This window comes from Triticum aestivum, chromosome 4A (genome assembly GCF_018294505.1).
Source record: "Triticum aestivum cultivar Chinese Spring chromosome 4A, IWGSC CS RefSeq v2.1, whole genome shotgun sequence".
Lineage (NCBI taxonomy): Eukaryota > Viridiplantae > Streptophyta > Magnoliopsida > Poales > Poaceae > Triticum > Triticum aestivum.
This window is the reverse complement of record NC_057803.1, coordinates 681904514-681975262: the sequence shown is the minus strand read 5'-3', so window position 1 is coordinate 681975262 and position 70749 is coordinate 681904514. Positions and strand designations below refer to the sequence as shown.

Genomic DNA, 70749 nt, shown 5'->3' with positions numbered 1-70749 from the left:
TTGTCTTATCCATCCCTTGCATGTTATTGTTCATCACGAAGCTCTTGTAGCTTGGTGGCAGTGATTGAAGAACTCTGTCAATGACACTATCAACAGGAAGATTAACTCCTAGTTGAGTCAAGTGATTATGATACCCAGACATTTTGAGTATATGTTCACTGACAGAACTATTCTCCTCCATCTTGCAGCTATAGAATTTATTGGAGACTTCATATATTTCAATCCGGGCATTTGCTTGAAATATTAACTTCAACTCCTGGAACATCTCATATGCTTCATGATGTTCAAAACGTCGTTGAAGCCCCGATTCTAAGCCGTAAAGCATGGCACACTGAACTATCGAGTAGTCATCAGCTTTGCTCTGCCAGACATTCATAACATCTGGTGTTGCTCCAGCAGTAGGCCTAGCATCTAGCGATGCTTCCAGGACGTAATTCTTTTGTGCAGCAATGAGGATAATCCTCAAGTTACGGACCATGTCCGTGTAATTGCTACCATCATCTTTCAACTTTGCTTTCTCAAGGAACGCATTAAAATTCAACGGAACAACAACACGGGCCATCTATCTACAATCAAACATAGACAAGCAAGATACTATCAGGTACTAAGTTCATGATAAATTTAAGTTCAATTAATCATATGACTTAAGAACTCCCACTTAGAAAGACATCCCTCTAATCTTCTAAGTGACCACGTGATCCAAATCAACTAAACCATAACCGATCATCACGTGAAATGGAGTAGCTTTCAATGGTGAACATCAATATGTTGATCATATCTACTATATGATTCACGCTCGACCTTTCGGTCTCAGTGTTCCGAGGCCATATTTGCATATGCTAGGCTCGTCAAGTTTAACCTGAGTATTCTGCGTGTGCAAAACTGGCTTGCACCCGTTGTAGATGGACGTAGAGCTTATCACACCGATCATCACGTGGTGTCTGGGCACGACGAACTTTGGCAATGGTGCATACTCAGGGAGAACACTTTTATCTTGAAATTTAGTGAGAGATCATCTTATAATGCTACCGTCAATCAAAGCAAGATAAGATGCGTAAAAGATAAACATCACATGCAATCAATATAAGTGATATGATATGGCCATCATCATCTTGTGCTTGTGATCTCCGTCTCCGAAGCACCGTCATGATCACCATCGTCACCGGCGTGACACCTTGATCACCATCGTAGCATCGTTGTCGTCTCGCCAATCTTATGCTTCCATGACTATCGCTACCGCTTAGTGATAAAGTAAAGCATTACAGAACAATTGCATTGCATACAATAAAGCGACAACCATATGGCTCCTGCCAGTTGCCAATAACTCGGTTACAAAACATGATCATCTCATACAATAAAATTTAGCATCATGTCTTGACCATATCACATCACAACATGCCCTGCAAAAACAAGTTAGACGTCCTCTACTTTGTTGTTGCAAGTTTTACGTGGCTGCTACGGGCTTAGCAAGAATCGTTCTTACCTATGCATCAAAACCACAACGATAGTTTGTCAAGTTGGTGCTGTTTTAACCTTCGCAAGGACCGGGCATAGCCACACTTGGTTCAACTAAAGTTGGAGAAACTGACACCCGCCAGCCACCTGTGTGCAAAGCACGTCGGTAGAACCAGTCTCGCGTAAGCGTACGCGTAATGTCGGTCCGGGCCGCTTCATCCAACAATACCGCCGAACCAAAGTATGACATGCTGGTAAGTAGTATGACTTATATCGCCCACAACTCACGTGTGTTCTACTCGTGCACAACATCAACGCATAAAACCTAGGCTCGGATGCCACTGTTGGGGAACGTAGTAATTTCAAAAAATTCCTACGCACACGCAAGATCATGGTGATGCATAGCAACGAGAGGGGAGAGTGTTTTCTACGTACCCTCGTAGATCGGCAACGGAAGTGTTGACACAACGTAGAGGAAGTAGTCGTACATCTTCCTGATCTGACCGATCAAAGTACCGAACGTACGACACCTCCGAGTTCTGCACACGTTCAACTGGTGACGTCCCTCGAGCTCCGATCCAGCAAAACGTTGAGGGAGAGTTTCGTCAGCACGACGGCATGATGACGGTGATGATGTTCTACCGACGCAGGGCTTCGCCTAAGCACCGCTACGATATGACCGAGGTGGAATATGGTGGAAGGGGGCACTGCACACGGCTAAGGAACGATCACGAAGATCAACTTGTGTGTCATGGGGTGCCCCCTTGCCCCCGTATATAAAGGAGGGAGAGGGGAAGGTGCGGCCGGCCCTAGGGGTGCGCCTGGAGGAGTCCTACTCCCATCGGGAGTAGGACTCCCCCCCTCTTGCCTTGTTGGAAAAGGAAGGGGGAAGGGAGAAAGAGGAAAGGGGGGCGCCCCCCCCCCCTTCCTTGTCCTATTCGGACTAGGGGGGGAGGGGGCGCGCGGCCTGCCCTGGCCGGCCCTCCTCTTCTTCCTTATGGCCCACGTAGGCCCAATAACCCCTGGGGGGTTCCGGTAACCCCCCGGTACTCCGGTAAAATCCTGATTTCACCCGGAACGTTTCCGATATCCAAATATAGGCTTCCAATATATCAATCTTTATGTCTCGACCATTTCGAGACTCCTTGTCATGTCCGTGATCACATCCGAGACTCCGAACAACCTTCGATACATCAAAACACAAAAACCCTAATTACGATCGTCACCGAACTTTAAGCGTGCGGACCCTACGGGTTCGAGAACTATGTAGACATGACCGAGAAACTTCTCCTGTCAATAACCAATAGCGGAACATGGATGCTCATATTGGCTCCTACATATTCTACGAAGATCTTTATCGGTCAGACCACATAACAACATACGTTGTTCCCTTTGTCACCGGTATGTTACTTGCCCGAGATTCGATCGTCGGTATCTTAATACCTAGTTCAATCTCGTTACCGACAAGTCTCTTTACTCGTTCCGTAATACATCATCCCGCAACTAACTTATTAGTTGCAATGCTTGCAAGGCTTGAGTGATGTGCATTACTGAGAGGGCCCAGAGATACCTCTCCGACAATCGGAGTGACAAATCCTAATCTCGAAATACGCCAACCCAGCAAGTACCTTCGGAGACACCTATAGAGCACCTTTATAATCACCCAGTTACGTTGTGACGTTTGGTAGCACACAAAGTGTTCCTCCGGTAAACGGGAGTTGCATAATCTCATAGTCTTAGGAACATGTATAAGTTATGAAGAAAGCAATAGCAACAAACTAAATGATCAAGTGCTAAGCTAACGGAATGGGTCAAGTCAATCACATTATTCTCCTAATGATGTGATCCCGTTAATCAAATGACAACTCATGTCTATGGTTAGGAAACATAACCATCTTCGATCAACGAGCTAGTCAAGTAGAGGCATACTAGTGACACTATGTTTGTCTATGTATTCACACATGTATTATGTTTTCCGGTTAATACAATTCTAGCATGAATAATAAACATTTATCATGATATAAGGAAATAAATAATAACTTTATTATTGCCTCTAGGGCATATTTCCTTCAGTTTGGATATCGGAAGTGTTCCGGGTGAAATCGGGATTTTACCAGAGTACCGGGAGGTTACCGAAACCCCCCGGGGATTTAATGGGCCTTAGCGGGCCTTGGTGGAAGAGAGGAGAGGAGGCCAGGGCAAGGGCCGCGCCCCCTCCCCCCTAGTCCGAATAGGACAAGGAGAGGAGGGCGGCGCCCCCCCCCCCTTCCTTCTTCTCCTCCACCTCTTTCCCTTCTCTCTCCTAGTCCAACAAGGAAAAGGGGGGAGTCCTACTCCCGGTAGGAGTAGGACTCCTCCTGGCGCGCCCCTCTCTAGGTCGGCCGCACCCCCCCTTGCTCCTTTATATACAGGGGCAGGGGGCACCCTAGAGACAACAATTGGTCGTTTGATCTTTTAGTCGTGTGCAGTGCCCCCCTCCACCATAGTCCACCTCGATAATACTGTAGCGGTGCTTAGGCGAAGCCCTGCGTCGGTAGAACTTCATCATCGTCACCATGCCGTCGTGCTGACGAAACTCTCCCTCAACACTCGGCTAGATCGGAGTTCGAGGGACGTCATCGGGCTGAACGTGTGCTGAACTCGGAGGTGCCGTATGTTCGGTACTTGATCGGTCGGATTGTGAAGACGTACGACTACATCAACCGCGTTGTGCTAACGCTTCCACTTTCGGTCTACGAGGGTACGTGGACAACACTCTCCCCTCTCGTTGCTACGCATCACCATGATCTTGCGTGTGCATAGGAAATTTTTGAAATTACTATGTTCCCCAACAATACTTTCGATAAGTAAGAGTGTCGAACCCAACGAGGGGCAGAACGAAATGATAAGCGGTTTCCAGCAAGGTATTCTCTGCAAGTACTGAAATAAGTGGTAATAGATAGTTTTGTGATGAGATAATTTGTAACGAGCAACAAGTAACAAAAGTAAATAAGGTGCGGCAAGGTGGCCGAATCCTTTTTGTAGCAAAGGACAAGCATGGAAAAACTCTTATATGATGTAAAGCGCTCCCGAGGACACATGAGAATATCGTCAAGCTAGTTTTCATCACGTTCATATGATTCGCGTTCGGTACTTTGATACTTTGATAATTTGGAATGTGGGTGGACCGGTGCTTGGGTACTGCCCTTACTTGGACAAGCATCCTACTTATGATTAACCTCTATTGCAAGCATCCGCAACTACAACAAAAGTATTAAGGTAAACCTAACCATAGCATGAAACATATGGATCCAAATCAGCCCCTTACGAAGCAACGCATAAACTAGGGTTTAAGCTTCTGTCACTCTAGCAACCCATCATCTACTTATTACTTCCCAATGCCTTCCTCTAGGCCCAAATAATGGTGAAGTGTCATATAGTCGACGTTCACATAACACCACTAGAGGAGAGACAACATACATCTCATCAAAATATCAAACGAATACCAAATTCACATGACTACTAATAGCAAGACTTCTTCCATGTCCTCAAGAACAAAAGTAACTACTCACAAAGCATAAACATGTTCATAATCAGAGAGGTATTAATATGCATATAGGATCTGGACATATGATCTTCCACCAATTGAACCAACTAGCATGAACTACAAGGAGTAATTAACACTACTAGCAACCTACTAGCACCAATTCCAGACTTGGAGACAAAATTGGATACAAGAGATGAACTAGGGTTTTGAGATAAGATGGTGCTGATGAAGATGTTGATGGAGATTGCCCTCTCCCGATGAGAGGAGCGTTGTTGATGACGATGGTGATGATTTCCCCCTCCGGGAGGGAAGTTTCCCCGGCAGAACAGCTCCGCCAGAGCCCTAGATTGGTTCCGCCAAGGTTCCGCCTCGTGGCGGCGGAGTTTCGTGTGAGAAGATGGCTTATGAATTTTTTCCCATCGAAAGACTCCATATAGCAGAAGATGGCCACCGGAGGGGCCACCAGAGGGCCCACGAGGTAGGGGCGCGCCCAGAGGGGTAGGGCGCGCCCCCCCCCACCCTCGTGGGCAGGGTGTGCCCCCCTGGTGAAGTTCTTGCTCTCAGTATTTTTTATATACTTGGAAAACATCTTCCGTGAAGTTTCAGGACTTTTGGAGCCGTGCGGAATAGGTCTCTAATATTTGCTCCTTTTCCAGCCCAGAATCCCAGCTGCCGGCATTCTCCCTCTTTATGTAAACCTTGTAAACTAAGAGAGAATAGGCATAAGTATTGTGACATAATGTGTAATAACAACCCATAATGCAATAAATATCGATATAAAAGCATGATGCAAAATGAACGTATCAGTTGGCAATAAATGACTTTATGCGAGAGAATGCATCGGTTTGTTGATTTTGGGAGGAAGCAAATGCATACTTATAGAGTGCACACATACTTCGTCGTACCCCAACTCAACTTCCGCTAAAAAGTTGGGGTGAGCGAATAGCAACATTGTCAACTGAAAAAAAACAGTATCACCGAAATAGTTTTGATTTCCTCCAGAAGAGTTTCAATGTAAGACTACTTCTCATGGGAAAAGGTTGTCACCACTCCAAGTCAGGACACGTTGTAGGAGATTATATGTGCAAATGACCATTTATGCACTAGAAATGATGGATGTATGTATTAACATAGTAGCAAACAAATGTTGGGTATGGGCAGCTTGACCCGTCGTATGCATTACAATCTAGGAGGCTTTGTGTTCAATTTTTCTGCTCGAAGCCCGTCCCAAAAGCCCGGAAAAAAGCCAAATGGCTAAAAAATACTCCCTACCTCTCTAAAAAAGACATATTTTTTTATCGAGTAATAAAGTGATAATTAGGTTCACTAAGTTTGTAGGAAAATCAACAAACAATACAATCTTAAATTGACATAGTATTAAAATATATTTAACCGTGTATGTTTTTGTGTGCATAATGTATCTAATGATATTGATTTAGTCATGCAGATCCTGATAGTTTTTGCTACAAACTTGATCATGTTTTTCACCATTGTAGGCCTTCTTTCCAAAGAAAAATTAATATAGTTTTTTAATAAATGAATTCTAACATAAGGCGAGAAAAACTCAATTTTAGAGTTTGACCTCGTGAAAGAACTTGTTAAAATGACAACAACATGCAAATCCTAAAACTTTACTCGCGTGTAATTAAAATTTAGAAAAACTAAGATGGATGCAAATATGTTTGTCTTGGTTGAGTGGAGGGGGAGACATTGGAGTGTGATATGAAGGGTATGCTTTGCATTATATTTGGCTTGCAGGAGGACCCCGCACGGGTACCGTCAAGATACACGATCCTTGTCGACAAGCATCTTTGAGCTAGGATCACAAATAGTGGAGGGTTGGGAGGCAACTACTACAAAAGAGGGTTCAACCATTTGACCTTGTTCCGATATACATAATGGAGGGTTGGGAGTATCACATAAGCTCTAATACTTCTTCTCGAGCTTTCTTGGTCAATGTATTCCCTACTTCTCATTGGCAATAAATGACTTGATGCGAAAGAATACAATGGTGTGTTTGATTTTGGGAGGCAACAAGTGCATATTTATAGTTGACACAAAATACGTCGAGCCCCAACTCAACTTCCGTTAAAAAAGTTGGGGTGAGCAAATAACAACATTGTCAACCGAAAAGTAGGATCACTGAAATAGTTTTGATTTCCTTCGGGAGAGTTCCGTTATGAGACTACTTCGCATTAGAAAAGGTTGTCCACACTCACAAGTTAGAACCCGCTCTGGGAGACTATATGTGCAAATGACCGTTTATGCACCAGAAATGATGTATGTACCTATCAACATAGTAACAAACAAATGTTGAGCATGGGCAGCCCGGCCCTCATGCATGACAATCGGGTCGACCTTGTGCTCAATTTTTCTGCTAAAGCCCATCCAAAAGCCCGGAAAAAACTAAATGACTATAAAGACTCCCTCCGTCTCTAAAAAAAGGCATGTGATTTTTTTGTCAAGTAAAATGATAATTAGGTTGACTAAGTTTGTAGGAAAATTCATCAAAAACTACAATCTTAGATAGACATAATATGTAAATATATTTCACTGTGTATCTAATGATATGTTTTTGTGTGGAGAGTGTGTCTAATGATATTAATTTAGCATCACAGGTCCTTGTAGTTTTTAGTATAAACTTGGTCAATTTTTCACTGTTTGACTTCAGAAAAAAAATTGATCGGCCTTCCTTTTCAGAGACGAAGAGAATAGTAATTTTTCAGAAAGTAGGCATAACAATATATTTTTACTCCCAGAAATGATCGACTCAAATAAAAAAAGCAGTGTTCACAGGCCACACTCTCGCTTGGTATTTTCATACAGGCTTTATTTAGCCCAACCCAAAACCCAGCCCGGCCCATCCCATGTATGATCAGGCTTATCTGTTGTGAAATCATATCCACTGATGGAGAGGCGGCGAGCAAGAAGAACCTGTTGTGCTTGACAGCTTGAGACCTCCTCCTTGGCGCCTTTAGCACGAGGGAGGGAAGCGGCCCTCACGTGCACCCCTCGTAGGACGGCCCTTTGTGGAGGCCAACGCTCGATGGAGCAGCTCCGGCTTCCCTGTCTCTGGTCGTGGTTGATCGATCGGGATTAACCGGTTAGTCATAGTCATTGACTGATTGATTTGTTGACCATTGGCTTTTTGAAAAAATATGATTAGTTTTTTTAAAATAGGATTTAAAAGAACTCGTTCACAAATTCAAAAAAAATCATGGGTTCAAAAAAGGTTCACGGATTCAAGAAAGTTAAGGAATTTGGAAAAATATCACAAATTTGGGAAAACTTCATCAATTTTGAAAAAATTATTGTTTTTGGAAAAAAAAAGTTCACAAATTAAAAAAAATCATCCATTCTGAAAAAAAATTAAATTTTTTTAAAAAGTTCACCAATTTGAAAAAAGTTCATCAGTTTCCCCAAAAAAAGAAAATTGAAGAAGTTCATCAACATTTTTAAAATCATAAAATTTGGAAAAAATTTGTGTATTTTGAAAATGAAAAATAAAATAAAATGAAATGAAAAGTAAAAAGAAAATAAACAGAAAAAGAAACAAACAAAACAAAACCGGTAAAAAACAAAAACATCAAAAATAATTAATAAAAGGCTGGGTAGCTTCTGGAAGTTTGCCAAAACCAGCGACCGAACTCCTCAGATACTTTTTAATGGGCGGGCCCACATAGCATCGATGGAGGAGGGGGTAGGATGTGCGCCCATTCGCGCCAACGCCTTTAACCGGCGCAACGGGCGCCAAATAGGATTTGGGCGGTTGCTAGTATTCGTCAAGTGGAGCGCATCACGGTACCTGTTTGCCAAGCACTCACAAATCAGGTGTCAAATAGGCTTTCGATGGTTTCTCAACAGGGCAGATTCCTGTTTGCCAGTCACTCGCAAAACAGAGTGAGAATATCGCAGAACAATACACCATTTTTCAAAGATAAGCACATGCCACACTTTTCCTTGGTGAACTTGCACTCTTGATTATTCGTAAAAAAGAAAAAACTTGCACTCTTGATGCTGCATCGAGGATTTTCTGTCGCCGTTTCACATCACCGAGCATACATAGGAAGACTGTCGACTACAGTACTCCCTCCGACTCCTAATACAAGAGCGTTTTCGACACTATGGAACGGAGGGAGTGCTAAGCAGTTTACACATCACGCAAGCGTGCAGGCAGGCAGAGATGACAAGTTTTTCACCATCTCGAAACGTGCACGATTGACCCATCATCGTTCCTCCTTTGGGCGGGTGGGCATTCGATCCATCGCTCCGGCGCCGTGCTAGCATCCACGTAAACGAATGGACAAAAAAGAGGAACAAGAAAAACTCTACAGAAAACGTTATCCAAGAAATATTAACAAATGGGAAGAAATTCGCCTCGTTCGCCGCCGCTTGGCCTCTCCTGCCTCCGGGCGGCAAGATCCAAGGCCAGGAGCCGGAGGCAATTCCCCCCCTCCTCCCCTCCCCACCAACTGCAAACAAAATCGCGGCTCGCAAGAACAAGGATAAAAATCCCGTCTTTCCTTCCCTTGCGCCGCCACCACCCCCGCATCTACTTCCTCGCCACCCCGCCCCGAGCTGATCGGTGTTCAGCTGGATTACTCAGGCCCCCCTCGATAAAACCGATGCTTCTCCAGCCTCGCTAACCCTAGCAGCAGAAGCGGCCTGTAGCATCCGTGCGTCTTGGGCCCGCCGCCATGCCGTGGCTGGAGATGTGGCTGCCGGCCGCGGGCGAGGGGGCGGCGGCGGGGCTGTTCCTCGACGCCGGCGACGCGGCGGCGCACGGCGCGCTCCTCGCGGCCATGCCCGGCTGCTCGGCCTCCTTCGGCGTGCCGCGGCGGCGGCGTGGGAGGGCGCGGCCGGGGTTCCTCTCGATGACGATGTCGGTCAAGGGGGGCAGGGGGTTCGCGCCGGCCCCCGTGGGGCTGCTCACGAGCGGGGATGAGAAGGGCGGAGGGGCGGAGGTCGCGGAGGGGCTGGTCGCCGGGAGGGGCGCGGAGGGGCTGGTGCTGGTGGAGGCGGAGGCGGACGGGAAGCTGACGGAGGAGAAGGAGGCTCATTCTGGGGCCGGCGCCATGAACACCACCAAGCATCTCTGGTCTGGAGCCGTCGCCGCCATGGTCTCAAGGTATCGCCGCAGTCCCAAGTATTATCAAAGTATGGTTGTTGAAACTCCTAGGTGCATTGTTCGGGTATGCTGAGAATACACCATAGTTATGATGCAATTACATCAAATAAACTTGCAGCAGAACACTTGTCCCAAATACCATAGCTGTAATGCCGTTCCCTTTGTAGTCAAATGAATTGAGCTTGCTGGGGTCAGCAAATGGAGCGCACTGGTACGAGATTTCGAGTCTCATGCCAGACTATCCTCTTCAGTTTTAACGCCACGGAGGTGGCATAAGACGTGTGTGTCAGATAATTATATTTTCGCAAACGTGCCTGGAATCTGTTATGGTTCAAACAGCAGCAGCAGCAACAACAACAACATAGCTTTTCAGTCCCAAACAAGTTGAAGTAGGCTAGAGTTGAAACCCATAAGATCTCGAAACCAAGTCATGGTTTTGGCACATGGATAGCCAACTTCCACGCACACATGGATAGCTAACTTCCACACACCCCTGTCAATGGCTAGTTCTTTGGTGATATTCCAGTACTTCAAATCTCTTTTCACGGACTCCTCCTATCTCAAGTTTGGTCTACCGGAACCTGTATTTTTTTTATCAAGAAGAAATCTCCAAGATAGATCGAAAGACCACTATTTACAAACACCCACCAACGACAAAGCCAAAAAAGAAGAAGAAAGAAAAAATTGCTCTCAGCAAACGACCTAGGGGCCCTAGCTAGCCTGGACCTACAAGCATGGGAAACAAAAGATCTGTGTCTGATACTAACGAATTTAAACCAAGCTGTGTGTTGCAAGCTCAGGTTCAGGGGTACTTGGAGAGTATGGTTGGTTGAATGCAATTGATTGGGAAGTTTGTTAGTAAGCAGTATCTACTGCCTTTATTAGGATTTTAGCCTTTTACTTTTCCTACTGCTTAGATTTTGTGATAGATGGACTATGACATAAGTTAGTTATTGTAGATCACTTCATCTCAGATTGTTTTGCCAATTGCTACGAGTGCTTGGACGATTGGCCTCTAGATGCAGCCGACTTTGACAAATTGGCCTTCTGTGGCATAACAACTAACTGCTGTTCTGTCCACTTCATTAAAAAATCTGTTTGGTTTTTTGTTTTGTTGCGCTGGATGCTGGTTTCCTCTTGCTCCGTTATCCTAACGATAGTGCAACCCGATCCTGTTTTGGATCGTATGTGGAAAAACATAATCAAGTGCTACACTGTCCACTTCATTAAAACTTGTCGTCTTGGGTCATGCGTGAACGGGAAGTCAAACTTTTGAAACTATAACTTATTGTTTTCGGTCATACGTGAACGTGAAGTCAAATTTCCAAAACCTTTTAGCACCGCATTCCTTTGTGCAGATTTCTCTTAAAAAGTATTTCCATAAGAGTGTGGATTTAGTGAATATACTGAAATGGAAATTTGCGGTCGAAATTGTGCTTTATAGACATTGTCGATGTCCAAAATGACAAGCTTTACAAAACTGATTGTAGTACATCATAAGTAGCATTTGGACATCATAAATTTTTGTGGGCATGCAAGCTGTGTAGTTAAGAAGTAATTTTGCATCAAAGGGCATAGAGTAAGCCTGAAGTTTGAGGCGGCAAGAGCTCTGTCTTGTTTGATCTATCAGGGGAAACTAGATCCATTTCTTGCCAAAATAAACCCATGATTTTAGAAACAGGAAAGGTAATATCACTTAGGTTAAGATCAATGTTACTAGGTTGACTGCATGGAACCGCATATTTTTTGTGATTCTACACAAATTTCAAATTTTGTGGTTTCTGCAGCTTTTAGCGAGCAAAGCAGAACTCATTAATGTTGTGGCTTCAACAATTAATATAGTTTTATAGCCTGGCCAACCCACTTGCTGAAGAGAACGTTATGTCAGAGATAAATACATTATCACATGTGGCGGAACGAGTTTGTTGGAACTTCCTATCTAGGGTTGCTGATTACTCACTAAATTTGGAGATATACTTAGCTCGAGAACACATGGTAATATGGAGCTGACCAGTAGTGATAGCAGAAGCTAGAGACAACAGAGGCAATAGTTTAGCCTTTCTCTTGCCTACATAACACTGTGGATTGTTGTGGCGGTGTGCCTTGGGCCCTAGCAGCATCATTGTGCTACCACAAAGAAAGAACATCAGCTACTTTGCTAGGTACTGCTTATGTTACGGCCAGCTGGCTGCACAAGAGGCAGTATCAGGTTAACCACAGGGGTGCTTCACGTATGGGAGGTAGGACTTAGAAATTATCTTTTTAGTTATTAAACCTATCTTGTCTGTTAGGAGGATGGAACGCCTTCTTTATAAGCAAGTAAGGAGTAAACAAGTGGTCTATACTCGTCTGCTATGGTCTTCATTGACCTGCTAGTCTAGATCCTTTTCTCTCCAAATTAGTGGCCTCCTTCACCTAGTGCCGTTCTGCTCCAAGTCGTCGCTGCCCGACCCCCTCTACCTCTAAGATGGATTGTAATCCGGTTGAAAATTAGGTTCACAGCAGTCGAATTTCTTCTTCTGGGTGAAACACATCAGCAGTTAATACGGTTAGCTTACATAGTACTGTGTAGCAGCATTGGTTAGATATATTGAATAAGGATTAAGGTGGCTTGAAGGATATTGTTCTAGGTTACCCTTATAGCTGCCAAAATCTACCTATATCAGGTTCTTGAGATTATAGAAGACTTGGCACTTTTCTTTTCTACCCTGTGGGCTGACCTTGCGCAAATGTTGTCTTAGAATCTCAAGGACATGATAGAGATGGATTGTGGTACTTATGGGGGTATGTTGGCTCCGACCCAGCACAATGTCCTTCAAGCCTCATCGTTCAATAGCTAAATGATGCTACTAGCCTACTACACAGTACTATGTACAATCATTGTAGTAATTTTTCATAGCTCCTGACCTCTCTTGAGCATTTGATCTGTATTTGCTACTTATTTTAGATGTCTATCTTGGTGAGTTGGTGTTATTGGACTCTGTTATCTGTTTTGTTCTGGTCTAAGAAAGATCTGGACCTTCATCCACAAACTAGATTCCAAGCTATTTACTTGATATGACATGTCTACCATGTCACTTTTCTATCTTAACAGAAAATACACCCTTACATTACCCTATTCCTTTCTTTTTTGGAATCCTGCGAATTAGGGATGCTATTTTCTGCCTGCTTTCAATGTATAATGTGTAGGCAGTTATTTTCTCATGCCTCTGGAAACCTAGAACGTATAAACTAAAAGATGAATGCAAATAAAGACAAACCTGAAACTAAACCACCTGTACCAGAACCTGAGTGGTTTCAGGGGATAGTCCAGGATGGAATTTTAATTGTGATAATTAATATGCAGAGTGGGTCCGTATTTCCATTTCTGCTGCTTAAAGTCTTAAACATTTCTTCCCTAATTTGTATATCTCGTGTAGAACAGTTGTTGCTCCCCTTGAGAGGCTAAAGTTGGAGTATATAGTTCGTGGTGAGCAGAGGAATCTATTTGAGCTTATCCAAGCGATTGCAACAACGGAAGGATTGAAAGGCTTTTGGAAAGGGAACTTAGTCAATATCCTCCGTACTGCTCCATTTAAGGCGGTCAACTTCTATGCATATGACAGTTACAGAAAGCAACTTCTCAAATGGTCTGGTAATGAAGAAACAACCAATCTTGAGAGATTTATCGCTGGTGCTTCTGCTGGTGTTACATCAACGATAATGTGCATACCCATGGATACGGTATGTCCTCTTGGGTTCTGAATTATCCCACTTTTTTGTGCCATCATTAATTGCTAAGTATTGTCTGGATTAACCTGTTGATTTCAGATTAGGACAAAGATGGTTGCCCCTGGCGGTGAAGCATTAGGTGGGGTTATTGGTGTTGCCCGCCACATGATCCAGACTGAAGGGTTGTTCTCACTGTACAAGGGATTAGTGCCTTCTCTTATTAGCATGGCACCCTCTGGCGCTGTATTCTACGGGGTGTATGACATACTGAAGATGGCTTATCTGCATTCACCCGAAGGAAAGAGGAGAATATCAATGATGAAACAACAAGGTCAAGAGGCAAATGCATTAGATCAGCTTGAGTTGGGCACTGTTAGGACGTTACTCTATGGGGCCATCGCTGGGTGCTGCGCTGAGGCAGCCACATACCCTTTTGAAGTAGTTAGGAGACAGCTACAGTTGCAAGTCAAAGCAACAAAGATGAATGCACTTGCAACATGCCTAAAAATTGTTGATAAAGGTGGAGTACCAGCACTTTACGTTGGCTTGATCCCCAGCTTGTTACAGGTACATGTTTCTTCCAGAAAAAAAAACATTTGATTTGCGGATTTAGTGATCAGCTTTGAGCCTTAGCTCATGGTTTCCCATGTAATATCGGGAGATCTCAGTGAAATTATTTAATAGATAGTGGTATTCTAGTGATTCTGATTTCCGATTTTCCGTATGAAAGGGGCAACCAATCCTAGTGTGGCTAGGTTATTCGGCAACTTAGATCTACATATAGTATTAGTTAACCTGAATATTCGTGTTATTCAACTTTGCATGCTAGTTTGTTTTGGTTTGTCTGATGTAACCAAGCCTAATGAGTGTTTAGGTTATTCGGTAAGTTGGACCTACATGTATCAGTTAACCTTACTATCTGTGTTAGTCAACTTCACATGCTAGTTTGTTTGAGATTATCTGATGTAACTGGATTTCTTTCTCTTCTTCAGGTTCTGCCATCGGCATCTATCAGCTATTTTGTATACGAGCTAATGAAGATAGTCCTGAAAGTGGAATGAGTGCAAGTTGATTCTTTGTGCCAATGTAGCAAGTTCAGGAGACTCAGCTGACATTACCTTGGTAAAAGTTGCAAGCAATCATCGATTTATCAGTGCATCTAGCACATTTTCTTTTTTCTGGTAGGCTTACTTCACGAAAGCTTCAGAGGCTGTGAGTGTAGCTTCATTTTGGTCAAAGCATTTTCATTTGAAGCTTTGCTGTCACAGTATTCTTGTGCACGAGCTCAGCCGTGCCTCTGTTCTGTTTGCTCGTCTATAGCAGATTGAGCTGTGCCCGAGTGAAAACATTTGGCCTTCAAATTTCAGTTAACAAGGTTTCAAATTTTAATGCTTGATGTATGGATGGATGCATGTCTGCAAGCCAGAACGATTTTGTTTGCTGCAGGCTCTTGAGAACTGATATTTGCCTCCTGGCTCCAGTCATTCGTGCAGACGTTATATCCTGCTTTGTTCAGATTTGCACTGGCTTACTGCTGATTAACGGTTTACCTTCATTTCGATGATTCATTTTCCATTTGGTCTATTATGTGAAGATGCACACAATGTTTAGGCCCTTTTGGTTCAAGGAATTGAGCGAAGGGGAAATGCAGGGTTGTTTTTTTTTACCCCAAAGGAAAATTGCGGTAATTTTATACTACAATATCTTTTTAGGGCATGTTTGGTTCATAACTTAAGAGTTTCTAAAAATGCAGGAATAGAAGAGACCATGAGTCTGTAATAGCAGTTGTCTTGTTGCACGTGAAGAACACAATAACTGCTCTATAGTGTCAGGTGTATAATATTGTTGTAGTAGAAACAATGAATAATTTCTCTGGGGTTACATGAAAAGTAAACTAGTATTTCTTCCGTCTTATAATATAAAAGCGATTTTTATATTAGTGTAGGACAGAGAAATAGTATATAGAGATGAAAAAAAATCACTATATAGTTTTCACTCGTTCGTATGGGGAAAACCTCCCAAGGAATATAATCCTTCTTCGTTATCTTATTGTATGAAATTACTTTAAACCAAAAGAGGCCCTTAAAGCATCTCCAACGGCCCTGCGAAACGACGCGCGCGCGTGATAAACGCAGCCTTTAGCGCGCACGGGGCGTTTTGCCGCGCTCCAGCGGCGGCGGGAAAACCACGCGCGCGGAAACCGCTTGCGCGCGCGCGAAAAGGCGCTATCTCGCGCGCCATCTTTGCGCGCCGCTTTCGGCGTGCCTATAAAGTGCGGCGCGCGCCACGCGCCTCTCCACGTCTCCTCTTCCTCTCTCTCTGCCCCGCGCCGCTCCAGCGCCCCGCCACCGACGCGCCTCCGGCGCCCCGCCACCGCCGCGCCGCCATGCCGCCGCGCCGCCGAGGAGCGTCCGGCTACCGCGGCGTCCGCCTGCGCCCCAACGGCGGCTACTATGTGGAGATACGCTCCGGCGATCTCCGGCTCGGCCTCGGCATGTACGGGACGACGCGCGAGGCCGGCCGCGCGTACGACGCGGCCGCGTGGTGCCTAGGCCGGCCGCGCGGCCAGATGAACTTCCAGGATGTCTACACGCTTCAGCAAGCGCTCGACCGTGCCCCGCCGCCGCGTCTGAACACGGCACAAGACCGTGCGGAGCACGCCGAGCGGCAGCGCCGCCTCCTCATCACCCAGGAGGACGAGCGGGTCATGGCGGAGTGGCGGCGCCGCCACCCGGAGGACGTCGCCTACGAGCAGTCCTACTGGGCAAGGCGCCGCGAGGAGGACACACGAAGGCGCCGCGAGGCGCGGTTGGACAAGCGTCGGCGCAAGGCGTTGGCGAACGCGCAGTCCGATCTCGTTGCAGCAGGTGGGAGGTTGTTCTTCACGGAAGACGATGATCGTTGGTTAGACATGTGGCTAGATACCTCGGACGACACCGCTGAGGAGGATGACGATAGTGATGATAGCGACTTAGACTAGTTTTTTTATGCAATCTATCTCGTGTTTTATCGTTTGACGTTTTTAATTATTGCAATCTATGTTTCCGATGTAAAATACCTTTGTATCGTTATCTATGCAATCTATCTATTTTTCAATAGTGAGCGCGTGCGCTGCTTTTTTGCGCGCTGCTGGAGCGGCGCGCGCGCTGCATTTTAGCGCGGCTGCTGGAGCGGGCGCAACGCGCCGCGCCAAACCAGCCGATGCGCGCGCGGCATATGTGTTTTTTGCGCGCGGCGCGACCGGCGCCTGTTGGAGATGCTCTTAGGAATGGATTCTGCCCAGGAAGCAAAAGCTCGGGCTCTTGGGTGGCCATCTAGCATCCTGTAGTAACTAGAAGAACACATGTGCGTTGCAACGGGGCTATATTAACTTAAAGAGTTCAATATTAATATTCTCATACATATTAAGTTACATTGGCGACCTTTTTTACCATCAAATCCTCTCACACACACTCTCCCTCCCTCTTCCTCCCTCTCCCTCTCCCTCTCCCTCTTTCTCTCTAACACACACACATATTCATCTTATTGGGTACGGGACCATAATCCATCTATTTCACACACACACGCTAGTGCATAACAATATGGATTATGTGTATTATTTTGCCACCACAACTGAGGGAATTAATTTCATGTAAATCGGCCAGCCACAACTTCAAGAATACGCGAAGGAGGTGGCCCGAGTCGGCATCGGTGCCGTCCGGCGCGGGCCACGGGCCCGCTTCCAAGTGCGTCTGCACGCTGGCCACTCACGTCGAGTCCTTCAAGTGCCGCTTCCACCGCACCAACTCCCACGGCCACGGCCACGGCCAAGGCCAGGGATGCCGCCCTTCTTCGCCCCCTTCACCGGTCGCGGCCAACGCGGTGCCGCGGCACCCGGCCTCGTCGTCCTCGTCCTCGGGTACCGTCGCGACCCAGTGACGCAGCCCAAGCATCGGTCTAGAGAATCAAGAACGCTCGACAACGGAAAGGGAAGGGAAGATCATATACATGTCATAAGAAAGGGAGTTTATTTACTGCTCCCTCTATGTATTGTTTCCTTTATTTGGAGATTGATTACCATCCGTGAGTTAAGATAAGGTTAATGTGATTGAGCGATTTTTCTGAAAATCAAATATTTGCTTTCTAATTAATGTAATTGAGTGATTTAAGGTAAGGTTAATTAGTTTAGATTTTATTTTTAGAGATTGTTCATGATTGATTCTACATTACTAAATAACTTGTGCCAGTATGGAAAGTTCTAATCTGTTCAGATTTCTTTCGTTGTGTGAGAGGGGAACGCGAAAATAAACCAATGAGGTGGAGGGATGTGACAAAAAAAATAGCAAAGGTGAGAGGAGGTACAAAAAAAACATGGAAGGTGGGACAAAAATAAACCGTACGAGGCTACCAACTGCTTCATTAGGAGTAGAGATTACGAGCGTCCTTTCGTGTTGTTTTGACTTTGGTTTGACTACATATACACTTAGTACTACGGAGTACTCCCTCCGTTCCTAAATACTTATTTGTCATTTTAAAGATTTCAAATGGACATACGGATATATATAGACATATTTTAGAGTGTAGATTCACTCATTTTACTCCGTATGTAGTTATTTGTTGAAATCTTTAGAAAGACAAATATTTAGGAACGGAGGAAGTATATAAAGGCCCTGTTTGGTTCGGCTGTGGATTTTTAAAAGCATGTAACACCCCGGATATAACTTTCCCAATTTGTACTCCAACTCTTGCCGTTTCCGGCATTAAGTTATTTTATTTTCTCGGGTTCGGGTCTTTGTCTCCGTGTGTTGTTGTCGTTGTCATGCATCTCATATCATGTCATCATGTGCATTGCATTTGCATATGTGTTTGTCTCAGGCATTCGAGCTTTTTCCCCGTTGTCCGTTTTGCATTCCGGCGCTTCGTTCTCCTCCGATGGTCGATTCTAGCTTTCTTTCGTGTGTGGGGATTAAACAATTCCGGATTGGACCAAGACTTGCGAAGCGGCCTTGGTTTACTACCGGTAGACCGCCTGTCAAGTTTCGTACCATTTGGACTTCGTTTGATACTCCAACGGTTAACTGAGGGACCGAAAAGGCCTAGTGTGTGTTGCAGCCCAACACCCCTCCAATTTAGCCCAAAACCACCCAACCTTCTCCATCATCTAGATCGTTCGATCACGATCGCGTGGCCGAAAACCGCACCTCATTTGGACTCTCCTAGCTCCCTCTATGCCTATTTATACCTCCCCCATTCCAATCACGGACGAAACCCTAGATCCACCCTCACCGCGCCCGCGGGACATATTGCCACCGACGGACGTGTCCGTTGCCGACGTCCGCCGCCACGTGGCACCCCGGGATTCGTCCGCCCGGGCGCCCACATCGCCGCTTCGTGCCGCCGGGCCGCGGAGGCCCAGGGCAGGCCCTCCACCGCTCCCGCCCGGGCCGAGGCGCTCGCCCGCACGCGCCGCCGTCTCCTTCGCTTCCGGGAGCGCGCCACCCTCCCTGCCACCGACATCACCGACAGCCGCCGCCGCCTTTGCTCGCCGGAGCACGCCTCCCCACCGCCGTTCCGAGGAGCAACGGCCTCAATCCGAGGCCAAGGAGGAGCCCCGCCGCCGCCTGCTTCCAGATCCGGCGCCGCCGCTGCGGTTCCGGCCATCTCCGTCGCCGGAGCTCCGGTCGCGCCGCCGCTGCCGGACGGGATCGGGAGGAGCCCCGATCTGCCTCTTCGTTGACCGCGGCCCCGAGCTGGGCCAGGCCAGATCCGCCCCGTTTCTGGCCCACCTCCGCCCGAGGCCCAGCAACCCCACTTCGGCCTGCTTCCTCCGCCCGTTGTTTTTTTTTCGCGAGGGTAAATTTCGTCTAAGTCCCTAAAATTTGCAGATCCAAGTTGCCATGTTCATAGCCCCGTAACTTTGCATCCGTAGCTCCGATTCATGCATATAGCATATCAAAATGTTCATCTCAGAGAGTACATCATTTCATTCCATTGCATTATTTTCATTTGAGTTCATTTTGATGCCCGAAATGCTGTTAGAAGAGGGCTACTTGAGATAATTGTCAGATCTGCTGCTCCGTTTAGCTTTTTGTCATTTTTGCCATGATTAATGTGTGCATGATATGCCCTGATGCTCTACATGTGTTTTGTTAAGGGTTTTGTTATCTTTCCAGAGGTGCAACCCATGTATTTTTAGAATGTGTGTGGTGGCTTGTGCAAGCTTGCAAAGTGGTGCACTTGCTAATTCTGTTTTCAGGGACTTAGTAATTTCACTAAGTCCTGGAGCTATTTATCTCATGATGCCATATGTTCATGTTGTTTCCTAGTGATCCGTGCCTCTTTTGAGGATGATCAGTAAGGATGTTTTGTTAATCTTGTAGTGCTCTATCCATCCATGTCTTTGTTTGCAATTATGGAGCACCCTAGCTTGAGTCAATCGAGCTCTATTTTTGCTACTTTGTGAATCTGGGCAGATTGTCAACTTGTTTGCAATTTTGCCGATGATGTTGTAGTTGATTCGTGCATGCTATGCTATTGTTCTTGACATGTCTAGCTTGCATTTTGTGCCTTCTTGATGGATGTATGCTTGTCTTGTCATGACTTGCACCATAGTGAGTGCATCGAGCTCGTAAACATGCCTACTTGAGTTATGTTTTCAGCATGCTCCAGTTTTCACCAAGTCTGAAAACTGATTATGTTTTTACTATGTTCACATGCTTGCAATTGTATTTTCTGATCCCTTTTGGCTCAAGGTCACTAAGGGACTTTTGTTAAGATCTTTGAGTATCTCCATGTCATGCTTTACTTTGCCATCTTCAGGTCCTGTAGCTTGTAGTTTTGTTGCTCCGAAGAGGGCTACCTGATCTGAAATTCCAGACAAGTGTTAATTTCACTAAGTCTGAGATCTATTTGCCATATGCATTTTTGCCATGCTTGTTTGAACCTGTTAATGGATGAATTGGCCGTAGCTCAGTGCTAGACTTTTGTTAACCATCTTGAATGCATCCCTGCCATGTATTTTGTTGTCATGTTTGGGTGCTGTAGCATGTTCATCTCATTGCATTTAGATGGCTACTTGCTGTATATCGCAGACCGGTGTCATATTTGAATCGCTTGCCATTTCCAAAACGTAACTCCGATTCCGGCGTTCTTTATATCGTTTACAAGCGATTTCATCTCATATTTCCAGTGGCACACTTGGATTTCCAAGTTGAGGCTAGGTTCATGCATTTTCTATCATATCTTGCATTCGCATCCCGCATCGCATCCCGCATAGAATATCATCATTGCATCATGTTGTTTGATCCTTGCACGTGGTTGATTGTATCCTTGTTGCTTGTTTGTCTTGTTTAGGTAGAGCCGGGAGACTAGTTCGCTAACGAGGAGCCCGTTGAGTTTGCTTTTGAGGATCCAGTCAACTCTGACAACTGTGCAGGCAAGATGACCACACCCTCGAAATCACTACTATCTTTGCTATGCTAGTTTGCTCGCTCTTTTGCTATGCCATTGCTACGATGCCTACCACTTGCTTTCAAGCCTCCCAAATTGCCATGTCAAACCTCTAACCCACCATGTCCTAGAAAACCGTTGATTGGCTATGTTACCGCTTTGCTCAGCCCCTCTTATAGCGTTGCTAGTTGCAGGTGAAGATTGGAGGCCGTTCCTCGTTGGAACATTTATTTACTTGTTGGGATATCATTATTTTATCTTGTTATCTTAATGCATCTATATACTTGGTAAAGGGTGGAAGGCTCGGCCTCTCGCCTAGTGTTTTGTTCCACTCTTGCCGCCCTAGTTTCCGTCATATCGGTGTTATATTCCCGGATTTTGCGTTCCTTACGCGGTTGGGTTATAATGGGAACCCCTTGATAGTTCGCCTTGATTAAAGCTTTTCCAACAATGCCCAACCTTGGTTTTACCATTCGCCACCTAGCCTTTTTTCCCTTGGGTTTCCGAAGCCCGAGGGTTATCTTATTTAATCCCCCGGGCCAGTGCTCCTCTGAGTGTTGGTCCAAACTAGAGTCCTGTGCAGCGCCCCCTCGGGGAAACTCGAGGTTTGGTTTTAGTTGTATGGAGCGCTCATCTGAGTGTGCCCTGAGAAAGAGATATGTGCATCTCCTATCAGGATTTGTCGGCACATTCGGGCGGTGTTGCTGGTCTTGTTTTAACCTGTCGAAGTGTCTTGAAGAACCGAGATACCGAGTCTGATCGGAATGTCTTGGGAGGAGGTCTATTCCTTCGTTGACTGTGAGAGCTTGTCATGGGCTAAGTTGGGACTCCCCTGCAGGGATTTGAACTTTCGAAAGCCGTGCCTGCGGTTATGGGCAGATGGGAATTTGTTAATGTCCGGTTGTTGATAACTTTAACCTTAACTTAATTAAAATGAATCAACTGAGTGTGTTACCGTGATGGCCACTTCTCGGCGGAGTCCGGGAAGTGGACACAGTGTTGGAGTAATGTTTGCGCAGGTTGCTCTCTAGTTTCACGCTCGCGCTTTGCCTCCTCTTCTCGCTCTCCTTTGCGAATAAGTTAGCCACCATACTTGCTAGACGCTTGCTGCAGCTCCACATATTCTTATCTTGCCATACCTATAAGCTTAAATAGTCTTGATCGCGAGGGTGCGAGATTGCTGAGTCCCTGTGGCTCACAGATTACTATTACACCAGATGCAGGGCCTGATGATTCCGCTCCAGGAGACGCGTATGAGCTCAAGTGGGAGTTCGACGAAGACTCTCAACGTTACTATGTTTCCTTTCCTGATGATCAGTAGTGGTGCCCAGTTGGGGGTGATTGGGACCGTGTCGCATGTTGGGTTCTCTTTTATTTTGGCGCTGTAGTCGGGCCATGAGTGTTTGGATGATGTAATGTTATTTATGTACTTGATTGACGTGGCGAGTGTAAGCCAACTATGTTATCTCCCCTTTATGATTTATATTACATGGGATATTGTGAAGATTGCCTAACTTGCGACATATGCCTTCAATGCGATTATGCCTCTAAGTCGTGCCTCGACATGTGGGAGCTATAGTCGCATCGAGAGTGTTACAAGTTGGTAATCAGAGCCTTCCCCGACCTTAGGAGCACCATTGCTTGATCGTTTTTAGCGGCCGAGTTGTGTCTAGAAAAATGTTTTGAGTCATTTAGGAATTATATATCGGAGAGTTTAGGAATTCTTTTTACTTCCCAGTCTCCTCATCGCTCTGGTAAGGCATCCTGGCGTAGAGTTTTGACACTTCTCTTCTCAAATTTCACTAAAAAAATTTAGGATCACGCGGGTATCTTGGAATCGTTCTGATGGTTTTATGATGAGAACATTGTCTTGGTGCCTCCTGTCAGGGGTTTAGTGGAAGTGTCCCGGGGAGTTGAGCTCTGAGGTGTTGTCATCATAATTTTATCGTTGCAGTTCTGGAATACCTGAGCTTAGTACGCCGACATCGAAAATCTCTTTTATGCAGTTCGTTGGTGAGATAACCTCGACGCCACCCAGTACTGGGGCGGAAGTTCAGGAGTATCGCCATAACTTGTATAACGGATGCTTTTCGAAGGTTGAGGTAGATGGTTTCCGAAGGTTTCTTGGTTATGTGTTGAAGGATGGATACAGCTGGATGTAGGATTTGCTAGTTTGGGTGAGATATTATGCTTCCCCTGTATCCCCAACACCTGATTGCATAACCGGAAAGGTTCGGGAGTTTCATAGGTGGGAATTCTTGTAGCTCTACTTCTTCTTCCACGGATATTGGTTTGAGATTGGGATTTCTTACCGATTATTCGTTCTTGATTCGTACCTTGTTAAATTATTTCTCTACCTTAATTCTACGTGGCTTCTCAATTTATGGATATGTGACCATTTCAAGAGGAATGCATTCGTTCATTTTGTTCAGATGTGAAGACTATATGTTGCAATTTTCATTCCGTTGGATTCAGCTTCAATATTTATCTATCAATGTGCTAATGGTGGTCAGCCTCTTCAGGATGGCTCCTCCAACGCGCACGACTCCGAATCCTGATCCGCCACCACCTCCACCTCCTCCAGAGGCATGGCAAGTTGTGATGGCCGCAACCAATGCAAACACACAGTTGATCATGCAAATTCTTCAAGAGCGCAATCAAGGCAACCAAGGGAATCGAGGCAGCAATCAGAATCACTTTGCTACACTCAACCAGTTCCTTGCTAACGGGCCAAAGACTTTCAGCAATTGTATTGAGGCAACCAATGCTGACGATTGGCTTGTGGATCTGTGCAAGCATTTCGAGTGCAGTAACGTCAGGCATGAGGACTTTGTCAAGTTCGCTTCCTTCCAACTCAAAGATCAAGCTGCAGAATGGTTCCAGCAGTACAAGGACTCCAGAGGTGGACGTGTTATCACTTGGGATGATTTCCGTCGAGATTTCCGAGCTCATCATATTCCCCAGAGCGTGGTTGAAAGCAAGCGTGAGGAATTCCGCAACCTGAAGCAAGGCTCTTTGTCTGTCTATGACTACAACAAGTTGTTCCAGAAGCTCGCCCGCTTTGCCAAGCAGGACATCCCTGATGAGAAGAGCATGATATATCAGTTCAGGGGTGGTCTCAGAGAAGAAATTCAGCTAGCTCTTGTTCTCTTCGAGCCCTTGAGATACGATGAGTTCTACAACATGGCACTAAAGCAAGAGGCTGCTCAGTTGAAGTGTGATGCTTCCAAGAAGCGAGACAGAGATGTTACTCCTTCTTCCTTTACTCAAGTGGCCAAGCAGCAGAAGTTTTGGCTTCCTCCTCCTCCGTTCCGTCAGCCGTATCAGCAAAAGAGCAAAGGTGGCAGTGGTTCTTCCCACCCACCCAACCCTGGCTTTTAGAACAAGACTTCGTCTCAAGCTCCAAGATCGAGTGCTCCGTATCACCGTCCGCTTTCAGAGGTCACGTGCAACAAGTGCCAACAGAAGGGTCACTATGCCAACAAGTGTTTCAACCAGAGGCGTCTTCCTCCTCCTCCTCCTGTCAGATCGGCTAGTACAGCTGTGGTCAAGCATAACCCCGAGTATGCCAAGGTCAATATGGTGAATGCAGCTCAGGCAGAGGATTCATCAGATGTCATCATGGGTAACCTTCCTGTTAATGATATTCCTGTAAAAGTTCTTTTTGACACGGGTGCATCGCATTGCTTCATTTCCAAACCTTTTGCATCAAAGTATGAGTGCGATTATCAGTATCTGCAAAGTTCCTTGCAAATTGTGTCACCGGGCAAGCAGATGACAGCTAACACCTGCGTCCCGGAGGTTACTATCACATTGGGCGACTACAAGTTCCTTTCTTCCCCAATTATTCTTGGTAACTCGGATATTGATCTTATTCTCGGAATGGACTGGCTTTCTAAGCACAAGGCACATCTTGATTGTGCTGCCAGGCAGATTCAATTGACTCATTCATCTGAGGATGTAATTGTCTTTGCCGCTCGGGATAATACCATCCGTCTGTTTTCTCTCAATGAGAAGGGTGAATTGGACGCTATTTCACAAATTCCAGTCGTTTGCGAATATCAAGACGTCTTTCCAGAAGAGCTTCCAGGAATGCCTCCGCACCGGCCAGTTGAATTCGTTATTGATCTTGAGCCTGGCACGGAACCTGTGTGCAAACGTCCTTACAAGCTCGGACCTGAAGAGTTGAAGGAGCTAAAGAAGCAACTCGATATTCAAGAGAAAATGGGTCTCATCCGGCCTAGCTCTTCTCCGTGGGGTTGTGGTGTTCTTTTTGTGAAGAAGAAGGATGGAACGGACCGACTTTGTGTTGATTACCGTCCAGTGAACAAGAAGACCATCAAGAACAAATATCCACTTCCCAACATCAATGAGCTGTTCGAACAACTCAAAGGTGCCCAAGTATTCTCCAAGCTTGATCTTCGTATGGGTTATCATCAGATTCGAATCCGTGAGCAAGATATTCCCAAGACGGCTTTCAGGACAAGCTTTGGTTCTTATGAATACACTGTCATGTCTTTTGGTCTCATCAATGCTCCTCCGATGTTCTCTCGCATGATGAACTTCATCTTCAACGCCTACACCAATGACTTCGGTTTGGTCTATCTCGACGACATTCTGGTTTTCTCCAAGAACAAGGAAGATCATGCCAAGCACTTGCGTTTGGTACTCGATAAGCTCAGGGAACATCAGTCCTACGCCAAGTTCTCCAAGTGTGAATTTTGGCTCGATGAGGTTCTTTATCTTGGTCATATCATCTCTGCCAAGGGCATTGCCATGAATCCTGAGAAGGTGTCTGCAATTATGAATTGGGAACCTCCTGAGAACGTGAAGCAACTCCGCAGTTTTCTCGATCTCGCAAACTATTGCCGAGGATTCGTTGAAAACTTTTCTAAGATCGCGAAGCCTCTCTCAAATCTTCTCCAGAAGCACGTCAAGTACGTTTGGTCTCCGGAGTGTGACATTGCTTTCAACACTTTGAAAGAGAAATTGATCACTGCTCCAGTTCTGACTCCGCCTGATGAATCCAAGCCGTACGAGGTCTTTTGTGATGCCTCTCTCCAAGGTCTTGGCGCAGTATTGATGCAAGAGAAGAAAGCTGTTGCTTATACCTCTCACCAGTTGAAGCCTAATGAGAAGAACTACCCCACTCATGATCTCGAGTTGGCGGCAGTTGTGCATGCTCTTTTGACTTGGAGACATCTTCTATTGGGAAGAAAAATGGACATGTTCACTGATCACAAGAGTCTCAAGTACATCTTCACTCAGCCTAATTGTTGGAAATATGCCCTAGAGGAAATAATAAATTAGTTATTATTATATTTCCTTGTTCATGATAATCATTTATTATCCATGCTAGAATTGTATTGATAGGAAACTCAGATACATGTGTGGATACATAGACAACACCATGTCCCTAGTAAGCCTCTAGTTGACTAGCTCGTTGATCAATAGATGGTTACAGTTTCCTGACCATGGACATTGGATGTCATTGATAACGGGATCACATCATTAGGAGAATGATGTGATGGACAAAGACCCAATCCTAAGCCTAGCACAAGATCATGTAGTTCGTATGCTAAAGCTTTTCTAATGTCAAGTATCATTTCCTTAGACCATGAGATTGTGCAACTCCCGGATACCGTAGGAGTGCTTTGGGTGTGCCAAACGTCACAACGTAACTGGGTGGCTATAAAGGTACACTACGGGTATCTCCGAAAGTGTCTGTTGGGTTGGCACGAATCGAGACTGGGATTTGTCACTCCGTGTAAACGGAGAGGTATCTCTGGGCCCACTCGGTAGGACATCATCATAATGTGCACAATGTGACCAAGGAGTTGATCACGAGATGATGTGTTACGGAACGAGTAAAGAGACTTGCCGGTAACGAGATTGAACAAGGTATCGGGATACCGACGATCGAATCTCGGGCAAGTATCGTATTGATAGACAAAGGGAATTGTATACGAGATTGATTAAGTCCTTGACATCGTGGTTCATCCGATGAGATCATCGTGGAACATGTGGGAGCCAACATGGGTATCCAGATCCCGCTGTTGGTTATTGACCGGAGAACGTCTCGGTCATGTCTGCATGTCTCCCGAACCCGTAGGGTCTACACACGTAAGGTTCGATGACGCTAGGGTTATAAAGGAAGTTTGTATGTGGTTACCAAATGTTGTTCGGAGTCCCGGATGAGATCCCGGACGTCACGAGGAGTTCCGGAATGGTCCGGAGGTAAAGATTTATATATGGGAAGTCCTGTTTTGGTCACCGGAAAAGTTTCGGGGTTTATCGGTAACGTACCGGGACCACCGGGAGGGTCCTGGGGGTCCACCAAGTGGGGCCACCAGCCCCGGAGGGCTTCATGGGCCAAGTGTGGAAGTGGACCAGCCCTAGGTGGGCTGGTGCGCCCCCCCACAAGGGCCCAAGGCGCAAGGGAGAGGAGAAGGGGGCAAACCCTAGGGCAGATGGGCCCTAAGGCCCATCCTGGTGCGCCTCCCTCTCCCCCTCCCCCTTGGCCGCCCCCCTTAGATGGGATCTAGGCTGGCCGCCACCCCTAGGGGTGGAAACCCTAAAGGGGGCGCAGCCCCTCCCCTTCCCCTATATGTAGTTGAGGTTTGGGCTGCTCATAACACGCGAGTTCCTCTCCTCTATATGACGCAGCCTTGGATCTCTCCTTCCTCCTCTCCCGCGGTGCTTGGCGAAGCCCTGCAGGATAGCCACGCTCCTCCATCACCACCACGCCGTTGTGCTGCTGCTGGATGGAGTCTTCCTCAACCTCTCCCTCTCTCCTTGCTGGATCAAGGCATGGGAGACGTCGTCGGGCTGTACGTGTGTTGAACGCGGAGGTGTCGTCCGTTCGGCACTAGGATCTCCGGTGATTTGGTTCACGACGAGTATGACTCCATCAACCCCGTTCTCTTGAACGCTTCCGCTTAGCGATCTACAAGGGTATGTAGATGCACTCTCCTTCCCCTCGTTGCTGGCCTCTCCATAGATAGATCTTGGTGACACGTAGGAAAATTTTGAATTTCTGCTACGTTACCCAACAGTGGCATCATGAGCTAGGTCTATTGCGTAGATTCTATGCACGAGTAGAACACAAAGTAGTTGTGGGTGTTGATTTTGTTCAATATGCTTACCGTTACTAGTCCAATCTTGATTCGGCGGCATTGTGGGATGAAGCGGCCCGGACCAACCTTACACGTACGCTTACGTGAGACCGGTTCCACCGACAAACATGCACTAGTTGCATAAGGTGGCTGGCGGGTGTCTGTCTCTCCCACTTTAGTCGAATCGGATTCGATGAAAAGGGTCCTTATGAAGGGTAAATAGCAATTGGCATATCACGTTGTGGTTTTTGCGTAGGTAAGAAACGTTCTTGCTAGAAACCCATAGCAGCCACGTAAAACATGCAAACAACAATTAGAGGACGTCTAACTTGTTTTTGCAGGGTATGCTATGTGATGTGATATGGCCAAGAAGAATGTGATGAATGATATGTGATGTATGAGATTGATCATGTTCTTGTAATAGGAATCACGACTTGCATGTCGATGAGTATGACAACCGGCAGGAGCCATAGGAGTTGTCTTAATTTATTTATGACCTGCGTGTCAACATAAACGTCATGTAATTACTTTACTTTATTGCTAACTGTTAGCTGTAGTAGTAGAAGTAATAGTTGGCGAGACAACTTCATGAAGACACGATGATGGAGATCATGATGATGGAGATCATGGTGTCATGCCGGTGAAAAGATGATCATGGAGCCCCAAGATGGAGATCAAAGGAGCTATATGATATTGGCCATATCATGTCACTATTATTTGATTGCATGTGATGTTTATCATGTTTATACATCTTATTTGCTTAGAACAATGGTAGTAAATAAGATGATCCCTCATTAAAATTTCAAGAAAGTGTTCCCCCTAACTGTGCACCGTTGCGAAAGTTCGTCGTTTCGAAGCACCACGTGATGATCGGGTGTGATAGATTCTAACGTTCACATACAACGGGTGTAAGACAGATTTACACACGCGAAACACTTAGGTTGACTTGACGAGCCTAGCATGTACAGACATGGCCTCGGAACACAAGAGACCAAAAGGTCGAGCATGAGTCGTATGGTAGATACGATCAACATGAAGATGTTCACCGATGATGACTAGTCCGTCTCACGTGATGATCGGACACGGCCTAGTTGACTCGGATCATGTAATCACTTAGATGACTAGAGGGATGTCTATCTGAGTGGGAGTTCATAAGATGAACTTAATTATCCTGAACATAGTCAAAAGGTCTTCGCAAATTATGTCGTAGCTCGCGCTTCAGTTCTACTGTTTAGATATGTTCCTAGAGAAAAATTAGTTGAAAGTTGATAGTAGCAATTATGCAGACAGTAAAAGGCTTATGTCCTTAATGCACCGCTCAGTGTGCTGAACCTCGAACGTCGTCTGTGGATGTTGCGAACATCTGACATACACATTTTGATAACTACGTGATAGTTCAGTTAAAACGGTTTAGAGTTGAGGCACCGAAGACGTTTTGAAATGTCGCGAAACATATGAGATGTTTCGAGGGCTGAAATTGGGATTTCAGGCCCGTGCCCACGTCAAGAGGTATAAGACCTCCGACGATTTTCTTAGCCTGCAAACTAAGGAGAAAAGCTCAATTGTTGAGCTTGTGCTCAGATTGTCTGAGTACAACAATCATTTGAATCAAATGGGAGTTGATCTTCCAAATAAGATAGTGATGTTTCTCCGAAGTCATTACCACCAAGCTGCTAGAGCTTCGTGATGAACTATAATATATCAGGGACATATATGATGATCCTTGAGATATTCGCGATGTTTGACACCACAAAAGTAGAAATCAAGAAGGAGCATCAATTGTTGATGGTTGGTGAAACCACTAGTTTCAAGAAGGGCAAGGGCAAGAAGGGATACTTCATGAAATGGCAATTCAACTGCTGCTCTAGTGAAGAAACCCAAGGTTGAACCCAAACCCGAGACTAAGTGCTTCTGTAATAAGGGGAACAGCCACTGGAGCAGAATTACCCTAGATACTTGGTAGATGAGAAGGCTGGCAAGGTCGATAGAAGTATATTGGATATACATTGTGTTAATGTGTACTTTACTAGTACTCCTAGTAGCACCAGGGTATTAGATACCAGTTCGGTTGCTAAGTGTTAGTAACTCGAAACAAAAGGCTACGGAATAAACGGAGACTAGCTAAAGGTGAGCTGACGATATGTGTTGGAAGTGTTTCCAGGGTTGATATGATCAAGCATCGCACGCTCCCTCTACCATCGAGATTGGTATTAAAACCTAAATAATTGTTATTTGGTGTTTGCGTTGAGCATAGACATGATTGGATTATGTCTATCGCAATACGGTTATTCATTTAAGGAGAATAATGGTTACTCTGTTTATTTGAATAATACCTTCAATGGTCTTACACCTAAAATGAATGGTTTATTGAATCTCGATCGTAGTGATACACATGTTCATGCCAAAAGATATAACATAGTAATGATAGTACCACCTACTTGTGGCACTGCCACGTAAGTCATATCGGTATAAAACGCATGAAGAAGCTCCATGTTGATGGATCTTTGGGCTCACTCGTTTTGAAAAGTTTGAGACATGCGAACCATGTCTATTGGTGTATATGCATGAAGAAACTCCATGCAAATGGACCGTTTGGACTCACTTGATTTTGAATCACTTGAGACATGCAAATCATACCACATGGGCAAGATGACTGAAAGCCTCGTTTTCAGTAAAATGGAAGTAGAAAGCAACTTGTTGGAAGTAATACATTTTGATGTGTGCAATCCAATGAGTGCTGAGGCATGTAGTGGATATCGTTATGTTCTTACTTCACAGATGATTTGAGTAGATGTTGACTATATTTACTTGATGAATCACGAGTCTGAATTATTGAAAGGTTCAAGTAATTTCAGGGTGAAGTTGAAAGATCGTCGTGACAAGAGGATAAAATATCTATGATATGATCATAGAGATGAATATCTGAATTACGAGTTTGGCACAGAATTAAGACATTGTGGAAATTGTTTCACAACTAATACAGCCTGGAACACCGTAGTGTGATGGTGTGTCCGAACATCATAACTGCACCCTATTGGATATGATGCATACCATGATGTCTCTTATCGAATTACCACAAAAGTTTATGGGTTAGGCATTAGAGACAACCACATTCACTTTAAATAGGGCACCACGTAATTCCGATGAGATGACACCATATGAACTATGGTTTAGAGAAACCTAAAGCTGTCATTTCTTAAAAGTTTGGGGCTACGACGCTTATGTGGAAAAAGTTTCAGTCTGATAAGCTCGAACCCAAAGCGGATAAATGCATCTTCATAGGACACCCAAAACAGTTGGGTATGCCTCCTGTCTCAGATTCGAAAGCAATAAGGGATTGTTTCTAGAATCAGGTCCTTTCTCGAGGAAAAGTTTCTCTCGAAAGAATTGAGTGGGAGGATGGTGGAGACTTGATGAGGTTATTGAACTGTCACTTCAACTAGTGTATAGCATGGCACAAAGAGTTGTTCCTGTGGCACCTACACCAATTAAAGTGGAAGCTTATCATATTGATCATGAGACTTTGGATCAAGTCACTCCCAAACCTCGTAGGATGACAAGGATGCGTACTACTTCAGAGTGGTACGTAATCCTGTCTTGGAAGTCATATTGCTAGACAACAATGAACCTACGAGCTATGGAGAAGCGATGGTGGGCCCGGATTCCGATAAATGGCTCGAGGCCATAAAATCCGAGAGAGGATCTATGTATGGAAACAAAGCGTAGACTTTGACAGAACAGCTCGATGGTCGTGAGGCTGTTGAGTACAGATGGATTTTAAAAGGAAGACGGACAATGATGGTAAATTTCACCATTAAGAAAGCTCGACTTGTCGTTAAGATGTTTTCCGACAAGTTCAAGGAGTTGACTACGATGAGACTTTCTCACTCGTAGCGATGCTAAGAGTCTGTTGGAATTATATTAGGATTACTGCATTATTTATGAAATCTTGCAGATAGGATGTCAAAACATTGTTTCCTCGACGTTTTTGAGGAAAGGTTGTATGTGATACAAACCGGAAGGTTTTGTCAATCTTGAAAGATGCTAATAAGTATGCAAAGCTCTAGCAATCCTTCTAGGGACTGGAGTAAGCATCTCGGAGTTGGAATGTATGCTTTGATGATGATCAGAGATTTTGGGTGTATACAAAGTTTATGAGAAACTTGTATTTCCAAAGAAGTGAGTGGGAGCACTATAGAATTTCTGATAAATATATGTTGTTGACATATTGTTGATCGGAAATGATGTAGAATTTCTAGAAAGCATGCAGAGTTATTCAATGGAAAGCCTAGATTAAGCTACTTGAACATTGAGCATCAAGATCTATAAGGATAGATCAAAACGCTTAATGGTACTTTCAAATGAGCACATACCTTGACATGATCTAGAAGGTGTTCAAGATGGATCAGTCAAAGAAGGAGTTCTTGCCTGAGTTGTAAGGTATGAAGTTAAGACTTAAAGCTCGACCACGGCAGAAGAAAGAGGAAGGACGAAGGTCGTCCCCTATGCTTTTGTCATAGGCTCTCTACAGTATGCTATGCTGTGTGCCGCACCTGAAGTGTGCCTTGCCATGAGTCAGTCAAGGGGTACAAGAGTGATCCAAGAATGGATCACAGGACAACGGTCAAAGTTATCCTTAGTAACTAGTGGACTAAGGAATTTTCTCGATTACGGAGGTGGTAAAAGAGTTCGTCGTAAAGGGTTACGCCGATGCAAACTTTGACACTAATCCAGATTATTCTGAGTAGTAGATTGGATTCGTATAGTAGAACAGTTATTTGGAATAGCTCCAAATATAGCGTAGTAGCTGCATCTACAAGATGACATAGAGATTTGCGAAGTACATACGGATCTGAAAGATTCAGACCCGTTGACTATAACATCTCTCACAAGCATAACATGATCAAACCCAGAACTCATCGAGTGTTAATCACATGGTAATGTGAACTAGATTATTGACTCTAGTAAACTCTTTGGGTGTTAGTCACATGGAGATGTAACCTTGAGAGTTAATCACATATCGATGTGAACTGGATTATTGACTCTAGTGCAAGTTGGAGACTGTTGGAAATATGCCCTAGAGGCAATAATAAATTAGTTATTATTATATTTCCTTGTTCATGATAATCATTTATTATCCATGCTAGAATTGTATTGATAGGAAACTCAGATGCATGTGTGGATACATAGACAACACCATGTCCCTAGTAAGCCTCTAGTTGACTAGCTCGTTGATCAATAGATGGTTACAGTTTCCTGACCATGGACATTGGATGTCATTGATAACGGGATCACATCATTAGGAGAATGATGTGATGGACAAAGACCCAATCCTAAGCCTAGCACAAGATCATGTAGTTCGTATGCTAAAGCTTTTCTAATGTCAAGTATCATTTCCTTAGACCATGAGATTGTGCAACTCCCGGATACCGTAGGAGTGCTTTGGGTGTGCCAAACGTCACAACGTAACTGGGTGGCTATAAAGGTACACTACGGGTATCTCCAAAAGTGTCTGTTGGGTTGGCATGAATCGAGACTGGGATTTGTCACTCCGTGTAAACGGAGAGGTATCTCTGGGCCCACTCGGTAGGACATCATCATAATGTGCACAATGTGACCAAGGAGTTGATCACAGGATGATGTGTTACGGAACGAGTAAAGAGACTTGCCGGTAACGAGATTGAACAAGGTATCGGGATACCGACGATCGAATCTCGGGCAAGTATCGTATCGATAGACAAAGGGAATTGTATACGGGATTGATTAAGTCCTTGACATCGTGGTTCATCCGATGATATCATCATGGAACATGTGGGAGCCAACATGGGTATCCAGATCCCGCTGTTGGTTATTGACCGGAGAACGTCTCGGTCATGTCTGCATGTCTCCCGAACCCGTAGGGTCTACACACTTAAGGTTCGATGACGCTAGGGTTATAAAGGAAGTTTGTATGTGGTTACCAAATGTTGTTCGGAGTCCCGGATGAGATCCCGGACGTCACGAGGAGTTCCGGAATGGTCTGGAGGTAAAGATTTATATATGGGAAGTCCTGTTTTGGTCACCGGAAAAGTTTCGGAGTTTATCGGTAACGTACCGGGACCACCGGGAGGGTCCCGGTGGTCCACCAAGTGGGGCCACCAGCCCCGGAGGGCTTCATGGGCCAAGTGTGGAAGGGGACCAGCCCCAGGTGGGCTGGTGCACCCCCCCACAAGGGCCCAAGGCGCAAGGGAGAGGAGAAGGGGGCAAACCCTAGGGCAGATGGGCCCTAAGGCCCATCCTGGTGCGCCTCCCTCTCCCCCTCCCCCTTGGCCGCCCCCCTTAGATGGGATCTAGGCTGGCCGCCACCCCTAGGGGTGGAAACCCTAAAGGGGGCGCAGCCCCTCCCCTTCCCCTATATATAGTTGAGGTTTGGGCTGCTCATAACACGCGAGTTCCTCTCCTCTATATGATGCAGCCCTGCATCTCTCCTTCCTCCTCTCCCGCGGTGCTTGGCGAAGCCCTGCAGGATAGCCACGCTCCTCCATCACCACCACGCTGTTGTGCTGCTGCTGGATGGAGTCTTCCTCAACCTCTCCCTCTCTCCTTGCTGGATCAAGGCATGGGAGACGTCGTCGGGCTGTACGTGTGTTGAACGCGGAGGTGCCGTCCGTTCGGCACTAGGATCTCCGGTGATTTGGTTCACGACGAGTACGACTCCATCAACCCCATTCTCTTGAACACTTCCGCTTAGCGATCTACAAGGGTATGTAGATGCACTCTCCTTCCTCTTGTTGCTGGTCTCTCCATAGATAGATCTTGGTGACACGTAGGAAAATTTTGAATTTCTGCTACGTTACCCAACACTAATCTCAACCTCAGGCAAACTCGATGGGTCGAAATGATTCAAGAGTATAATCCGAGTATTGAGTATACTCCAGGCAAGGCTAATGTGATTGCTGACGCATTGAGCAGGAAAGCTTACTGCAATAGTCTGATTCTTAAGCCTTATCAACCCGAGCTTTGTGAAGCTTTCCGCAAACTTAATCTGCAAGTTGTTCCTCAAGGTTTCCTCGCCAACCTTCAAGTCTCTCCCACCTTAGAAGACCAGATTCGCCAAGCCCAACTTTTTGATGCTATGGTGAAAAAGGTGAAGATTGGGATTGCCAAGAGTCAATCCAAGTACATTTGCTTCCGCCTTGATGACAAGGACACTCTCTTCTTCGAGGATCGTATTGTTGTACCCAAAGGTGACCTCCGTAAAGTGATCATGAACAAGGCTCACAATTCTCTCCTCTCCATCCACCTTGGGAGCACGAAGATGTATCAGGACCTTAAGCAGGCTTATTGGTGGACTCGAATGAAGCGAGAAATTGCTCAACTCGTGAATGAATGTGATGTCTGCAGAAGAGTGAAGGCAGAACACCAAAGGCCAGCTGGTCTCCTCCAACCTCTTGCCATTCCAGAATGGAAGTTTGACCACATTGAAATGGACTTCATGACTGGGTTTCCAAAGTCCAAGCGTGGCAATGATGCTATATTCGTTGTCATCGACAAACTCACCAAAGTGGCTCACTTTCTGCCTATCAAAGAGTCGATCACTGCAGCTCAATTGGCGGAACTCTATACCTCTCGTATTGTTTCTCTGCACGGTATTCCTCAAGTGATCTCTTCAGACCGTGGCAGCATCTTTACCTCGAAGTTTTGGGATTCTTTTCAGAAGGCCATGGGCACCAACATCCGCTTCAGCACAACTTTCCATCCTCAAACCAGCGGTCAAGTCGAGCGTGTCAACCAGATTCTTGAAGATATGCTCAGGGCTTGTGTGATCTCTTTCGGCATGAAGTGGGAGGATTGTCTTCCTTATGCTGAATTCTCCTACAACAACAGTTTTCAAGCAAGTTCGGGCAAGGCCCCTTTTGAAATTCTGTATGGCAGGAAGTGCCGTACCCCTCTCAACTGGTCTGAAACCGGTGAACGTCAGCTTTTGGGTAATGACTTAATCACAGAGGCAGAAGAAATATGCAAAGTCATTCATGATAACCTCAAAGCAGCCCAATCCCGTCAGAAGAGCTACTATGATAGTAAGCACCGTGATTTGGCTTTCGAGATCGGAGATCATGTTTACCTCCGCGTCTCTCCTATGAAAGGTACTCGTCGCTTCGGTATCAAAGGGAAGCTTGGCCCTAGATACGTGGGACCTTTCAAGATTGTCAGCAAGAGAGGCGACCTCGCCTATCAACTCGAGCTTCCTTCAAACTTTGCAAATGTTCATGACGTGTTCCATGTCTCTCAGCTTCGAAAGTGCTTCAAGACTCCTGACCGCACTGTCAACTTCGAGGACATTGATCTCCAAGAAGATCTCTCTTATCGTGAGCACCCAGTTGCTATTCTTGAAGAGACTGAACGCAAGACTCGCAACAAGTCAATCAAATTTCTCAAAGTCAAGTGGTCACACCATTCCGACCGTGAAGCTACCTGGGAACGCGAGGATCACCTCCGTTCTGAGTACCCGGCGTTCTTTCAGTCCTAGATCTCGGGACGAGATCCTTTCGTAGTGGTGGAGTGTTGTAACACCCCGGATATAACTTTCCCAATTTGTACTCTAACTCTTGCCGTTTCCGGCGTTAAGTTATTTTATTTTCTCGGGTTTGGGTCTTTGTCTCTGTGTGTTGTTGTCGTTGTCATGCATCTCATATCATGTCATCATGTGCATTGCATTTGTGTACGTGTTCGTCTCATGCATTCGAGCTTTTTCCCCGTTGTCCGTTTTGCATTCCGGCGCTTCGTTCTCCTCCGGTGGTCGTTTCTAGCTTTCTTTCGTGTGTGGGGATTAAACATTTCCGGATTGGACCGAGACTTACCAAGCGGCCTTGGTTTACTACCGGTAGACCGCCTGTCAAGTTTCGTACCATTTGGACTTTGTTTGATACTCCAACGGTTAACTGAGGGACCGAAAAGGCCTCGTGTGTGTTGCAGCCCAACACCCCTCCAATTTGGCCCAAAACCCACCTAAGCCTTCTCCATCATCTAGATCGTTCGATCACGATCGCGTGGCCGAAAACCGCACCTCATTTGGACTCTCCTAGCTCCCTCTATGCCTATTTATACCTCCCCCATTCCAATCACGGACGAAACCCTAGATCCACCCTCACCGCGCCCGCCGGACATATTGCCACCGACGGACGTGTCCGTTGCCGACGTCCGCCGCCACGTGGCGCCCCAGGATTCGTCCGCCCGGGCACCCACATCGCCGCTCTGCGCCGCCGGCCCGCGGAGGCCCAGGGCAGGCCCTCCACCGCTCCCGCCCGGGCCGAGGCGCTCGCCCGCACGCGCCGCCGTCTCCTTCGCTTCCGGGAGCGCGCCACCCTTCCCGCCACCGACATCACCGACAGCCACCGCCGCCTTTGCTCGCCGGAGCACGCCTCCCCACCGCCGTTCCGAGGAGCAACGGCCTCGATCCGAGGCCAAGGAGGAGCCCCGCCGCCGCCTGCTTCCAGATCCGGCGCCGCCGCTGCGGTTCCGGCCATCTCCGTCGCCAGAGCTCCGGTCGCGCCGCCGCTGCCGGACGGGATCGGGAGGAGGCCCGATCCGCCTCTTCGTTGACCGCGGCCCTGAGCTGGGCCAGGCCAGCTCCGCCCCGTTTCTGGCCCACCTCCGCCCGAGGCCCAGCAACCCAACTTCGGCCTGCTTCCTCCGCCCGTTGTTTTTTTTTCGCGAGGGTAAATTTCGTCTAAGTCCCTAAAATTTGCAAATCCAAGTTGCCATGTTCATAGCCCTGTAACTTTGCATCCGTAGCTCCGATTCATGCATATAGCATATCAAAATGTTCACCTCAAAGAGTACATCATTTCATTCCATTGCATCATTTTCATTTGAGTTCATCTTGATGCCTGAAATGCTGTTAGAAGAGGGCTACTTGAGATAATTGTCAGATCTGCTGCTCCGTTTAGCTTTTTGTCATTTTTGCCATGATTAATGTGTGCATGATATGCCCTGATGCTCTACATGTGTTTTGTTAAGGGTTTTGTCATCTTTCCAGAGGTGCAACCCATGTATTTTTAGGATGTGTGTGGTGGCTTGTGCAAGCTTGCAAAGTGGTGCACTTGCTAATTCTGTTTTCAGGGACTTAGTAATTTCACTAAGTCCTGGAGCTGTTTATCTCATGATGCCATATGTTCATGTTGTTTCCTAGTGATCCGTGCCTATTTTGAGGATGATCAGTAAGGATGTTTTGTTAATCTTGTAGTGCTCTATCCATGCGTGTCTTTGTTTGCAATTATGGAGCACCCTAGCTTGAGTCAATCGAGCTCTATTTTTGCTACTTTGTGAATCTGGGCAGATTGTCAACTTGTTTGCAATTTTGCCGATGATGTTGTAGTTGATCTGTGCATGCTATGCTATTGTTCTTGCCATGTCTAGCTTGCATTTTGTGCCTTCTTGATGGATGTATGTTTGTCTTGTCATGACTTGCACCGTAGTGAGTGCATCGAGCTCGTAAACATGCCTACTTGAGTTATGTTTTCAGCATGCTCCAGTTTTCACCAAGTCTGAAAACTGATTATGTTTTTGCTATGTTCACATGCTTGCAATTGTATTTTCTGATCCCTTTTGGCTCAAGGTCACTAAGGGACTTTTATTAAGATCTTTGAGTAGCTCCATGCCATGCTTTACTTTGCCATGTTCAGGTCCTGTAGCTTGTATTTGTTGCTCCGAAGAGGGCTACCTAATCTGAAATTCCAGACAAGTGTTAATTTCACTAAGTCTGAGATCTGTTTGCCATATGCACTTTTGACATGCTTGTTTGAACCTGTTAATGGATGAATTGGCCGTAGCTCAGTGCTAGACTTTTGTTAAGCATCTTGAATGCATCCCTGCCATGTATTTTGTTGTCATGTTTGGGTGCTGTAGCATGTTCATCTCATTGCATTTAGATGGCTACTTGCTGTAAATCACAGACCGGTGTCATATTTGAATTGCTTGCCATTTCCAAACCGTAACTCCGATTCCGGCGTTCTTTATATCGTTTTCAAGCGATTTCATCTCATATTTCCAGTGGCACACTTGGATTTCCATGTTGAGGCAAGATTCATGCATTTCCTGTCATATCTTGCATTCGCATCCCGCATAACATATCATCATTGCATCATGTTGTTTGATCCTTGCATGTGGTTGATTGTATCCTTGTTGCTTGTTTGTCTTGTTTGGGTAGAGCCGGGAGGTGAGTTCGCTAACGAGGAGCCCGTTGAGTTTGCTTTCGAGGATCCAGTCAACTCTGACAACTGTGCATGCAAGATGACCACACCCTCGAAATCACTACTATCTTTGCTATGCTAGTTTGCTCGCTCTTTTGCTATGCCATTACTACGATGCCTACCACTTGCTTTCAAGCCTCCCAAATTACCATGTCAAACCTCTAACCCACCATGTCCTAGCAAACCGTTGATTGGCTATGTTACCGCTTTACTCAGCCCCTCTTATAGCGTTGCTAGTTGCAGGTGAAGATTGGAGGCCGTTCCTCGTTGGAACATTTATTTACTTGGTGGGATATCATTATTTCATCTTGTTATCTTAATGCATCTATATACTTGGTAAAGGGTGGAAGGCTCGGCCTCTCGCCTAGTGTTCTGTTCCATTCTTGCCGCCCTAGTTTCCGTCATATCGGTGTTATGTTTCCGGATTTTGCGTTCCTTACGCGGTTGGGTTATAATGGGAACCCCTTGATAGTTCTCCTTCATTAAAGCTTTTTCAGCAATGCCCAACCTTGGTTTTACCATTCGCCACCTAGCCTTTTTTTCCTTGGGTTTCCGAAGCCCGAGGGTCATCTTATTTAACCCCCCCCGGGCCAGTGCTCCTCTGAGTGTTGGTCCAAACTAGAGTCCTGTGCAGCGCCCCCTCGGGGAAACTTGAGGTTTGGTTTTAGTTGTATGGAGCGCTCATCTGAGTGTGCCCTGAGAAAGAGATATGTGCAGCTTCTATCGGGATTTGTCGGCACATTCGGGCGGTGTTGCTGGTCTTGTTTTAACCTATCAAAGTGTCTTGAAGAACCGAGATACCGAGTCTGATCGGAACGTCTTGGGAGGAGGTTTATTCCTTCGTTGACCGTGAGAGCTTGTCATGGCCTAAGTTGGGACTCCCCTGTAGGGATTTGAACTTTCGAAAGCCGTGCCCGCGATTATGGGCAGATGGGAATTTGTTAATGTCCACGTGTAGATAACTTTAACCTTAACTTAATTAAAATGAATCAACTGAGTGTGTTACCGTGATGGCCTCTTCTCGGCGGAGTCCGGAAAGTGGACACGGTGTTGGAGTAATATTTACGCAGGTTGCTCTCTAGTTTCACGCTCGCGCTTTGCCTCCTCTTCTCGCTCTCCTTTGTGAATAAGTTAGCCACCATACTTGCTAGACGCTTGCTGCAGCTCCACATATTCTTACCTTGCCATACCTATAAGCTTAAATAGTCTTGATCGTGAGGGTGCGAGATTGCTGAGTCCTTGTGGCTCACAGATTACTATTACACTAGATGCAGGGCCTGATGATTCCGCTCCAGGAGACGCGTATGAGCTCAAGTGGGAGTTCGACGAAGACTCTCAACGTTACTATGTTTCCTTTCCTGATGATCAGTAGTGGTGCCCAGTTGGGGGTGATTGAGACCGTGTCGCATGTTGGGTTCTCTTTTATTTTGGCGCCGTAGTCGGGCCATGAGTGTTTGGATGATGTAATGTTATTTATGTACTTGATTGACGTGGCGAGTGTAAGCCAACTATGTTATCTCCCCTTTATGATTTATATTACATGAGATATTGTGAAGATTGCCTAACTTGCGACATATGCCTTCAATGCGATTATGCCTCTAAGTCGTGCCTCGACACGTAGGAGCTATAGTCGCATCGAGGGTGTTACAAAGCAGCTGTGAAAAATCTGCTATGGAAAAACAGCTGTGGAAAATCTGATGTGAAAAAAATGTAGGTCATTTAACAAACCAGCTGATACAGTTTTTTCAGATTTTGGCCTTGTTTGGTTCGGTTGTGGATTTCTAAAAGCAGATGTGAAAAATCTGCTGTGGAAAAGCAGTTGTGGAAAAGCTGATGTGAAAAAGATGTAGGTCATTTGGCAAACTAGCTGATACATCTTTTTCAGATTTTGACCCGCATCGGAATCAGATTTTGAAAAACACATCCTGGGCTGCTTCCATTTTTGGTTCAGATTTTGTCAGCGGATTTCTGAAATCGGATTCTGCTGGATTCGTCCTTTGGTTCAGATTCTGTTGCGCGGCAGCGGAATCTGTCGATAAAAGCCGAATCAGACAGGGCCAAGGCCCGTAGCAAAATCAGATTTTGAAAAGCACGTCATGGGCTGCTTCCGCTTTTGGTTCAGATTTTGATAGCGGATTTCTGGAATCGGATTCTGTTGGATTTGACCTTTGATTCAGATTCTGCTGCGCGGCAGCGAAATTCGTTGATAAAAACTGAACCAAACAGGGTCAGACACTGCGTTTTTCAGAGTCCTGGAAACCAAAGAGACCCGTACGAGCTAGCACCATTATTTCTGCTACCGTTACGGGATAACTTTGGCTCCTAGCACTGTGCTGGAACAGGCTTTGCACGGCCAGCCGACCTCCGGTCCTTGAGGTCGGCCAGCTGCTTTCCTGCGGCCTAGTTTATTTCGTGATACAGGAGCACACAGGTGCGAGATGGATGTGAACTCGCTTCTTGATTGTAAACAGGGCTGTGATTGTTGCAATAATGCGTGGTCTGTTGATGCGGGTGGGGGTTGCAGCGGCAGCAGCAGGAGGGGCACTGTCTACAGTTCCTCTGGCCTTGGCGACTGGCAGCACGTAGGTCGGCATGGCCGCTGCACCGCACTCGAGCCAGCCGCTGCTGAACGCACGCTCTCCCGAAGCCGCCCAGGTGACTGTGACTGTGTGGTGCGCACTCTAGAAGCTGCCGCTGATTGCTTGGTTGCCTGTCATTGATCGGCCAACACGGAGCACATGGCGCCTGCCGGCGGCAGCGACGCCTCCGCGCGCGCGCGCCCGCTCGGCTTCGTCTTCGTCGACACCTGTGCGCCTGGGGAGCGTAAGCCCGTCCATGTCTGATGTCTCCATGATAAGCATATAGGCCGCGACGGATCCACCTTTTTGTGCATCTTGCGCCAAACAAGACCGGTGGCCGGTGGATCTATCCTGTCCATTGTCTATCCACGGTCTCTGCGTACGCCTCCGGCGATCAAGGATCGGCGTTCTTACTATCTGCGATTATTCAATGCGTGAGTCCGCATCAGGGTTGTTGGCCGGGGCATCCGGGCATGCATGCATGCTGGAAAGCCGAGCGGGTTCAGGGTCAGGGGTTAGGTGCAAAGCCGCTACCGCTAGCTGCCACACTCCATATCGATGTATGTGTAGCCTAATGGAGGGCACGATCGATGATGCTCAAGTTAATTATATCCTCCTTTTACCACCATCCTGCCAATTTTCTACTCTAAGAAGCAAGCAGGCGATGGCTCAGTGACCGCGGACTTCAATCATGCGCCAGACCACGGTTCAGAGTCGGAGACGGACGAGCATGCCGTGATGAGAGCGGCCGGGACAGACGTGTGGTGACTTGGCTCCGGCGCCGTGATGAGAGCCAGGAGATTTGAAGCATTTACCACCATCATCGCTTCTCCAAGAATAATCAATAAAGTGGCCGCATGCATTTTTCAGATACAGAGGCCGGGGGTCATTCTCCTTTTCTAAAAAAAATTATCGCTTCTCTCGGGCTAAGCGTGGCACAGAGAAGAATATCAGCACCGATTTTGCCCCCGAGAGAGAGCGGTACTGTACGTAGTAGTCATCAGATCAGACCAGCTCTTCAGTCAGTCATCAGTCAGAAACCAAAAAGAAAAAAGAGGACTAGTCGTGGGCGACAAGGAGGCGTACGCGAGACGGCCGGGAGCGCGCCCGCGAGCCGAGGCCGAGCGGAGAGGGACAGCGACGGGGACGGACGGACGGACGGACGGGCGCGCGCGCGCGCGAGGGCGACGGATAACGACCGCCCCCGTTGCCCGCCAGAGCTTGGACGCGCGGGCCGCGCTCCTTCGGGGTGGGATCGTCGTGCGCGGAGACGGAGCATCATTCCCTTCCCCGCGGATCGAATCTACAACCAGGAGCCTGCGTAGTGGCAGTGCGCAGTACGTGGTTCGGACTTCGGAGCCCGACAACGTTGGAGCAACACATGTCGATTTATACCCGTCCAGATTCTTTGTGAGAATTCTCCATTTCTTCACGACAATTAATAGCGTTGGATTATGTTTTGCTGTCTATTAGAGCATCTACAACCAGGAGTCCCCTCGTATGCCCAGGCGGGCGGACGGGCCTCGTCACTCGCCAGTCAAAAAAGAACACGGGTGCTTCAGACCGGCCTCAGACGCCATGATTGACCCGCACCTCCGTATCCAGCCTAAATATTGGACGGATATGGGGAGGACCGGGCATGACTGGTCCATCCGATCCCGCATATATTCGTTCACATCTGTTCCCGGACCAAACTCTAGTCACCTCACTCCATTCCGCCACCCAAGCTCCCGTCCGGCGATCTTCAGCCTTCTTCGGCATGTTAGACAACGAATTCGAGTCTGAGCTTATCCCACACGACCCTAAGGAGGAAATGACCCACGAGACTTACACTATGAGCAGCGCAGCCGGCCGCTGGACATGGGCATGACGGAGCCGGACAAGCTTCGCTTAAGATTAGGTTTACGTTGCATGTAATAGTATGTATTTGAGTTTTCTAGTTTAAGATATCTGGTTGTGGAATCGATTATTTGAGACATGACCGGCCACTGTCTGAGGGGTTGAATTTGTTGTATCCGGCTATAGATGGTCTTTAGCGTTGGATTATGTTTTACATTTTTACCTCTATGTACAACCGACAATGAAACAGTAAAAGGGGAATGTTATTGTGTTGACGTTCCCTTGGGTATGACAAGACGAACGTTTTTTTTATGACAAATTTGGTTCGGGAGCATGATAAATTATGGGAAAGAAATTGAACTGAACAATTTTGCCATATTTGCTAATTAAACTTGTCATGCTCGGTAAACATAAATTGCCATGCAAATAATTCGTTTGGCCGTGGTCGACGGAATTTCGGCATAGATTCCTACCGCCTCCTTGGTGTGGTAAGGTTAGTGTTTTTTGTCATGTGGCGGGATTTGATATCAGATATTTCAGATCTATGCAAGGGTTCAATGTCGACGACTGCGGCTCAAGGGCGTTGGGTCCTTAGAAGCATGCACACAAAGACTTCCCGGTTATTATCAACAAGGTCAAGACGTCTCTGGTAGAGGAGCGGCAACAACGATGTATCGGCGACTCATTCTGGAGTGGTTTTGTTCGATGGCCTTGAAATATCTATGAAATCTATAAAGTTTTATACTAAAAGATCCGATGATTGTCGCAAGAAATAACTCAATAGTCGGCATGTACAATTGTAGGTTTGAAGTATGCACTACTTTAATAATAGTTGGCCTACCTTACAATCTCACAAAGTGTTTGGGACTCGTGTTGTAGCTGACTACTAACGTTCGACTCGCTTCTCTTTCTCTCTTCAACCAAACAAAGTTATACTTCCTCCGTTTCTAAATATAAGTCTTTTTACATAGTAAGCAGAATGAGTAAATCTGCACTATAAAAAATGTCTATATATCCATGTGTAGTTCATTAGAAATCTCTTTAAAAAAGTTATATTCATGAGCAGATGGAGTAATATTTTAGTTCATATAGCCTGTTTATGTCACATTATTTTACTTGCTTTTACTTAACACGACGGTTCTAAATTCTAACACATGCACTGTTCAAAAAGATAAATTGTAACACATGGCCGTCTGTTTGGGAGAAGTGGCATCGTAGGCACGTGTAAAAACCGTAGAGCATGCAGGGCCACGAGCAAGGGGACACCAGACCGGAGTATAGTACGCACGCAAAGCTGACAGGTTTGGCGCCTTCCACCTACCGCGCCACAAGTCAAGTCGTCCGCTCGTTCGTTCGTTCGTGTGTACTCATGCGGCCGGCCCGCCCCGCACCGCACCACCAACCGCCATCGGACGGCCAGGATCGTCCCCATCACGGCCCCGCAATCCCCTGCCAGAAAGATCAGATATACTCCTGCCCTCCAGCGCGAGGGGCAGAACGGGCATTTCCCCCGTCCACGGCCCCCGCTTTCCTCCCTCCCTTCCTTTGTAGCCATCGCGCGTGGTGGTGGCGGTGGCTGTCCAGTTGTTTCCCTTTCCCCGCCTCGCCTCATCTGTCGGCTAAAATACCCATCGCCACCACCTGACCCGCAGCAGCCCGACTCTCCCCCCGCCCACCTAGACGGAATCCCCCAAAACCCTACCGCGGAAATTCGCCCGGCGATCCGGATCGCCGGGAGAGGGCAGCTCCGGAGGCCTGCTCGCGGCTCGGCGGGTTCGCGGCGGCGGTGCTGACCGGCTGACGCGGCGCTCCGCAGATGGCCGAGGGCCGGCGCTACGGGATCGCGCCGCAGCTAGGTGAGAGCCGCCCCGGATTTTTCGGTGGGGGTTTTGTTCGGTTGGTTTTGATCCGCCTGCGCCGGCTTCATCTGGTCAACGCCTCTCGGTCTTTGTTTCGTTTTGTTTCCGCCCAACGCCTTCCCTGCGCGCGGGGATCTGGGTTTGCGGCGTCGTCGAAGATGGCGTTCGGCTGTTGCGGAATCTGGTGGCCACGGGTTTGGGTTTGGTTGGTGGGAACTCGGAAGTAATTGACGATAATTCTCTGTTTCCGCGGCGGGGATTTTGGGGAAGCTATATATGGTGCGGAGTGGAGATCTCAGTTCGGTCACTGGGCGCGGGAGTGTCCTGAGAGAGGAACCACCGGGAGCTGTAGGAGCTATTCGAAATAACCGTCAACTTGCTTTGGGTTTCGGTGTTCTGAGGAAGAATTTCGGGTACCCTGCGGTTCTAGAGTTGTGTTTCATCTGTGTGATGAGCATATCCCTTACGTGGTGGTCCTTGTGCTCTTGGGTTTGGACCGAAGTCAGTTTCACAATTTTAACAGTCGGAGTGCTAGTCACTTGGGTGTTTGGAACTACTCATAGTTACGAGGTTTTCTGAGGGAAATCGGGGTTCTAGTTGTGTCTCCACATGAACCTGAAATATGAAGTTGGATTGTGCAAGTGAATTTTGAATTACGACACATGATTTATTCTGTGTAGATGGGGAAGCAACACTGAGGACATTTTCTTTCGAATGTTTTTAAAATCCACTTCTATATGACTAATTCTCAACCTTGTTGAATTGTCTAACTCTACATTTCATTGACTTCTGAACAGACATGGAGCAGATACTGAAGGAGGCTCAGACCCGATGGTTACGCCCTACTGAGATTTGCGAAATACTTAAGAATTACAGGAATTTCCGTATAGCTCCAGAGCCACCAAATATGCCTGCAAGTATGACCCCTATTTGCTGTTCAACGCTTGTTATTTGATTATTTGTTTTTAGTTTTCAAAATTAACTTATGTTTTGGGCAAATATATACCAAAGCAATATTGTGTAACTTGGGAACTGGCATTGATTTGATAACTTGAACATCATTTTGTGAGAATAGAAGTAACACTGAAATTGCGAGAACAGAAAATAAGGTTTATGATGTTTTTTCCGTTTTTATCTAGTCAAATATTGATGTCAGGTGTAAACTTAGCACATCCTGGTCGCCTGGCATACTTTTTAATGCCATATAGCAATACAAAATTATGATGCTATCCTTACTGTAACTGGTTTGAACCACATGGTTAAGCCTCTGGATCCACCATGATCTTTCTCCTGCTATCAGGATTGAACGGTTGCTATGTGATTAGTGCACCTTCTTATGCCAAGGGCCGTGTCTTGTGCCCTTGCGCAACGGTATTCTTTAAGATTTTTGGTTATACCTTATTAGTGCCTTTAGCTCGATGCCATTTTGCCTTTGGACCAGCCATGACATTGATTTGAACATTCTATTTTACTAATATCTCCATGCTTGTAATTACACGCACTATTTGGAGCCCATATATTATGAAAGTAAACATGCACATGAGCTGACAAAGTGTCTCCAAGTAGTCATGTTAAGGTTCAATTGTATCTCACTAATATTTGTATCTCTGATTGTAGGTGGTTCACTTTTCTTGTTTGATCGGAAGGTATTGAGATTTTTTAGGAAGGATGGCCATAATTGGAGGAAGAAAAAGGATGGAAAGACTGTCAAAGAAGCCCATGAAAGATTAAAAGTAAGTAAAGTTGAATGTTACCAGTACTTATTTCTGCGACATCTTGCAGTATTTTTCTAAGGGTTCCTAGTCATACTGCATCGCTTGTCTACAGAGGCAAATTAACTGACATTTCCTTACAAATCTAGTCTGGAAGCATCGATGTGCTTCATTGCTACTATGCTCATGGGGAAGAGAATATAAACTTCCAGAGGAGGAGCTATTGGATGCTGGAGGAGTAAGTGAAACTTTTAGTGATCCATTCTGCTTTTGTAATATTGCAAAGCTCGCAGTTGCTAAATAACTCATGGCATGTGCATCATATATGCTTGTATGGGGCCTACATCCATGCATGTTAACTTAGAAATACTACACTACATTTGTATTTAAGCTATCCTACCTTTGCTTTTGCAGGGACTATATGCACATTGTCCTTGTACATTATCTCGAAGTCAAGGTTACACCTAATCCTTCTATGGTTGCAATGTTGTTAGCTACTTGTTTACCTTATCCTTATGTCTGGACAACACTTTAGGTGTTCCATGTAAATTATATTGCTTCAATGGCATGATTGGTCTTCATATACTTTTCCTTTTGTGATACTAAATTATTAATCACACTTGTAGTTTTAGTTTGGGATCATGGTTGTTATACCGCCTATAAGGAGTACTGATTTGATTGTTACTAGCCCTGGTGGTTGATGAGCTTGATTCTTATGATAAACCATGAATTAGGCAATTGTACAAAAGAAACTGTTTCAGTGCTGGGATACTTTAAGTGATTGATCCTTGATTGGGTAGCCTTGTCAGAAATTGTTTAATAATGCCATTGATAACAGGATAAAAATGTAAAATATGTGCAGAACTTGGAGTGAAATTAACTAAAAGGGTTAAGAAATTGGACTCCATGTTTGTAAGAATATTGTGCGTTTATGCTTGCATATGTCCCAGTAGCACATTGTTTGAAAACTATTATCTCATGATAAACTGACTAATCTGAACATGTTAAACTGTTTTGCCTCTCCATATAGGAACCTAATCAGCCTATTTTGGAAACCCTCTGTTTATGTTGGTTTTAGAAGTAAATTTGTCTTGTTTCTCTGCTCACAATTTTTTACTTGGCCTACTTACTTTTACTATCCTGGGTTCATAGTCTGAGTTTAAGTCGTTGCTGCCTCATTCGTTGTGAACAAAAGCTTTTTCTGCAATAAGCCGCTTAAAGTTTCATTTTCTTTGTATGTGGATATGAACATCAGGCTGGAAAATCAAGTTCTCGTACTAGGGGGCATGATAACATGCTACAAGGGGCCTATGTTGATAGCCCTTTAAGCCACTTGCCTTCACAAAGTACAGACGGTGAAAGCTCACTTAGCGGACGCGCCTCTGAATACGAGGCAGAATCAGGTAGAGCTGTTTGATCATCTTATTCTGTTCCGCGCGAAGTCCAGTTAAATAGTTTCACTGATACTATTCCAATTATGCACAGCGTATCTAAAGCAAAATTCGGTGCAGCAGATATTTATTCGGGAGGAGCCGGATACCACTCTATCTCTAGGATGCAGCAGCATGAAAATGGAGGTGGATCCATAATTGATGCTTCTGTTGTCAGCTCATACAGTCCTGCATCATCTGTAGGTAAGTGCCACCAAAAATGATTTATTCAGGTTATGAACCTAAGTTGGATGGATTTGTGACTCTTCATTTGCTACCAATGGTTAGGTAATCATCAAGGATTACAGGCTACATCACCTAATACGGGCTTCTATTCTCATTATCAAGATAACTCACCTGTGATTCATAACGAGTCCACTTTTGGAATTACATTCAATGGGCCCAGTACTCAATTTGACCTGTCATCATGGAATGAAATGACGAAACTGAATAAAGAGATCCATCAATTGCCTCCATACCAGTCTCATGTTCCTTCTGAGCAGCCTCCTTTTACAGAAGGCCCTGGAATAGAATCTTTCAGTTTTGATGAAGTATATAGCAATGGGCTGGATATCAAGGATGATGGTCATGCAGACACTGATAGAGAAGCACTGTGGCAGGTAACAGGCACATTTTTGTGTGGCAATATAATATATATAGCATATTAATATTCTCTGATGATAAAGTTTTGTTTATGTAAAGAGGAGGTTTGCCTCTGATTACCCCCAACCCTTGTCTCCTGCTGTGCCCATGGGGCACGAGGATCTGCACGGCTATGAGCATAGGCCGTGGCACACTGCCCATGAAATTGTGTCTTATCTGCTTATGTCAACTTGTACTTTTAGTGCCTGAGTTGCTTCAGAATTTTGCAAAATGGAATATATATTGTTTCCCTATATTCTGAAATGCAGAGAGTTTTGTAACTGATAACCCTTTCACTTTTATTAACAATAGTAATTCGCGCGACATTGTTTGATGAAGTAGCCTACATACTAATTTTTGAAATGAGGTATTGGTTCTTCTCAAAAGTCAATTAGGAGCACATCTTTCTCTAACAAACAGTACCAGACTGGAAGTACAATAGTAATGCCACAAAGCGCCTTATGTATTGTTTTTATTCCGCTTAAGTGTATTGTTCCTCAATATTTCCAAAATGTAGCTCAAATGATTTTTAGGATGAGGATGGTGAGCTCAAATGCTAAATGAATTCTAGTAGGGAAAAATTAATAGGAAATTGGAATTTTAGTGGGGAAATGCTAGACTATAGAGCTGCAATGTCATTGTCAGAGCTAAAAGAGCATAGCCAATCTTAGCATGTTTGTTTCTCCAGCCTTTCGGTTACCTAGTGTTGTTAAGTATGAATCTATGATACTCCCTCCGATCCATAATAATCATGGATTGGAGGGAGTGTTATATATCCACTTTGCACAGATTAATATTTGCAGCTTTTATAGTGATTTTTTCAGGATGGCGTGTATTTATTTTCTTTGAATAATCGTAGTAATAGTGTTTCGTATTACATTGTTCATTAAAAGATGATTTCCTGGTTTTCATTTCCATGGTAGAACTTTTTCTTTCTTTCCCTTGCTGGTTCTTGGTATCCCAGCAGACTTATTTTGTATGTTATTTTGCACACTGATTAATTGCATCTGCTTGACTTCCATGCTACTGATATTATACTATTATTGTCTCCCCCCTAAAATATATACTATTATTGTCCGGCTTCAATTTGGTTTTGGTACTCACTTGTGAAACTACTGAATTTCAGCTTCCAAGTGCTAATGATGGTACGACTACTGAATTTCTTCAGCTTCCAAGTGCTATTGATGGCAGGACTACTGAATTTCAGCTTCCAAGTGCTACTGATAGTACATTTGCTACAGTGGACAATTTTGAACAACACAGTAAACTTTTGGAGGAAGCCATTAATTTCCCTGTCCTGAAAACTCAATCATCTAATCTTTCTGATATCCTGAAGAACAGCTTTAAGAAAAGTGATAGTTTTACTAGATGGATGAGCAAAGAACTTGCTGAAGTAGATGATTCCCAAGTAAAGTTCAGTTCTGGATTGTACTGGAACAGTGAAGATGCTGACAATATCATTGGAGCATCGAGCCGTGATCAGTTGGATCAGTTTACTCTGGACCCAATGGTTGCACAAGATCAGCTGTTTAGTATAACTGAATATTTTCCAAGCTGGACATATGCAGGTTCGAAGACTAGGGTATGTCTTCTTACACTTATCCTTTTTACCTTTATTGTGCTTCTAAAGCTTGAAAGTCTTAGGAGCGCCATACGAAATAGAACTGTCTTGGTGTCTGAGTGAATTAGTGTTCTTTAACTGCTTACAAAATTTCTTGTGTCCTGCAGGTTCTTGTTACTGGTAGATTCCTAACTTCTGACGAAGTTATAAAGCTCAAGTGGTCGTGTATGTTTGGAGAAGTCGAAGTTCCAGCAGATATTTTAGCAGACGGGACTCTCAGGTGCTATTCTCCCTCGCACAAACCTGGCAGGGTCCCTTTTTATGTGACTTGCTCCAACAGGTTAGCCTGCAGTGAAGTACGAGAGTTTGAATATCGACCAAGTGATTCTCAATACATGGATGCTCCAAGTCCACATGGTGCTACAAACAAAATATATCTCCAGGCGCGTCTTGATGAATTATTGTCTTTGGGACGAGATCAGCAAGATGAGTTCCAGGCAGCTTTATCTAACCCCACAAAGGAGTTGATTGATTTGAACAAGAAGATAACCTCATTGATGACAAACAATGATCAGTGGTCTGAATTGCTAAAGTTCGCTGATGATAATCAGCTTGCCCCTGATGATAGGCAGGATCAGTTTGTTGAAAGCGGTATCAAAGAAAAGCTGCATATCTGGCTTCTCCATAAAGCAGGAGGTGGTGGCAAAGGTCCCAGTGTGTTAGATGATGAAGGGCAGGGCATTCTTCATCTGGCAGCTGCTCTAGGATATGATTGGGCGATAAGGCCAACAATAACTGCTGGTGTAAGCATAAATTTCAGAGATGTTCATGGATGGACCGCACTTCACTGGGCAGCATTTTGTGGCAGGTAAGTTCTTCTGAGGGTGATAGTTTTTGTTTGCACATACATACATACATATATATGTATTAAACTTGTTTGCCCTGTTCTGCAGAGAGCGAACAGTTGTTGCTCTTATAGCATTAGGTGCGGCTCCTGGAGCTTTGACGGATCCAAGGCCTGATTTCCCTTCAGGACGCACACCAGCTGATCTTGCGTCGTTCAATGGGCACAAGGGAATTTCTGGTTTCCTGGCAGAGTTTTCTTTAACAAGCCATCTTCAAACCCTCAACCTGAAGGAAGCCATGGGGAGCAATGCATCAGAGATATCTGGCCTACCTGGTATTGGAGATGTTACCGGAAGAACTGCGTCACCATCAGCAGGTCAAGGTCTTCAGGCTGGATCGATGGGAGATTCACTAGGTGCTGTGCGGAATGCTGCCCAGGCTGCTGCTCGGATATATCAAGTTTTCAGGGTGCAGTCCTTCCAGAGAAAGCAAGCAGTTCAGTATGAGGATGACAATGGTGTGATATCAGATGAACGTGCCATGTCACTCTTGTCTTATAAACCATCTAAACCAGGACAGTTCGATCCCATGCATGCTGCTGCAACTCGAATACAAAACAAATTCCGTGGATGGAAGGGAAGAAAAGAATTTTTGCTTATTAGACAGCGAATTGTCAAGATCCAGGTATGAATATCAAGTGTATGACATTAATCAATGATTTTTGTTAAAATTCTGAACGCTCCAGATTAATACTGAATGAGTATGCCAACACCATATTTTTTTCTACTGAATTTTGCAATAGTAAAGTCAACTATGACCATATCATTTACAAATTTATGTAAAGGTAATTGAGTGAAACATGAGCTCCATATTTTTTTCTCTTCGACTAATCTAGTATCTAGGACAGGATATTCATAGCATGATGTTTTAACAGTATAGTGCACTGCTTTGTGAAGTATCTCTTCTTCTGATGCTATTATTATAATGAACAAATTTTCTCAACCGTGCTATATTGTGTACTTGCTAGGCTCATGTGCGAGGTCACCAAGTGAGAAAGCATTATCGCAAAATAATTTGGTCTGTCGGGATAGTGGAGAAGGTTATATTGCGATGGAGGCGGCGAGGAGCTGGGTTACGCGGGTTTCGGTCTACAGAAGTTGCAACAGACAGCAGCACTAGTAGCAGCAGCGTTGATGTAATCCCAGTTAAACCTGCAGAGGATGATTATAACTTCTTGCAAGAAGGACGGAAGCAAACTGAAGAAAGACTGCAGAGAGCTCTTGCCAGAGTGAAGTCCATGGTTCAGTACCCCGAAGCCCGGGACCAGTATCAGAGGATTATGACTGTCGTAACAAAAATGCAGGAATCGCAGGTAGCAATACGTTTTCCCGCCCTTTCAGCACCAATACAAAAGTTTTAGGGTGACGCCGAACAATTATGCATGATGTTTGGGTTAAAAACTCCGGCGAGAGTTGAGGGGTGAAAAAAGAAAAAAGAAAATGAGAGTTTTGCTCTGTTTTCTTAACGGGAGGCTTACTCAATTCTTTGTTGCTAATGTGACGCAGCCTGTGGAAGAAAGTATGCTTGAGGAGTCGACGGAGATGGATGAAGGCTTTTTGATGAGTGAATTCAAAGAGCTCTGGGACGATGACATGCCGTTGCCGGGCTATTTCTAGGTCCTAACGAAGTGGTGTTTGTTTCTTGTAAATTACCTCTGATTTGTTTGGTAGTCTCACCAGATAGATGATAGTGACTAAATTGCCCTGTCCATTATGGTTTGAGTTTTTGTTGGTCTCTTGGTTGTCTAGCTCTAGTGGCCCCTTGTACAGTATATCCATCCTGGAGGAAAATGTATGTGGATTATGAAACTGAAACCGTCCAGTTAGTTGCCTGGAATTAAACTAGTTAAGCTTGGATGCTCATGAAGTTTTTTTTACAGAGTGCCGTCCTTGGTTTCGTTCACTTATATGCTTGGAGTTGGGGATATAATTTGCATGCGGCATCGTCCGTAATAGGGAGGGACATGTGATATAGATCATAGATACCGACATGATGGAGTGGTTTTGCTGAAGCTGTAGGCGTCGAAACCTGCAGTGGTGAATGCCGCATCCATTTTTTTTTTTTGAACAGGGAAGTGCCCCGAAGGGCCAGACTTACATTAGATAAGCTTCAAAGCACACTTTACATCAGGACCGAAAGAAAAAGAAAGATTACAACAAAGTCCCAGACTTTTGCATGGAGAACCCCTAGCTGAAAGATTAAAACGCAATCGGGTCCTTGGCAGCCTTTGCTCAGATTGAACCTCGCCGTCGCCGGGGACGAACCACTTGGGGCGACGAGATCGCCATGGGTGCAGCACGTGCATCCCATAGCCTCTGAACGAAAACTGGAACTGCCTCCCATAAGGCATGCAAGCCAGGAGGAAAGGGGTTGGCCGCCCTTCGACCAGAAGAAGCAGAGGGTCGATGAACACCGGCAGCCGACTGCAGGCGCCGTAGCTCCACCATAGAATCCTCTGCTGATGAGCTCGAACCCGACCATCAATCTTCAGCTCAGTGCTTCCCCACCCCTCTTCATCCACCACCTTGGCGGCATCAAGTGGAGGAAGGTAGCAACGAGGCCTCCTGCAAGTGGTAGGCATGTACATCTCCTGCTGCTCTATCTCTCTTCCCACAACCATGGTGGTAAGAACAGATCGAGGAAGAAGAGCATCTGGCGCACCATATTGGAATTTATTACAGCAAGAAAAGGGGGGAGAAGTGGGGACGAAACCGGACGGGCCTAAGCTTCGCCATGGATCCGGCTGAGGGAAGCCGCCGAAGGATCCGCTGCCAGGGATCATCCTTGCCTCCGCCTTTTCGCCACCAGCGTGGCCCCAGGGGAGAGTTGAACAACCACCTAGACAAGATCCAAAACGCAGCTCCACTTTATTTGCCAGAGAAAGACACTCACACACTACTAGACCTAGGATCCAGACCTCCATCCCACCCAGCGCCGGCCACCATGGCCGCCGGCGGCGAGGGGGAGGGAGGCCGGATGGGGAAGCTGGAGGTGGAGCTCTCAAGGATACGGCAGAAACGCCAGTCCAGAAAGTCGGGCGGTCCGTAAATGGACAGACTGAAGTATGCCGCATCCATTTGTATTTTGTCGCCGAGCATTAGTGAAACATGCTTGCAGTGCTGTGTATTTGACGCTTTGGTCAGTAATTTTTTCTTGCTTGCTCGTGTCATGTGGCGGAAGATGCGAGGACAAAACCCCAACCCAAACACCCCCAACCAAATAAACATTGGGCCGCGCCGTCCAGCTGCAAGTGTCCAAAGGAGCAAGCAGAGAAGAAGGAGCAACATAGGCATGCCGCCCCAAGGAAAGCTCGAAAGCGATGCCCGGCCGCTCTCAGGCCACGGGTCCGTTGGCGCAGACTAGAGTGGAAACGAGAATGGTCTGAGTGCGACACGCGTGGATGTCGTCATGGGTTCGGTTCTGCTTTCCCGGAACATGGAAAAGGATCAACGCGCGGTCGTCCGTCCATCGCGGTTGCCAGTTGCCACCGTTTTCGTAATGGGCCGGACGCGGACGTGTAACTGGACACGACGGGGGCGTGCGCGTGCGTGTCGGCTGTTGCGTGCACAACTCCCGCTGTCTCTGGTCTTTCTTGCCGCCAGTCACTCGCCCCGAGTGGGTGCTACGTACGTGTGTTGATTTTTCACCGCCACTACTTATTTCAAGAGACTGGAGCTGTAATGTAAGTCTGGTACAATGGGCAAGAACATAGTCTAGTAACTTACACACTTCCCTAGACTATGTTACTACCTCTACAGTGGGTAGGAACATCTATGTAGTGTCATGCAACAATGTATTTATTAGGTTATAGACTCATTGTTTCTTGGAGTGTGTGATGTTCCGGTAACTTAGCTAGTTACCACAAGCACCTATCTCCTCATTAAATATGTGACAGTTGTATTGGAATGTGTGATGTTACTCCTAAATTTCTTCCCATTGTGACCAACCTAAGACTATGACTGCAGCATGCCATCGTGAGAGACCCCCCACCAATGATCACCCATCCAACGACTACGTAGTGGCATCTGGCGCCATAATCAAGCACCGCCTGATCAATCATAACTAGTACTAGTACGTAGTACGCGCAGTGTTAAACCAGTGATGGCCGGAGCGTCCGCACATGCAGCAGCTGCCTTGTCCTGTAGAGATGCAGCGCAGAGCTAGCTGTGTAGAATGGGTCGCGCCTGGTCGGGCCGGAGCAGTGCGTGTCCTCCAGCACCTTCGGTTAAGTTTAAAACTCCAGCGCGACTATTTCCTCCCTGCCAGTAGTCCCCACGTTGACACACGTTGCCCACGCACGCACGCGGCCCGCCCGGAGCACGGCTTCCTGCCCTGCCCGCCTCCTCCGCTTCGCTGCGACCGCGACGGCGAGGGGGCGGATCCCCATCTCCGGCCCACCCATGGCCCCCGCCGCGCCGGAGGAGCTCCATTGCGCGCCCGCGCCGGACAAGCCCCCGCCTTTGGCCCCGCAGGGCGAGCTCCGGTGGCTCCGCCGGTGCGCGGGGCAGGGCGACGACCTCCGGTGGCTCCGGCGCTGCGTGGGGGCCGCCACCAAGGGCTTCGCCATCGGCGCGGGGCTCAAGGGCGGCCTCGCGCTCTTCTCCGTCCTCGTCCGCCTCCGCAGCCGCCGCTCCCCCAGATCGAGGTGGGCGCTCGCTGCTCTCCTCCGCACGCGACTCTGCTGATCCGTGCTGCTGCTGCTGCTGCTCGAGCCTTGTCGTGTCGTAACCCGTGTGGCGTGGTGCGTGTAGGAAGGCGGGCGCGATGACCAACGACGAGGCGGCGCTGCTGGCGCTCAAGGAGACGGTCAGGTACGGCATGTTCCTGGGGACCTTCGCCGGCGCCTTCGTCTCCGTCGACGAGTGCATCGCCGCCCTTTGGGGCCGCAAAAGGTCAGCCCTGGTCTCACACCCAGCTGTTGAAGTAATTCTAGTAGCTTCTCCCCTTCCTATTTATGGCAAGGGAAGACGCAAATCTTCTACTACGATGGTGGGCGAATCCTTGATTTGAGCTAATAATTGCCTCCGGCTTTGCGGAGCTGCGTGTAAAAAACAGTGTGTGAGCCTTGAAGGGCAAGAGGAAGAGCAGTATATGTTTTGTTACTAACTGCTCATATTTTCAAGGGGATGTGCTTTGATGTGGATTAGGTGTATTGTCGTAGAAATTGTTCTTTGTTTGTTGGTGCCGTCAATTGCAAGCAAAGATTGCTTATTCTGGTCAGGGCCTTGGGGTCAACCTTTTGCAGTTTGCAAATGATTACAGTGTGGAGACGATGTTTTTTTGCTGCTTGAATCTGGGATTGCTACTTTTTACTTCCTCTGTCCTGGTTTATTAGGCCCCCTCACATTTTGAGCCAAAGTTTGACTATGCATCTGCTTCTGCGTAATAAAATATGAGTTATATGTAGGAAAAAATGGTATCACTGAAAACTTCATTCAGATACGAGTCCAACAATATAATTTTTATGACGTGTCGCTTTTGTTTTGCAAATCAAATCGATGGTCAAAGTTTAACCCAAAATATAAGGGGACCTAATAAACCTGAACGGAGGTAGTATTGGATTGGTACTGATCAGTGACCAACATTTTGCAACTCTGTGAGGTATCGTCAAAACAGATTTGTAATATTTGACTGCTAAATTCTAATCTTGGACTTCCATTGACGCTAGGAAATACCAAATGATGCAACTCTTGCGTGATCTGGAGATATATGTTGCTTGCTAACCCAAAATAAGATCCTTACAACCACCTGAGCGCAATCTCAATAGTGTATAGTGAGTTTGTCTGAACTTGAATCATCATCTTTATTGATTATGATGAATCAATACGCCTTTGTTTATGCTTCCAAAAGGACCATAGCAAGGTCTTCTTTTATTCCCCTGTCTAACATAAAATGTTGCTTGGATGATTTTGGATCTTGAAACTTCCCTCGGGATACTCCAACCTAGACCTTTCAAACTTCACTTTTGAATCCTGCAAACAAAAAGTCACAAACTTGGCTTTATTTTGTTTTCCAATAATTAGAAAATCAATAAAATATTCCACATTTCCAATTTTCAGTGACTTCAGTCACGCTTCTACACACATGCCATGAAACAACTGAATGGACTCCCAGGCTGTGCCTATGAAGTGGCCTTACCATACACCATAAGCATTACCAAGTTATGAAGGGGGTCAGTCGTCACAAAACGCATTACACATTTAAACTTTTGTTATATCACAGAATGCATGTTGTTTTCTGTTCCATTGTATCTTCCACACTATCCTACTTTAATGTATGAGTTTGTTTTGGGATAGTATGTAACTCAATACTCTTGTTGCTTCAGAACAGCAAGGTGGAGGTCATTATTATCCGGGTTAATTGCTGGTCCTTCTATGCTCTTGACGGGGCCAGGCACGCAGCATACCAGTTTGGCAATATACATTCTCATGCGTGCTGCGGTGCTTGCATCCCGTTGTGGAATAAAGAGCAGAAGATTTGGAAAGATTTGCAAACCTTTGACCTGGTCACATGGTGATATCTTCCTTATGTGCCTTTCATCTGCACAAATTTTGTAAGTTCCATTGACAGAATTCCTATGAGTTTTCGGGTTGCACTAGCTGTATATGTCAATGTTACTGCTGTATGTATGCTCAAAGATCGCTTAGCCCTGTTAATATACACTGATATGCAGTGTATGGAGTTATTTGGGCCCGATGGTCCTATTGCACTACACCCAATGCTCGGAGCTAGCTAGCATTTCAAATTTATGCAGGTCAAGTACTGATTATTTGAAAAAAGGGTCACCTAACAGTTTTTTGAACCATTATATGTTAACTTCTGGAAATGTTATATTTGCACATGGCACTACAGAAGTAGTACGGACAACTTATCTGAATTGTCAAAATTCTCTTGAGATACCTTGTTTGTGACACATAAGGGCTACTTTGTTAACAAAAATAGCAGTTACATTTGATCAACAACAGTTATGTCATTCTTCAGTGAAATTTGAAATGACTTGCTATTTATTAATATCATAATAAAATAGCATGTAAACCTAGATGACAATGTTTTTTCTTTCATGTCTTTCACTAATGTCTCATTAGAATGCATCGTATTCAGACGGGCAGACAACATTTTGATGTTTGGCAAAAGCCACATGTAAATAATAGGGTCATTTTTGAGAAAATGTGTAAAAGTAATGTGTTTGTTGAACTGTAATTGCTTTGCTAGTCCAAATATTTTAGACATGGAATCATAGAGTGCATTACTGGGACTGGAATATAAATGTAAGAATGTGATGTATTTGTAGATTCAAGGGCATTTCCCTTGTTATCTTGTTTGAAATAAGTTCAACCATTTGTTACAATATTAAAACATATATGCATCATGCACCGGTGACTGGTGAGTATTTAGTTATATATATTTTGCGGTATATATTCAATAGGATGTGGGGATATGAGTTTTGCCTATATTGTTGATTCTGCAGATCTGCATACATTCTACAGCAGGACAGTTTGCCGTCATCATATAAATCATTTCTGAAGACGCATGGTGGAAAGGACCAGTCTATTCTGCAAGGCTTGAAGGAAGTAGTTAACCACACTGCTTTCTCTAACCTAGAGGCTATTGAGAAGTATTACAAATCTGTTGGTGTTGACATAAAGTTGGATCCAGACATGAAAGTGCCCTGCTCAGTAAGTACTACTCCCTCTGTTCCAAAATAGATGACCCAACTTTATACTAACTTTGTACTAAAGTTAGTATAAAGTTGGGTCATCTATTTTGGAACGGAGTGAGTACAAATTTGTGAATAATTGTGTCGTGTCGCATGATTGCACCACATTAATATAGTATAGTATCCCTATCAAGCATTCAGGTATAATATTTTGCTGTGAATAATTGTTGAAGTTTTCCTTGTTAATTTCCTACCATTTTTTTATTCCTTTTGTTAAGCGGAACTTTTTCCTTCATCTAATCTCTTCTCTCTTCAAACCAGATTGTGCATGGTAATCAATCATGTGCAGGACATTTTATTTCATTCTTGTTACAAGCATATGGAAGAGCAGTTCCTGTCTATATTCCAGTCTACCTAGTTCCTGCACTTGTAGTTCATCGGCAGGATCTGATGAAAAGGTACACAACTGTATTAAGTAAACTGACATGTTAGGTTGCTCATATTTGTGAAGAGCGTTTTTTTTTTGCTGCCAAAAAACATGCAGACCCTGCATTAATTGGGCTTGATGTCCTCAGGGTAATTGTGCTTCATGTACGTATCAAAAGCATACAAATTTATGTCCTATCTAGATTGAAAAACGAGTGCTCTTTGTGGTATGTTATCTATTTGCATTCTGCGGGAGCTGTCATGCTGCCTTCTGCAGTTTTTGCAAAAACATAACTTCACCCCTAAGACAACGACTCCTAATTGGGTACAACACTAGCATAGCTGGATACACCTAACATGTGTCTACAACATTAAGTGTGCTGAAGACCTCACAACATGCAGGCCTTACACAATAATGGGGAAGAGTCTTCTAGGAACAGCAAGATCTAGCCTGTTCCTCTCAATGTATTGTGCATCTGCATGGTGAGTTCTTTTTATTTCAACCCCCAACTTCTCGTATTAAGAATGTAGATGTATCGCCAACCTCCCTTGTCGGCACAGCAATTCATGGTGTTTCTTTTTCTATTTCAGGGCTTGGACATGCTTCCTTTTTAGAACCTTCGAGAAGTGCAGTACTCCACTCGTTGTACTTGGCACGGTAAGTGAAGACACACAGTTTACCGCAGAGACTAAGCGTAGTCCAGTTAACCATCTCTGTGATACTAACTTGCTTTGCTGTGGCAGTTCCCGGCGGGTCTGGCACTGTTTATCGAGAAGAAAAGCAGGAGAATCGAGATATCTCTGTACTGCCTTGCCAGAGCCATCGAGAGTTTCTTCACATGCATGACCGACGCCGGGCTCTGCCCTCCAATATTGCAGATCAAGCGAGCTGATGTAGTGGTTTTCAGCATGGCCACCTCGATCATTATGCACTGCTATGCCCAGGAAAGAGAGGTTTTCCGGTCCAAGTACCTGAATGTCCTTGACTGGGTATTCGGTGTGCCGCTTCCGTCGGAAGACAATGATAGTAAATGCCATTCCACATCCAGTGATGGAATCAAGAAAGGAATATTCTCCATTGGATGATGGAATCAGGAGGTGGTTCGGTAGCTTTGCTGGTCGATCTTAGTGCAAGAGTAGATAGGCACATTAGATGGGTTCTTTTAGCTTACAGTGAGCCTTGTACAGGAGGCTCTTCCCAAATCCCCAGAAGCGGAATTTAATGGGTGTAACAAATCATAGACTTATTCAATTGATTTATGGAAAAACCAATGCCCTGGTCCAGGACATATGAACTGTAAACTATTGATCTTGTGATATTGTACCTCCTTATACTGCCTGAGAATGGAACCCTTATCATTCAACCGTGCCATCGAATTCGCGTTGTACTTCTAACTGTATTACAGAGAAAAAATCAGTATAGTTCAGTTCAATTTCTTGTGAATTGGGTTTCACACTCCCAAGTTCTGAAAATAGCTATAAAATCAAAAAGAAAATTTTGTGCTGGGTGGTGACGTGCTGCTAGATCTATTGGCACAAATAATCAGGTCGTCGTCGTGCGTTTTTCCGAATCCTAGTGAGTTTCAGCGGGTTAAAGTTTAAATGAACGTCCTTCGCCATTTTTTTTATGAGCGTCAGAAGTTCGGCTCTCGTAGCTTCAACAACCCAGGAAGAAGAAATGAATTTCACAATCTTTCTGTCAATATATATCAGGACAGAGTATGTGAGTGACTTGAGTGAGCTCTAATCAAGCAGTTGTTGCACGTTCACCCTCGGTACACCAATCTGAGATTTTACTTGGTTCCAACTCAAAAAGACACTATTATTTATGCAAATGACGTGACATTTGTGAGAAGTACGTATGAATACAGCATACCCAATTTTTGAAATACATAAATATGTTGATTATATATTAATCTTAATTTGGAGAAACCATGTTTTTGACATTAGAAATACATACGCATACAAACTATCAATATGCATTCTTAAGTATAAATAATATTAAAAATTTCATCAAGTTTGAGTTGCTAACCATGTGTGCCACATGAATATTGAAGTGGCATTGACATGATGATATATCACATGATTCTGATTTTAAAACCAAGGAATGTCCTAAGAATAAGAAAATTTGTATTTAAGATATGCTTCCTCCATCCCAATCAACTTTGTACTAAACTTGAGACACTTATTTTGAGACGGAGGGAGTATTACACACCTGTAGCTCGAAGAAAAAACATGTATGCCATGTTTTATTTCAGGGAACATACATGGTATAAATGAAAGTTTGATAGAGGCAAAATCTCCTGATGAAAAGAGAGATCACGGGATCTGTCAAGAATGTCTCAAAATTTCTCATTCTAGCTAGTTAAGTATTATGATTTGCTCAAAGAAATGTTATACTCCCTCCGTTCCTAAATATAAGTCTTTTTAGACATTTCAAATGGATTACAAGATACGGATGTATAGACATATTTTAGAGAGTAGATTCACTCATTTTGCTCCGTATGTAGTCATTTGTTGGAATATCTAGAAAGGCTTATATTTAGGAACGGAGGGATAATAGTATTCACTAGAGTGAGGCCTTCTCAGCACAATTTGCTACATTGACACATCCGTGGATAAAATGCAATATAGGTCATAGTTGATACCAAGTTGTAGATTTGCTTGAGAAACAATTCATGCGCACATGAATACAAGTCGGTTATCTTATCGACAATCCAAACTATAAAACCGTGCTGAGTTATTTCTCCAAGTCTGAAGTAGAAGCAGGGATTACAAACTTGCAGCTTTATTTAGTCGATCATTCAGGCGAGGAAAAGCATGTCGATCAATATAGGTTCATGATCCGGGAAAACTGAAAAGGACTAGCTGTACTGCTGAGTACGTGTGGAGTGTCGACGTTACATGGCCACCGCATGTGAAACGGAAGCTGAAAAAATGGCAACACTCTGTTACACCCAAATGGCAATGCAATTATGCAATGCAGCCAACGGCGGTGGGAAGGGTCCAGTAAAAGTTTCGTAGGTTTACCATTTTCGCTCTTAAGCAGTGGTGGGAAGTGTCACTGATTTTTTTGGATGTTTTTGTTTGACTTGCTTTATGTGACTAGTAAGCGTGCAATGTGCACGTACTGACTAATACTCTGTAATTATTTAGTCAAACATATTTCGAACACTAAAATTCAAATTGTGGCATTTCGTGAAACAACATAGCTCCATGTAAAAATACAAAAAAAAATCAATTAATTTCGAACTCCAATGATGAAGAAGGTCACAGAAGGGTCCAGTAAAAGTTTCATAGGTTTACCATTTTCGCTCTTCAATAGTGGTCGGAAGCTGACTAGTTCGACGGGAAGTGTCACTGTTTTTTTTTTGTGTGTGTGTGTTTGTTTGACTTGCTTTATGTGACTAGTCCACATACTGACTAATACTCCCTCTGTCCCATAATATAAGAACGTTTTTGACACTAACACTAAAATTCATATTGTGGCATTTGGTGAAACAACATAGCTCCGTGTAAAAATACAAAAAAATCAATTAATTTCAAACTCCAAACTCCAATAATGGGAACAATCCAAACTTTGCCCATTGAATGGTGTCCACCTCTTGATCAATGATAGTGTCACTTTACATAAGATTTACACCACAAAACTGGTAGACAAATAAATATCACAAAGGACCAATCTCCAGAAACACTTAAACCTTCATCGTAAAAGAAAAACACTTAAATCTTGCTCGGCTCTATAGACCACTGCAATGAAGCAGAAAATTACAGACAATAAAACAATCGTATCATTTTTTAGAACCTTCGAGAAGTGCAGTACTCCACTCGTTATGCTTGCCATCACTAGTAGAAAACATGGCATCAGTCTCGGTTCTGCAATCGGGACTAAACAATCATGACTAAAGGTCCTCACTTTTAGTCCTGGTTGGGTTACGAACCGGGACTAAAGGAGTTCCAAAACAAAAACCCCAGCGCCTGGCAGTTGCTGACGCGTGGCTGCCTTTTAGTCCTGGTTGGTGTTACCAATCGAGACTAAAGAAGTTCCACGTAGCCTTTGTGGTTTTTGTTTTTTTAAAGGAGGGGTTTGGAGTGTTTAGGAGTTTCATATTGTGTTTCGTCCTTTTCTTTTTGTGTTTACCCTCCAATTCTTTTACATTTAGGGTTTCATTTTTATTTTATGTTTTCTACTCAACTCGACTCTAGCTACTACATATAGCAATGAGGGAACCATTACACAACATCGGCATGAACATAGAGAAGTGACCTCTTTTTCTGGGCTTGGTCTAACAATAAGTTTTCGTATATCTATTCGATGCTACTACATATAGTACACGACCATGCATATATACAATATAACATCATCTACCAAAATCGCATTGCAATTCCCGATGATATTCTCCGTCTTTAGTTATGACGTGCTCAACAAAGAATCCCGCAAATTCCTCTTCAATCGCTCGTGTGTGATCATGTGGTAGGAGTTGATCCCGCATCTCTCAGTCTAATTTAAAGAAGGGGGAGGGTATATATATGACTCCTCTTCTGTACTCCTGGGAGTATGTACTCACATTCTCAATATATCTCATATACGCATTAATTATATCTCTTTATTATTCTCAATATACTTCATTAAATATTCTAAGATACCTCAATACGAGTTTTGTTGAAAAAATATCATCTGCGATATACTTTTTGTAATATACCTTTTTCACGTACAAACACATCAGTATATACGTAAATATTTAAAAATATGTAGACTCACATGAATTTTTTCATGGAACTCATTTTGGGGTATCGAATAATTACTAATAAAGTATATTAAAAATAATAAAGTGGTATAAAAGATTCATCTATGTGGTATATGAGAAGCGGGAGTACGTACTCCTAGGAGTACACAACCATTTTCCTATATATATATATATACACACACACACACACCCCAGTAACGCTATTCTAAGCGTGAGTGTAGAATAACTTATTCTACACCCCTAGTAATGCTATATACAAAATCTAGTAAAACAACGTACAAAATGTAGTAATTTTGAAAATATTTTTTTTACTATCCAAGTTTGTAATTTACTACATTTTCAGAAACAATTACTATATTTTATATATTGCGTTACTATATTTTGTATGTATCGTTACTGGGGTGTAGAATAAGCTATTTTACACTCACGCTTAGTTTAGCATTACTATGTATATATATACATACACACACACATACATATATATATATATATACACACATACAGCCAGTCTATTCTGCTAATATTAGCAGAATAACTATTCTGATAACACTTCCGCACTGCACACTCAACGCAAGTGCACGTCATTGTTTGAGCCAAGTGTGCTGCAGTACTCACACGAGTGAACTTCGTGTCGGAAAAAACTGCACGCAGTGTTTTTCCAGTACTGTTTTCGCTATAATTTTTAACCATTTATCGGAATGAGGCGTATAATACACCGTTGGAAAGCTATTGATTAGGCGCAACTTTGCCATGTTGAACACTTTTAGAGATTTCTCTCGGTTTAAGAGCAGTTTCAAAAATGGTGCGGCGGATGACGAGTGGCAGCGAGCGTATTTTCGGGATTTTTTCTAAACCACTCATCGGAATAAAGCAAATGATACGCTGTTGGAAAGATATTGTCGAGGCACATCTTTTTCATATCTATTATTTTCTCTAATTCGTTACGGTTTAAAAGCAGTTTCAAATTTACTAAATCATGGAATTACGTTTTTTTTAATTCTTGCAATTTTCGGTACTGTTTTCGCTCTAGTTTTTGAACCGTTTGTCGAAACGAGGCGTGTAATATGTCGTTGGAAATCTATGGACAAAGCGCAACTTTCATATGTAAAAATGGTTTTGAGATTCCTTACAGTTTTAAGTTAATTTTGAAAATCGTGCGGCGGACAACGAGTGGCAGCGGCCGTTTTTCATGAATTTTTTAGAAACTGGTTGTCGAAATGATTCAAATGATATGCCGTTGGAAAGATATCGACGAGACGCAACTTTTTCATGTAGAACTCTCTCTCTAATTCCTTATGGTTTAAGAGCAGTTTTAAATTTACCGAAGTGCGGACAATCTGTTTTTCGCGACACCCGAATCGACGTGGGTACTTCATTCGACTGAAAACTGCACCGCATCGGACGAAAAACCGCACTGCATCAGATGTGTTAGAGAACTGCATGGTTTATTTTATTCAAACGTAATTTTTTCAAGGACGAGAAAGTAGAGTGCACTTCACATCGGGGGTAAATGAACCACAACATTATCAAGAAGTGAACCACATTACTTTTTTTTCGCTTTTTGTAATATTTTTTTTGCACTTACGAGATGAACAACAACATACGGCCAAATGAAAACCGCACTGCATCGGATGGGCAAGCGAGCTGCATAATTTCTTTTGTCGGACAAGTTTTTGTTGTTTTTTTTTACTTTTTTTTATGAACGAGAGTGGACCGCAGAGACTTGGGCAAATGAACCGTAACATGTGTCTAAGTGAACCTCATTTACTATCTTGTTGTTTTGTTTTAAAAAAATCGCACTTTCATGTTGGGCACAAGTGAACACCATCACTCTCAAAAGTGAACCACATCCGAGGACCAAACGCACCGCAACATGTGTAGAAGTGAACCTCATTGCTAACTTGATGTTTCGTTTTAAAAAGTCACACTTTTCATGTTGGGCGCAAGTGAACACCATCACTCTCAAAAGTGAACCACATCCGAGGACCAAACGCACTGCACGTATTTGATGTTGTCGACTCAGAGATACACAAAACAATTTTTGCACTTCATACAAAGTGGTAATGAGCTGCTACATAAATTGGAGCGGACTACTTTTTTTTCTTCAAACCGTGACGGGACATTTTGCATGGTGCATTGTCAAACTACAAGACACCACGCCCTAGACTACACACGCGACACGGAACTGCACGGGCCACACCCTGGATTTTTTCACGCCAACTGCACTGCACGGTGTGCGCCACCCGAACTGCAAAGTCACCCACCCGTGTGTCATAATCTCCGCCTCGCATGTGCCAGCACTGCCGCTGTTGGTGCGTACCTGAGATCTGCAACGCGAGGGTAGCCGGACCGCATGTCCGACACCGGCGAACTGCACGCCAAGGGTGAGCCGCAGGCAACCAACTGCATAGCCCACAAACTGGAGTCACGGGCTGCACGTACCCGTCAGTTGAACCACTTGTGTACACGACGTGCACTGCAAAGACTATATGCCAGATGCTACATGTCACTCCATCGTTGCTCCCCGTGCTCGGATCTTGACGAGATATACCATTGACTAGATCGGTGGAGGAAGAGAAGAAGCTGGCGGTGAGGTTGCTGACCAATCCATGGGGAAGCGGCAACCGAGCTGCACGGGGCTGGCGGCGCGGTGGGTGGCCGCTGCCATGGATCCCTCGGCACGGGCCCCCGGTGGCCAATTGGTGTAGAAGGTGGAGTGGTTGGGGCTCGAGGTCGGAGGAGACCGATCTAAAAAAGAGATCAGCCACACGATAAAAAAAGTGATCCCTAGGAGTGACCCGCGCGGCAATATGTAGCGACCATGCCGGCAAACACGCACGGCCGCCCTGCCACACTGCATCCGTCGTGGGTGTGCTGCGTGCACCCACGTTGCGTTTGGTTGAAGGTGTCGTATGAATGGGTTGGGACCGTTCAATTTTTTTGGGATTGAACCATTCAATTCATGTGTTTGGCTGAATATAAGTGGTGAGCTAATTATTTAGGACGGGACCACCAGTCATGCTCACATAGTCATGCATGCAAAGGGTGGCCATTTGATTCGACCGATTTGATTGGGTGGAACGGTTCAGCATCTTCATGGCATATTCTCTTTTTTGGCTCGAACCATTCATGTGCTTTATAACCAAACATGTCTATTTTCTGAACGATCCCAACCCATTCATGACCGCCCTTGCAACCAAACGCACCCGTACTGGACTGCACGGCACCGGCGTAGGTGGTAGCCGAGGAAGGGAGCTCGTCAAGGGAGGTGTTGCTAGATCCTGCGTCGACGGGGACAAGGAAGCCGCTGGGGGGAATGCGCGGTTGCGTGGTGGTGGGGGAATCCGGCTCCTCTAGAGGTGCACTGACGAGACCCGTGGTGCGCGCCTGTGGCTCCTCTTGGGCTCGCTCGCTGACCACCGCACCTACCTCCTCCTCATCCACCAAGCCCCGCACCTACCTCCTTCTCATCCTCCAGGAGAAGGTGAGTGTGCGAGGATGAAGATGGCCGGGACGGGCCCATGGAGGAGCAAGGCGCCGGTGGCGACAATCGCGAGGGAGGAACGGCAGGCGTGGAGATGCCGTAGGGAAGGGAAACCAGAGGAGGTAGCTGCGGCAGGTGGATGGAGGGAGGGCTGTTGCCCTCGGTCTGCCGGCTGTTGGTGTTGCGGATCTGGTCGCCGAATCCGGCGATTTTGGGAGGTGTGTGACCGGGGGGTGGGGGCGTGATCCATGGTGGACGGGCTTGGAGCGGGCGGGGATGGGTTGGGTGCGTGGGGAGGAAGAAGGTGGAGTATGGGTGGCCAGCGGTGAGGGACCTCGTCGTCCGTGAAGGAGTAGCACACCAGGGTGAGGTGCGCCGCCACCCGCTGCACACCAGGGACAGCGGTAGCGAGCGGGCGAGGCTGGGCCCTGGGGAAGAGGTCGAGTGGGGCGGGACAGGGACACGGCGCCGAAGGAGAAGACGAGGTGATGTCGGCTGGAAGGGAGGGGAGGCGCGGTGGTCGGCAGGGAGGAGGAATAGGGTGGAGGTGGTGTGTGGGTTGGGGATTTGACCAGGGAAGAAGGTGGGATGTGGGTGGCGTCGTCGGGGTTGGGGTGGGGATTTGACCGGGGGCCTCGCGCGTGGTGATTTAAGCAGGTTCCTCCACCGTGCGTAGTTTGTTCGGTGTTGGGGGCCAGGTGTTAGCAGAATAAGCTGGTGTTAGCAGAATAACACTTTTAAGGGTGTTATTAGAATAGACCCACCCTATATATATACATACATAAATGAAACTCAACCCAATTAATGGTAATAAAATAAAATTGTGAATATTGTTTACGTACTTGTAATTATTTTGAAGTTATGCCCCGCTCAAGGGTGAGTTGCGAATGAACTCGCAAACATAGTATCCACATAAATTATTCTCGGTTGCCTGCCACAAGCACTTTATGAGAATATAGTTCAATCAAAATGATAATCAAGCATGATAATGGTATTCATGAAACTAGAATCAATGAAAGATGCGCGGAACTAACTAGTACTATTTTGGGGTGTTTAAATCGCAACTCCTTTTTCCATTCATCCGGTACCTTGCTGGTGAACTTTTTTCACACCCTGCCCGACAAAGAAAATGATTACCTGATATCAGGAAATGAACGAAAGTTGCTGATATGGTGCGATAATGATTGAACTTACTTCTGGAGCATTTCACTCGTGTCCACCCATTCTTTAGACTCTTTACGTCTCAAGTCCAAGATAGTTACTAGTCCCTATTGGGGAACGTTGCAGAAAACAAAATTTTTCCTATGGTTTCACCAAGATCCATCTATGAGTTCATCTAGCAATGAGTGATCGGATTGCATCTACATACCTTTGTAGATCACGCGCGGAAGCGTTCAAAGAACGGGGAAGAGGAAGTCGTACTCGACGTGATCCAAATCACTGGAGATCCTAGCGCCGAACGGACGGCACCTCCGCGTTCAACACACGTACAGTTAGCGTGATGTCTCCTCCTTCTTGATCCAGCAAGGGGGAAGGAGAGGTTGATGAAGATCCAGCAGCATGACGACGTGGTGGTGGATGCAGGGGTCACCGCAGCAGGGCTTCGCCGTTCTACTACGAGAGGGAGAGGTGTTGCAGGGGAGAGGGAGGCGCCAAGACTCAATGGTGGAGCTGCCCCTCCCCCCTTTATATAGGCCCCCTTGGGGGGGCGCCGGCCCTTGGAGATCAGATCTCCCAAGGGGGGCGGCGGCCAGGGGGGTTGGAGTACCCCCCAAGGCAAGTGGGGCGCCCCCCCACCCTAGGGTTTCCAACCCTAGGCGCAGGGGGTGGGCCAAGGGGGGCGCACCAGCCCACTATGGGCTGGTTCCCCTCCCCACTTAGCCCATGGGGCCCTCCGGGATGGGTGGCCCCACCCGGTGGACCCCCGGGACCCTTTCGGTGGTCCCGGTACAATACCGGTGACCCCCGAAACTCTCCCGATGGCCGAAAATGCACTTCCTATATATAATTCTTCACCTCTGGACCATTGCGGAACTCCTCGTGATGTCCGGGATCTCATCCGGGACTCCGAACAACTTTCAGGTTACTGCATAGTCATATCTCTACAACCCTAGCGTCACCGAACCTTAAGTGTGTAGACCCTACGGGTTCGGGAGACATGTAGACATGACCGAGACGGCTCTCCGGTCAATAACCAACAGCGGGATCTGGATACCCATGTTGGCTCCCACATGCTCCTCGATGATCTCATCGGATGAACCACGATGTTGAGGATTCAAGCAACCCCGTATACAATTCCCTTTCGGAGATAC

General features: G+C 45.5%; 4 protein-coding genes across 9 annotated transcripts; 3 read left to right on the top strand and 1 right to left on the bottom strand.

Moving 5' to 3' along the window:
• Window positions 1–9417: 9417 nt before the first annotated feature.
• LOC123088109 (probable mitochondrial adenine nucleotide transporter BTL3) lies at window positions 9418–15209 on the top strand. Its single transcript, XM_044510274.1, has 4 exons — window positions 9418–10109; window positions 13529–13832; window positions 13920–14387; window positions 14813–15209. The coding sequence occupies exons 1-4, from the start codon at window positions 9679–9681 to the stop codon at window positions 14879–14881; spliced, it is 1272 nt and encodes a 423-aa protein (XP_044366209.1). The 5' UTR covers window positions 9418–9678; the 3' UTR covers window positions 14882–15209.
• A 30354-nt stretch (window positions 15210–45563) lies between these two features.
• LOC123088107 (calmodulin-binding transcription activator 2) lies at window positions 45564–53998 on the top strand. Of its 4 annotated transcripts, none has more exons than XM_044510270.1 (13): window positions 45564–45868; window positions 46669–46788; window positions 47489–47604; window positions 47733–47821; window positions 47998–48040; window positions 48839–48986; window positions 49098–49217; window positions 49302–49633; window positions 50782–51237; window positions 51384–52084; window positions 52170–52746; window positions 53090–53434; window positions 53628–53998. In XM_044510270.1, exons 1-13 carry the CDS (start codon window positions 45829–45831, stop codon window positions 53736–53738), a joined length of 3198 nt encoding a protein of 1065 aa, XP_044366205.1. In that variant the 5' UTR covers window positions 45564–45828; the 3' UTR covers window positions 53739–53998. The 4 variants fall into 4 exon arrangements, with proteins under 4 accessions (XP_044366205.1, XP_044366204.1, XP_044366207.1 ...); XM_044510269.1 differs by having other exon boundaries at window positions 49095–49217; XM_044510272.1 differs by having other exon boundaries at window positions 45585–45868; window positions 49069–49217.
• A 93-nt stretch (window positions 53999–54091) lies between these two features.
• Window positions 54092–55315, bottom strand: LOC123088108 (uncharacterized). The gene has a single exon (XM_044510273.1). The coding sequence runs from the start codon at window positions 55193–55195 to the stop codon at window positions 54221–54223; it is 975 nt and encodes a 324-aa protein (XP_044366208.1). The 5' UTR covers window positions 55196–55315; the 3' UTR covers window positions 54092–54220.
• Window positions 55316–56227: 912 nt separating this feature from the next.
• Window positions 56228–61569, top strand: LOC123088106 (uncharacterized). 3 transcript variants are annotated; one of them, XM_044510266.1, is made up of 8 exons: window positions 56228–56767; window positions 56878–57014; window positions 58448–58675; window positions 59591–59798; window positions 60101–60237; window positions 60608–60688; window positions 60797–60863; window positions 60950–61569. In XM_044510266.1, exons 1-8 carry the CDS (start codon window positions 56243–56245, stop codon window positions 61289–61291), a joined length of 1725 nt encoding a protein of 574 aa, XP_044366201.1. In that variant the 5' UTR covers window positions 56228–56242; the 3' UTR covers window positions 61292–61569. The 3 variants fall into 3 exon arrangements, with proteins under 3 accessions (XP_044366201.1, XP_044366202.1, XP_044366203.1); XM_044510267.1 differs by having other exon boundaries at window positions 56364–56767; window positions 56874–57014; XM_044510268.1 differs by lacking the exon at window positions 56228–56767 and having other exon boundaries at window positions 56874–57014; window positions 58453–58675.
• The last annotated feature ends 9180 nt before the right edge of the window (window positions 61570–70749 follow it).

Bases quoted from the DNA above. Each gene is read 5' to 3' on its own strand.
- LOC123088107 (XM_044510269.1), top strand. From the start codon at position 45,829: ATGGCCGAGGGCCGGCGCTACGGGATCGCGCCGCAGCTAG. The intron at 48,041-48,838 runs GTTACACCTAAT...TATGAACATCAG, and splicing joins TACATTATCTCGAAGTCAAG to GCTGGAAAATCAAGTTCTCG. The intron at 52,085-52,169 runs GTAAGTTCTTCT...CCTGTTCTGCAG, and splicing joins TGGGCAGCATTTTGTGGCAG to AGAGCGAACAGTTGTTGCTC.
- LOC123088108 (XM_044510273.1), bottom strand. From the start codon at position 55,195: ATGCGGCATACTTCAGTCTGTCCATTTACGGACCGCCCGACTTTCTGG.
- LOC123088109 (XM_044510274.1), top strand. From the start codon at position 9,679: ATGCCGTGGCTGGAGATGTGGCTGCCGGCCGCGGGCGAGGGGGCGGCG. The intron at 10,110-13,528 runs GTATCGCCGCAG...TATCTCGTGTAG, and splicing joins GTCGCCGCCATGGTCTCAAG to AACAGTTGTTGCTCCCCTTG. The intron at 14,388-14,812 runs GTACATGTTTCT...TCTCTTCTTCAG, and splicing joins TGATCCCCAGCTTGTTACAG to GTTCTGCCATCGGCATCTAT.
- LOC123088106 (XM_044510266.1), top strand. From the start codon at position 56,243: ATGCAGCAGCTGCCTTGTCCTGTAGAGATGCAGCGCAGAGCTAGCTGT. The intron at 56,768-56,877 runs GTGGGCGCTCGC...GCGTGTAGGAAG, and splicing joins CGCCGCTCCCCCAGATCGAG to GCGGGCGCGATGACCAACGA. The intron at 60,238-60,607 runs GTACACAACTGT...CACAACATGCAG, and splicing joins CGGCAGGATCTGATGAAAAG to GCCTTACACAATAATGGGGA.